Raw genomic sequence first — 69,896 nt, forward strand, 5'->3', positions numbered from 1 at the left:
CAACTACACACATGAATAGGATGGATATCGAAGGTTTTTTAGTGCACAAGCGTTTGTTATAATCGATGTTATTATTTACAACAAGGATGTCTAACACTTTTTTTTTATCATTTTGTAGTAGTGGCTTTCTTTGTTAAGCCATTATGACTGTCAAAATAAATGTTTAATCATGTCATCATATACCCAACAAATTGATGCTTTACTGTTTGAGCTATTGTTGAAAGTGTAACACAAAAAATCTTGCAATATTATTTTTTCCTTCACGCAGGCCATTTAAAAAAGTGACTAACAAGCGTAATGTTTTCGTGGGCCACACAAAATGATGTGGTGGACTGGTTCCGGCCCCCGAGCCTTGAGTTTGGCACCTGTGATCAAGAACATTTCAAAGGCAAATAATTGTCACGTGACCAAACAGCTGGCCGCAGGTGCATTTAATTTGCCTCTTTGGAGAGAAATGCAAGTCACCAAAAAGTGATATGAATCGGTGTTGAAACGACAATGGAAGGTATTATTATTATTTATATATATTAATTGTTTAAAGCTCACTTTTATTTGATACACGTTTAAACATCGAGATCCATATTCTGGTACTCATTGCTCGATGGTATGGAGCTGTATTGCCGCTAGATGGCGACAGAGTCACATATTTACTTAAACTAAAAAGAGGGGGTCAAGCAAAGTTTTGCTGGTTAATTTTTGTTCGGTAGCGTACGAAGTCGCCATTTTAGTCTTAATAATTAATTAAAAGTTTCTGCCGGTTATGCATTTCTTGGTTTGAATACAAGTTTGGTGTCAGCGTTTCACTGGATGGCAGCAGCTGCCCACGATCTGTCCCCACTCAGGATAATTACACGTCCATGGTCCGCCCCCATTTTCATTTCCCAACGCGTTTCTGCACTCGGAAATCAACTTTTGTCTGCGTCCGAGAAGATGCTAATCTTATTAATTCTCTAGGGATCGACCGCTTTACTCATTAACTAACTTTTGTTTTTCTTTTTCAAAAACCGGATCATCATGTTGCGGATTTTGGTGGAATCAGCTTCAGGTTTGCCAAAAAAGAAGGTTGGAAGTCCTGATCCAATCACGACGGTTGGGTTCAGGGGTAAGCGTTTTTTTCTTTTATTGTACAACTTATTAAAACTAAGGAACGCAATATTTCAAGGATTAAAAGAGTCGCAATAATACTTGTATCCTCAATGTGATATGTGTCTATTTCTTTGTATCCCGTGTTTCAATTTAAATCACAAAAGATTCCCCAAAAGAAACTGACGTCACCTAAGGACGTCAACACAATTGTCCCTACGTGTCCAAACATTCCCATTTGGAAGTGAGACAGGAAAAAGAATGCAATGTTGAAAGGAGACAAGTTCTAAATGGCTCTGATGGTAAAATAAATGGCGACCAGGGGCAAAATGGCTTCAGTCCCTACAAATATGTCAGCTCAGCGGTTACCTATAGCCTGCAGGTGTGCTCGCTTTTCCCCTTATAAGGCAATAACTGCAGCTCACTCGTTGATTCCCAAATAACTTAAAACAGCATTTTTGAAGAAACATCTCTTGTGTTTTAATGTGATTCATTTGTTTTTGGCATGATTCCTCGTCATCTTTTTTCCCCACCTTCTTTTCAGATGAAAAGAAGAAAACAAATGTTATTGATAGTGAGCTGAATCCAGTATGGAATGAGGTAAATGTTTTGGTCCAACATCCACAGATTGATTTTTTTTTTTTTTTTTGTCCAATTAGATTTCAGTCCATATCTGTTGACATGTCAAATCTACCATGATGGTGTACCCCTCGTGATATATTTTCAGCACCCCCTGACTACCGCAAAACGTTTTTGGATGCAGCGGTATCTCTGTGCATATTTTATTGAAAAACTTGAAGATTTTTTGTGGACAATCAATTTTATTGCTGAAAAATGTTCCCATTAATAACAAAACCCTAACAAAATAAAGGCAACAATCTACGAAGGAGTCACTATCACACGATTTAGCAAAAACTCATGTTCCAACTAATTTGCTCTTAATTTGAAAACAAAATGCACTCTTCCTGCCACAGCAGTGACTCCATAAATGAGATTGTGTTCAAATCAAAGGTAAATCTAATTTCATCCGGGAACTGCTTTTTTATTTCACTTTATTATTATTAGCAGTACTGTATTGAACCAATCAGATTGCAAAACAACTGGTCCTATGTAACTTCAGCATTATTTCTTTTGATTTACTGTTTTTGCTCATCATGTTATAAAAAAAAAAAAAAAACTATTAGAAATCACCACATTTATTTAAATCACTCTAAATATTAGAGATTTAGATGAGGTTTATTTAAAAAAAAAATCTTGTTAGATGCTACAAAGTGACTTCCACTGATAACCCATTAAACCATTAAGATGCAATAGATGATTTAAAAAAAATGTTTCTATAGCTAATATTTGCTTTATATTGCCTGTCAGGTCCTTGAGTTCAACCTAAACGGAGCTGCACTGGAACCCAACTCCCACATTGATGTGATTGTGAAAGACTCTGAGACTTTCGGGAAAGATAAGTAAGTGGCGTCCCCCAAGATTGATCCCCCCCGCTTTTAACCTTTGCTTTTGTAGAATGGCAAATTTGTTTCTCAATTTGAACCAAAAAAAATCTATATTGTTAAGCTGATAAATAGATCAGAGGTTGTCAAAGCTGCGATTTCAGAGCAGCATGTGGCTCTTTAGCGCCGCCCTAGTGGCTGCTTGCAGCTTTATCCATAAAGTTTGAAAAAAAAAAAAAAAGATGGGGCGGTATATTTTTTGTTTTAAACGGTTAGCAAACATGACACATTTTTCGTGTTTCAATTGGTGCCAGGCAAGGTGGCTTAAAAATAAAAACAAAAAACTGCAGGTGTTTAATAGGCCATGGAACCCAAAGGAAAAAAGAGAAACACACAGAACAAGACGAGTCAACAGTTCATATACCGAATCATTTCCTTACATTGCCAATGCGGAAGAATTGTCTCCATTTTTTCTTTGTAATGAGAAGTTGTCAGGTAACCACGGTCCAGTGACGTCTGAAAACAGAAGTCAAACTAAACGGGGAAGAACACAATCCTGTCATAGGCGCATATTTAGTAACAAACTGGATGTTTTTATAAAAAGATTTCAGATTTTTGTCAGTATATATTTAGGATTACACACAAGGATATTATTGTGTTTTCTTGCTCCAGTCCGCGGACACCTTTCTATTTTATTGTTGTTTTTTTTCAAGATAAAAATAAAAACAACAAATCTAATTTATTTATTGTGTTTTTATAATTTTATCAATGCAACTAAATGTAATATTGTAATGGAAATTAAACTTAAAGAACGGTGGATCGTTCTCTCCAGGATAAATGCACTTGAAGGAAAATAAACATTTAAACACGATAGCTCATTATGGTATCCTACTTAGTCATTTTGATATTAGGCTAATATAGGCATTACATGCGTTGACTTCATTATCAGGCTTTAATTTTCTTTTCCTGACGGGGTTTCGTTTTTTAGGTTCAATATTTCCCTTGAAATAGATTATATGTGGGCGCTGTGATACTGTAGTGAAAAACGGCTTGTTGGCTGCCTCAGCCCCCCCACGCCCCGCGCGCCATGCCGAGACTCGCCGAGAGCCGCGTGGGCCGACCCATCTTGATTGGGCAACAATAGGCGCATGGATTGCCGTTTGTGCTCTCAGACATCAAGAATGGGGCAAATTCTCTTCAGGATTCTAGTTCAATCTTGTCTTGACAATATAACACGAGGAGAAAAAAAGCTGCTCGTGGTAGAAAATGCAGAATGACATATGGGACTAATTCAGAGCAGCCACAAAGAATGTTTCCTCTGGCACACTAATTACTGCCGCGCAACTTTAGAGCTTGCAACTTTTTTTGTATGTTTCTTTGCATGAAGTTTCCCCTTTTACGCATGTGACAGTCCTAAGTGAGGGAGGAGCTTTTCCAAATGTCTCCCCAGCGTATGAGTCCACGTTGAGCAAAGTTTTCCACTGGCTTGTCTGACACACTCCCCAAAGATGTTCACAGTCATCGCGCAGGGCTTTCCCCCCTCTCTCTTTTGAGTAGTTTTCCAGAATCTGTTTTTGTGCTTAATCTTCATTGTTATGGCAACCCTAAAGGGGAGGGGACACGCCAAACGGTGCCCTCTGGACTGATTAGATTTTCTAAATGAGAAGCAGCACTGTCGTGATGCCATCATTTGATTAGCACAATTCCTTCAGTGATGAGTTTACCAGGTTAAGACCTCTGCTAATACGAATTTAAAAAATAGCTAAATAAATTTGACGGTTGAAGTAATGTGTAGAATTAAGTGTTAAGATATTTTTTGGTGTTGTTTTGCTTTTTATATAAGTTTTGCATGAAATTGCTTGCTGATAAGAGCCTTCTGGGATGCGTTTCGGATTGGCTCTTGGCCAGGAAATGCAAGATAGAAGTTTTTTTAATTCACTATTTAGACTTTTTTTTTTTTTTTTCATCCTCAGCAGTACTTTGTTTTACTTGTAGTGTATGTGACAGATAAAATTGGGACAAATGTTCATAAAACCGTCTTTTATAGTCCTCTATATAGGGCAGGCAGTTATAAATGAGAACAGACATCCACCGATTGAATATCATCTAAAGCATAATGCTATTCAGTGGACATGATTGTTAATTGCACTCCTGTCCACTGCATTTCTCAGATGTGGGATATGATTGTATTATAGCCTTGGATTAAATACATTAGCCGCTTTTATTTTCGTGTTACACTTATATTACTGCGTTGTTTCAATTGCAGTGTAACTGTAGAACCGCAGACATGGAGTTAACTTTACGTGTAAGTACTAAAACAGAAAAAAGAATTAGTGCAGATAGGAATCGTCCAGCACCCGGTGAATGTAGAAATGTATCTGGATTGAGACAAGTTAATACTGTACAGTCATTTGATCAAATAAAAAGCGTTAAATTCATTACTTTTTGCTTTGTGGCTGACAAAAATCTTATCATGCACCTCAAAACCAGTTTAGCTCAGGAACTGAAGTGTGGTCAGTAAGATTTCCTCTGAAAACAATTCAGCGATGGTTCAACCTAGTACTGAAGATCATCAGACCGGTCTCACTACTTATCGGCTATTAACTAAACAGTCTGACTTTGTGGCGTAATCGCTTTTAGTCTGATAGCAAAGATGAATAGTAAAGGACACAGAATATTTTTTTGTTGGACACTGATGCAACTGCGCAAACATACCAGAACTGTAGAGTCACTAACACAAATCAGCGTCCCTCTTGATGAGGGACGCCTAGTCCTTTGCCAAAACCACTTCAGGCTCTCCTCCCTATAAAAGTCTCTGGTCCAGCTGTTTGTTTGGCCACAGTGTGAATGCGCGCAGCTGTCCACATCATTTTTAGACAATATGAGATTGCATGTTTTTGTGTTTATTAGTGGCTTTTATATGCTTTAAGTTACTTAATCAGCTAAAGTATAATTTATAAGTGTTGCTTCATAGAATTCCAGCATTTGGTGATAAATATTCCTTTAGTAGGAAATGAAATGCTCTTTTGGGGCGTTTTGTAGCATTTGACACATCCAGCATGGGCTGGAATCAAATAGAAAGTCAACATAATTTTGTTTGCAATAAGCGAGTGTGTTGTCATTGGCAACGCAGTATTCCAGTCATACTTCAAGTTTGCAGTTTAATATTCGCTTGACTGGTTTTCATTACCTGAAAGAGAATTGTTTGTAATATTGTTTTCCAGTTCCAACAGTTTAATGTGCCAGGGCTTCTCAATTATATTTTGCAAAACCAGCCCAGGAAAGAGAAAACCTTCTGTATGCCCCCACTCGCCGCACTGAGTGATTCAATTATTATCTTTAAAAATTGTAAAAATATACCTAAAACTGTATCCTTTTTAATATTAGCAAAAGGATAAAGAAAGCAAATTAAATTTGAACAAATGTTAGCTACTATTTTACAGCATTTATACAGGTTTCAGGTTAGTCAAAATCCGAAAAAATAAGGCATCAAACGTGCCTGAAATAAAACAATATTTATCATAATATGTAATATGATACTGATTTACTGATGTCATTGACTTTTTTTTAACATTAACAAAAGAAAAAAAAAAGCAATGAACTGCTCACTACTTTTTTTTTCAACAATATTTATACAAGTTATAGGTTACTCCAAATCTAAAAAAAGTGGATCAAAGTGTCCTAAACTAAAAAATGATACATACGTATTTCATATATCAATCTACTGAGGTCATTGAGAGTTTTTGAAAACTAACAAAATAAAACAGTACATAATATGAATCAACTTTGAGCAACTTTGAACTACTTTTGTAGAGTTTACACAGGTTAGTCTAAAACTGAAAAAAATAACCAAGTACATCAAAGTGCCCTGAAAAAAAATGCCTATCCCTATTTTATTGCAATTACACTTGACATGGCAAAAACAAAGCCTTTTTTTCCGTGACACTCCACCCTCTATTTGAGAACAACTTCCTGATTGGTCATCTAGCACACCGGACAGATGCCTGGTGGCCTGGGGTCTTTTTTTTTTTTCCCCTGTTTTACCCCAAGGGACCAGGCCACTTTTTTTTTTTTTGCGTCAGTTCAGCCCTCCACTTATGTAAATTCCTGCACAAAAAACAATCTAACAAAACTCTTTCCAATTCATGATCAACTTTAAGTGCTCTCTTGACTCTTATCAAGTCAAGTTGCTTATTCAGCTAGCTATAAACAGCGCTTGAGGATGTTGAAATGATTGAAAAGTTGTTTACACGCTGCTTTGTGACTGGTTGGCTTCTGTGTGTGTCTTGCTGGCTCCCAGACTGCATTTGTTTGCCTCAGCAGGCGGGGCTTGTTAGCTTTGGGTGGTGACCTTAATTGTGCCCTTTTCCTTTTTTTCGTGTGTGCCAATGACATCTTGAGTGCACTTTATGAGTATGGAGCCCATATATTTTGGACTAATATGTTTGCAAGGTCCATTAGCAGCCAGCCGGAGTTGACTTGACTCAGGAAATCAGTGCTTAGGTGTCACGCGGCTCTTGATGAGCGTTACGTTTTTTTTTTTCTGGCAGATTCATCGGGTCGACGAGAATTCCTTTGAGAGAACTTGCCTCCGGTCAACAAAGATCACTACCGGCGAAAAATGTGCATTTGCTCGACGAGAATGGCCACAATATCGGTGTAAGTACATTTGGATATTTTCAGCTCATTCACCAAATGAATTTTGACGTCTATAGCCGTCAATGGCAGTGAATGAGTGGGAAAATGATTATTTCCTCACAGGCGACCATGAACCTGGTCATTGGTTACGATCCACCGGCCAACGCTAACTCAAATGCAGACGAATCCCAAGATGGGGATTCCACAGTGGATTCCGGCGGCGGGGGGCAAGGTGACGAGACTTTGCCTGACGGGGCTCCGATTGGTTCTGTCCCGGGCCCCTCCGCTCCCAGTCAGTCCACGAGCCTCCGCAGACGGATCGCAAGGTCGCAGAATCGACACCGGCTTGTAAACAAACCACAGGACTTCCAGGTAAGTGGGACCGTGAGCGACGTTTCGATAAACGCGATTTTGAGGTAGTCTTCATGTTTGCTTTTTTTTAATTTGAGTATTTGAAGTTACCTGCTCTTCAAGCTGTTGGCCAAGGAAATGCATTTCGTACCAAAGTTACTGTCAAGCCGTTGGAGAATGTGGTGACGTCCAATGTGAATAACAGGAACTAAGTTTTAGCATCTGAGTCATCACATTTGACAATTTCCTGTGGGATAAGCCTCTAATCCAGTGATTTCCACCCAAATATGGCAGGCACCACAGAAAAAAATTCCCACCCCCTCCAAAAAAAAAAAAAAAAAATTAACACTTAGAGTGCCATTGACGTAAAAAGACATCAATGGAAACCTTACTGAGAGTGCCACTGACGTCAGTTGACGTTTTCTTTCTATGGGACTTGGTAGAGTGCGTAAACACTAACAATGGTTAGTCAAAATTGGTTTTCATTTCTTTTAATGGCTTGCATTATAAGAATTCATTTCTGCCATAATTGTCATCTACAAATACTGTATCTTTAGCCATTCTTTTAGCTATGCTCATATTTTTCTGTCTGATTTGTGTCGATCAGATCCGCATCCGTATTATCGAGGCCCGTCAGTTGCCGGGCAACAACATCAAGCCGGTGGTTAAGGTGCAGGTGTGCGGACAGACCCACAGGACAAGGATTAAGCGAGGAAACAACCCCTTCTTTGATGAGGTGCCCCCCCCCCAAAAAAAAAAAAAAAAAAAAAATTCACCTGGAAAGGTATCTTGTATTTAACACATGCTCCTTTTGAACAGATGTTTTTCTATAATGTCCACATGCTTCCATCAGACCTGTTTGAACAAAATATGAATTTTCGGGTAAGTAAACAATACAGTAAGTGTTTCTGTCTACTTTGGAAGGCGGATCATTTTTTTTTTACTCTTGCTTTGCAGGTTTATAATTCCTACTCTCTGAGGGCTGACAGTCTCATGGGAGAATTTAAGGTACAATTTTGAATTTTTTTTTTATAGTATCAGTCCATTTATGTGCAAGTTGTTTGGAATATGTTTAACACTATTCTTGTCTTTTTTTTTCCCTCTCTCACAAGCTTGACGTTGGCTATGTGTATGATGACGCAGGTAAGCTTATAAAAAAGGTGTATACAAATGCTTCACTGGAAAAACAGTTGGGTGAAGAATAACTCAATTATTGGTCAAAAAAAGGACTAATCCTATATTTAGGTCATTTGTCCCGATCAAAGCCCCTCATAAAAATGTCAATTATACCATATGGAAATACATGTACCTTTGTTGGCTTAAAAATAGAGAATACACTTTTTGACAAACAGCATAGCTATCTAGCTAGCTATCTCTCTCTCTCTCTCTCTTTTTTTTTACAAACAATAAATATATAACCACACCAGAGCTTCTGGAAAATAATTGATATATTGGAAGTAAAATAATTTTTTTAATATATATTTACTTAAGTGTATGTAGTATGCTAATGCGAATGTGATTGCTAACTGGTTAGCATAGGCAAATTTACAATAGACACATTTTTAGGTCTTACATTGTTTCCACACTTTTTAAAAAGGGGACCATTTATGGTATAAATATTCACCAAATGTTGAGGTGCTTCAAGGTCTTTCCTCCTAAAATTAGTTACTGTAATTCTTAAAAAAAAAAAAAAAACACTTTTCCTGTCCATTAAAAAGCACCTTCTCGTAACCTTGACTTAGATGATAGTTTTTTTTTTTTTTTCTCATGGCATTTCTCACCGTAGGCCACTGCGTGATGAGGAAGTGGTTGCTCCTGAATGATCCAGATGACTCCAGCTCCGGAGCTAAAGGCTATCTGAAAGTCAGCCTTTTCGTCGTCGGGATCGGAGACGAGCAGCCGGTAAGAATAAAGAGCATCCCGTCTGATGTTCGAGGCGCTATCTTGTCTTTGTCGCGTAAATGAACGGTCCGCCTCCTCGCGCAGTCGGAGAAGAGGGACTCTAACGACGACCAGGATGACATCGAAAGCAACCTGCTGCTTCCGGCCGGCGTCACGCTCCGATGGGCCACCTTGTCACTCAAGGTGTTTCGGGCTGAGGACATACCCCAAAGTAAGACACTGCAAATTTTTTAGGTTGAAACCAAATGAAGATGGAGATTTAGTTGATCCCGCATTTCAGTGGATGATGCCTTCGTCCAGTCACTGAAGGAGGTTTTTGGGGCAAATGAAAATAAGAAGAACCTCGTGGATCCTTTCATTGAGGCTCGTTTCGCTGGAAAAAAGGTTCAAACGCTTTCATCACACAGCATCGTATTTACTGCAAATTTCGGATTATAAGATGAAACTTTTTTCTCATGATTTGAGCCTTGCGTCTTATCTATGGATTTTCTGCAGCTTTTTTTTTTTTTTAATAAACTAGCCACCATGGTGCAATCTACCGTTAGAGCAAATGTGACTATGTTCAATTTATTGAAAAACTGTTAAAATTTGGAACAACTAGTTTTAGAAGTTTAATGTCATAAAAAATTGCCACATGGAAATTTCATATACAAATGCATAATTATTTATAGATCTGATTGTATATGGCAGTTAGATGCAATGCGTTTATACATATGTCCAATAAAATAATCAACTAAACATAGAAAACAGAAGACACTATCAAATTGTTGATTTTGAGTATATTGTATTGAGTAAAAGATATCTTTATTGAATAAATATAATGTAAATGTATTGAAATAAACACAATATAAAAACAAGCGTTTTAAAAGTTGAATAAGATCTTGTATGGATTTTTTTTCATGAGAAAATTTCATAGATATATATAATGATATTACAGTATATGCGACTAATGTGCAATGTATTCATATTTTAAATAATAAACTAATGTTAGAAAAAGACTAACAAAGTATTTTGTATTATAGTATTGAGTATTGGATTTTTTTTTCAGTATTGGTGTTATGTGATTTGAATATCTTGGTGCTGTACGTAAGCAGTGAAAAACGTTTCAGTTAAATAAATAAAAACATTAAAAAACTTGCATATACCATCTTTCCACATAAATATGTTACAACCTGCGGCTTATAGTTTGACGCAAGTTGAAATAGTTTTTTTTTTTTTGCCCAATTTCTGCGGCCTATTGTCCGAAATTTACGGTATATGCTATTTACCATGAACGGGCACTTATATGACCCTTCATGTCTATGCAGCTGTGTACTCGGATCATGGAGAGAAATGCGAATCCAGAGTGGAACCAAGTGTTGAATCTTCAAGTCAAGGTGATAAATTCGATATCCTATATCTTAGGCCAACACAGTCATGACGAAAGAATGTTTGAGGCCTTCTTTTCTTTTGTAGTTCCCTTCCATGTGCGAGCGCGTCAAACTGACAGTCTTTGATTGGTAAGTCACGAACGGATCCGCGCGAAAGTTGAGCACGCATTCATAGTGCGATGCGGTCAGCTCCGCTTGGGCGCGTTTCCATCGGCGGCCAGATGCGATTTATGTGGCCCGTGAGTCAGACTCCCTCCGGCCCCTCCCTTCCCTCACAATAACAAACTCCGTAATCCTGTTGGCACCGTCTTCCTGCTAATTTTCATCACCGTGTACTCCTGAGCGAACAATATGTCTGATAAGCCCAGTTCAGGAAGGCGGGAGGGAAATAGGTGGAAGAGGAAGCGCCAGAAAAACTCGGACTGATTTGCCGCTCAAACGCAGAAGTGAACAAGGAGAAGCCGTTTTCGGTTAAATTGTGGAAACGTGTCAAATGATGTGAAATGCTGAGAAATAAAGGAATACGGAAGCATATGAAGCAATATGGAGCCATATTGAATGACATGAATTCTTGTAAAAAGTCCATGTCATTTAATATGGCTCCACATTGTCCAAAATCATTCCATAATCATTTAATTATGTAGAATGGTATTGAAAAATGTGAAATTATTTGTAATTTGAACAGTTTGAATCGGTCATATAATGGGAAAATAGGAGATAACAAAAAGTACAATTTTTTTAGGCTTTTATCTTCAATTTTAAAATATTATGGATAAGTTGAACAGTTCAAAGTTGAAATTGTCTGAAAGTCTGGAAATTAGGAGGAAAAAATTAACAAAAAAAAAAACACAAAAAAATTTGGCTTTTACTTCAATCGGTCCAACATTTTTCTAGATAGAGATAAATGCAAGAAAATCTTTATTTTGAAGTTTTGAAGAAAATCTTGATGATCAAAAAGTGAAAAAACTCATTCACTTCCATTGATGCTTATCATTAACCCAACCACGGAATGCCATCGACGTCAATTAACGTCACCAGGTTTTTTGTTTTGTTTATTTGTTTGTTTTTTAATGGACTGAGAAGGTTTGACCAGCTCTGGATTATTCATTAGACTGGAGGACACTATCAGAGAGTTTTTTTTCCATATAGTTTCATGTGATTGCAGATCCACCAAACGCAGAGCATGGAAATACATTGTGGGATTTGCATGTCACGCTTGAGTTTTTCTTGCCGTATGAATGTGTGCACTGAGCTGTGCGTTAATGAAAGCAAGTTATGTGTGACTGCAGGGACCGCGTGACCGGGAATGATGCTGTTGGCACCACATACCTCAACTTGGCCAAAATAGCGTCCTCCGGGGGTGAAATAGAAGGTATGGCTAATCATTCATTTTTCAGTTTTCCTTGTCACGTATGTTAAAGATTAATCTCCATGGAAAAGCAAATCTGCAAACATTTTCTCCACTTTTTTTTTTTTTTGGTTCTAAATGGTCCCTTTTTTTTTGTTTTGTTTTTTTCCCCATGGAATAGAGGAACATGCAGGAAATGCGGATTTGTCATCGTATGAAGGTTCACCTGTGTTCTACTTTGCTGTGCTGCTTGTGTGCTATTAATAATTTTGTGCATGCTAAGATGCTCAGTACAGTGTTCCCTAAATCATTTTTTTTCCATTGGATGCATGCTGCAAAAATTTCTGCAATCTTCTGTGAATTTGCTTTCATGCCAATCATTTTTTTAAACCATCCTAGTTTTTTTTAATAGTGTGTGGGGGTACACGACAGTACCAGTCAACTGGAGCAAAGATGCTGCAACCAAAAACAAGAAGATGTATAAGTAGCAAAAAAAAAAAAAAAAAAAGTGTTGCAATCACAAAAATGAATTGAAACTAAACCAAACTTACAACAAAACAAGTGAAAAAATGGATTAAATCGTCTGCGAACAAAAAAGGCAAACTCTTTAAAATGCTCGCATACAAAAAACTACAGTAAAAAATCAATGACAAAAGGTATCATTGTTGTCATTGTTTATGTTTTGATTTTTTTTTTCAGGTTTTGATAAGCACAGCCTGTGTCAAAATGACACGAAAATATAGTTGTTTCTGAGGAGGGAAAAAAAAAAGAAATCATAAATTTGTTAGTTGGCCAGATTATACACAAAAAAGGTTTCTGAAAATGTTGCATTAAATGTGACCCCGGGGTCAAAATGACCCGAGAATATAATTACTTTTGAAGGGGGGGGATCACAAGATTTGTGAGTTGGCTGGATAATACACAAAAAAAGTTCCTAAAAATTTTGAATAATTAATTACACATGACTCCGGGTCAAAATGACCCGAGCTGTTATTTCTGCTTTTGAGAAATAAACATAAATTGCTGGTTGAAACATGATTTTGGATTTGGATTCTACACTATGCAGACACGTTTGGGAGATGAAATATGTTCTGGGTCAAAATGACCCAGGGACATTATAGTTGTCCCTTGCAAACAAAAATAATAGGTGGGTCAAATAATTTTCAGAAGCAGTAATTAGCGTGTTTTCAAACTTTTGACTGGTACTGTGTATACCCTATTGTGTCTTATGATGGACGGTAATCTAAAGATGAGGTTTTTTTGCTGTTTTTTTTATTTTTTTAAATCAAAAGCTGCCTCCACTGCTTCCTAACAAGCTTCGTCCTGCAAACTAACAAGCTTTCCATCAAGCATAGTGAAATCCAAGTCCAATTGTGTTCGTATCTCCATGAAGCCGCTACGGGAGAGTCTGAAGTTGGTTTCCTGCCCGTTTTTGGTCCCTGCTACATCAACCTCTACGGCAGCCCCAGAGAGTTCACCGGACTGCCAGATCCTTATGAAGATCTCAATTTGGGAAAGGTACAAAGTTAGTTACTACGTAATCATTTAAGGCTCCCGTTTTGGTTCATTTCCGACTCTTTTTGAGCAGGGAGAAGGAGTGGCCTACAGAGGAAGGATCCTGGTGGAAATGTCCACTAAGTTAGAGGGTAAAGTTGACAAAGCAGTAGACAGCATCCCCAGTGATGACATTTTGGTGGTACAGGTAATACTCAATGCATTGCCAAAAAAAGAGAAATAAGTTTCGTCATCTCGTCATAAAAATATAGAATTCCTTTTTCCTATCTCTTACATCAGAAGTACCAGAGGAGACGGAAGTACTGCCTCTGTGCAGTGTTCCACAGCGCTTCCATGATCCAGGAACCGGGGGAGCCAATTCAGTTTGAGGTCAGCATCGGTAACTACGGCAACAAGCTGGACACCACCTGCAAACCGCTGGCCTCCACTACTCAGTATAGTTGCGCTGTGTTTGATGGTGAGTGAGCCACAATTCGAAATTATTTTACAATCGTGTGTTCTATTAGTTTGAACCCATTACCAAGGTAATTGATTACTTAAGTGCCTATTACCAAAAGTAATCAACTTTGGTACCCACCAAAGTAATTGATTACTTTAGTGCCCATTACCAATATATATATATGTATATGTATATATATGAGTCATTAGCATAAGAATTTGTATTTGTTTTTTGTTTTTTTTTTAACTTCCCCTCCGTAGACAAGGCTACGTTTTTTTAAATAGTAGTGTGTGATGTTTCAAGGTAACCACTATTATTACCTTCCGTGGGCGAGCACCAAGCCGGTAGTTGTTGTCACCTCATTTTGGGAGGACATCAGCCACCGCATGGACACCATCAATATCCTCCTTTACATCCATCGGCGCTTGGTAATGTTTCATTTTATGCTCAAATAAAATGGTCTATTTTGTGCTAGAGTGTGATGAAAGCTGACTCTGGAGTTTTATTGTGTTTTCTAACAGCAATCTAACCTGGAGGTGTTTAGAACGGGAGTCTTAGCTAAAGCACCTGAAAACCAGCTATCTGGCGTGTGGGTGAAGTTGCTGAGTCAGCTGATTGAAGACCTTGAAACGTAAGTGAAGGATAGGACTCAACCGACTTTATTGGCCGACATTTTGTTTTCGTACGCGAAATCATTTGGTCCCGCATCGTGTCCAGTTTCCCGATGCCGGAACTGGAGGGCCGCTCCAACCTGACATCCCTGGACATCCAACTCAAGAAACTGAGAGACAGCGGCTTGAAGAGCATCAATCAGGCAGCCAGACGCATGCGAGAGGAAGCCCAAGACATCCCGGACACTCTGGCCGACATCGAGTCGTGGGCGGAAAAACTCGCGGTGCTTGCGGAAGAGGTAAAAGCACAACCGGCCGACCGCATTTTTCCGTCGTTGAACTGCTAATGTGGAGTCAAAATTATAACGCGTACAAGTATGTTTGAAAGTAGCCGCAAGCATGGTCGAATGTACTTTTGGGCTAAATGCTAAAAACATAGCATATTTTCTCATAATGCCGCAAAGTATTGACTTGCTCATGCTTATACTTTGTGGCATGATAGGGGTCAAAAAAATGCCAAAAAGAAATCTTGCACTGCAAACATAAACATTGCAAATAATCAAATCCTAAAAAAATAAAATAACTTGAGAAAAAATATTATAAATATTAACAAAAATATAAGTATTGAAGAATGCTAAATAGAAATGCATTTCAGACAGAATAAATAATAACAATTATGAATAAACTGTTAATTTATGAACGTATTGGTATAAAATGTTTTAAAAGAAGCTTTTTTTATCATTCCTAATACTCAAGTCACTACACAATGGGCATTCAAAAAATTAAACAATGTTTACTTAGTTAATTTATATACAGATTTGTATAATGTAAGCCAAATGCTAAAAAGAAGAAGAAAAAAAAACATGCACAATTCAATACGGTTAAGGAGATATTTAACCTGTTTTTCTTTTATGTTAACTAATATATATTTATTAATTATTTGTGGCACAACCGCCTCACATGCGGATGTCGTTTGTTGGCTTCCAACTTCCTGTGTGGAGATTGCATGTTCTCCCCGTGCCTATGCGGGTTTTCTCTGGGTACTCCAGTTTCCTCCCATATTCTCAAAAACACGCTTGCAAATTCCCCTTAGGTTTGATCGTGTGTTTGAATGGTCATTCAATGCACATTCATATGCACGATTGCCCACTCCAGATGCTTTGTGTATGTCCAGCCCCAGAACAGCATGCCGGACGTGATCATCTGGATGCTCCGCGGCGAGAGGAGGGTGGCCTACAGCCGCGTCCCGGCTCACCAAATCCTCTACTCCACATACAGCGAACAGGCTTGCGGGCTGCACTGTGGCAAAACCAGAACCATCTTTTTAAAGGTACGCAACATCGCGGACGCTCGGACACGTCCGTGGCGTCCACGCTAAAATGAATGTCGTGTTCCTCTAAGTACCCCATGGACAAGAACAGAGGCCTGAAGGTGCCTGTTCAGATCCGAGTCAACATGTGGCTGGGTTTGTCTGCGCATGAAAAGAAGTTCAACTCCTTCTCCGAGGGAACTTTTAGTGTGTTTGCAGAGCTGGTAGGTTCATTCCAATAAACGCCAAAAGAAAGCGCACGTTTATCGCTTTATTCCACTCACCGTTGTTGATCTTATGAGCCCCGCGGCGGCTATTGTGATTTTGCTTTTTGCAGTATGAGAACCAAGCCAGTATGTTTGGAAAGTGGGGGACCACAGGACTGGTGGGGCGCCATAAATTCTCCGACGTAACGGGCAACCTCAAGCTGAAAAAGGAGTACTTTATGCCCCCTAGAGGATGGGAGTGGGAATCGGACTGGTTTATCGACCCGGAGAAAGCGTGAGTGCAATGACAGCGGGCAGTTTCGGACCTAGGCCTTCACAAAGGGGGGGGGGGGGGGGGGGGGGGGGGCTTTCAGAATGATTATTTATGCTCATTTTCTCAGTTCGACAGAGGAAGTGAGTCAGCCGCTTGTGTTTACATTCCTCTCGTGCCACAGACTGTGATTTATTGTCAAAATACAAGGTCCTGTCGGGAGGAGGGGGGGACTTTTACTCCTCTGTGCCTCCAATTTGAAGAGATGCTAAACCTATTTAGCGATTCTATTTTTTATTTATTTTTTTTTCTGTGTTTGGTGAAAGAAAGGGTTGAAAATGACCGATACTAAATGAATTAATTATGAAGTAATGAATTCAAGTTTAGTACTCCAGTTCTAAAGTTGCGTTCTTCAGTAGTAAACTAGTACTTTTGTATGGAAGTAGTCCTAAATTTTAGTACTTTAGTACATAAACTAAGATAACCCCGAAGTATTTGATTAGTTTAGGTACTAATCAATTTCTCCAGGGTTTGTACTCGATTAAGTTCGATACTAAGGTGCCAAAAGTAATGAATGACTTTAGGGTTTAAAATATTGAAATAATTGATTACCCGGAACTTAGTATGTACTTCAATGCCTGAAGTAATTACGTCATTAATTACTGTAGTGCTTAGCTAATTTTTAGCAATATAACCTCAGGTATAAACGAGGCACCACTACAGAGTAAGTTTCAAGTTCCACCACTAACACTTTGAGTGCCATTGACATGAAAAGACATCATCAGACAACCGCTTGTGGAGCGCCAGACGTTATTTGATGTCAACTTTTAAAAATATTTTTCATAAATGGGAATATGTGGCAAAAAGATGAGGATTAAAGAAATACTTGACATAAATGAATTATTATAATTAGAATGAGTATCAATAAATTGGGGCGTAAACATGGTATTGATGCATTCAATTTGACTTTTTGTGTCGAAGTCTCTTAACGGAGGCGGACGCGGGACACACCGAATTCATGGACGAGGTTTTCCAAAACGAGACCCGCTTCCCTGGCGGCGAGTGGAAAGCAGCCTCCGAGCCCTTCACCGACGTGGTGAGCAGAACGCAAACGTCCTGGGAAGCTGTAAAGGGCACGTACACAAATATACGCCGTGAGATTGAGCTCTCTTTCATGAAGTGTGTCTCGTCGCACAGAATGGAGAGAAGAGCCGAAATCCGGGGGAGTTTGAGTGTCCCCCCGGTTGGGCGTGGGAGGACGAGTGGACTGTTGATGACAACAGAGCTGTTGATGATCAAGGTGATGTCATTTTCCCAGCGGCTGGTCAAATTCCCTCTACCACCTTTGCATTTGTTATAGAAAACATCAATACGACTTTATCCATTATACAATGGATTTTCAAATCACACTCACAGTGCATCTTGCTCATTAAATGTATTAATTGCAAGTCAAATTTTGCTTGTTCTGATCCACCAATAAGAGGACAAAAAAAAATGGCCGAATATAAAATCTGATTGGTTGTGATTCTGAAGGGCCAGAGTAGATTAACATGTAAACACATTGAAGGCTGAAATCTGACTGATCAAAAAACAAACTAATAAGAAATTAAGACTAAATGGACTTGTAAATATTAAAATTTAGTATGTAAATGTAGGTCAGCGCTCTCAGATCGTGTTTAGGCTATTGCGGCGGTAAAATGGTAAAAAATAACCCAAATGGGGTAAAAAAAAAAAAGGGCAGACACAACTTTTTGGGATTAATCACAGAACCCAAAAAATTGGCATAAATAAACAGCCCCGGCTCAGATTATTGGGTCAAAAAACACCCAATTTGGGCCCAAGACCAACTTTTGGGTTAAAAAAAAACACAAAAAAAACAATCCACTGCATAGGTCAATTTGCCATAATTTTCTCAATTCTTTTGCACAAAGTAACCCCCCAAATTGTATAACTTGACCAAAAAAATGGGGTGTTTAGTACAGAATCAGGCTCAATTTAACTCAATTTGGGAAGGACTAGTAGTGATACCAAATATTCCTATCGGGACAAAACCTGGCCTTAAATTAAGGTATCTCCCTCGGAATGGCAGTTGGTACTCCGCTCTTGGAGCAGTTTATGATCACAAACAGGAAAAAGTAGAAAATTGCTAGTTCGTGAAATTTTAAGTTAAAATGCTATATTGGATAAATGCCTGTCTTCAAAATGATCAGTCAGTTTTTGAAATATTTTGTCTAACAGTACTTGTACTGTCTTAAACATTCTTATTATGTGTATTTATTTTAAAGCAACTGTTTTTTGTTGTTGTTTTTTTTTCCACAGGGTGGGAATACGGACTGACCATCCCTCCAGATGACAAGCCCCGGTCCTGGGTGCCGGCAGAGAAGGTGTACCACGTCCACCGTAGGAGACGGGTGGTTCGACCTCGCAGGAGGGCCGCGCTTCCCGCGGGTGCCACCGCAGAGGTCGGCATCGGGTCAATCGAAATCTTTCAGTTTTCTGAAAGGAAAAAAATAAAGGGATCAACATGTCTGCGCACAGAGGCGGGACCAGGGGGATCCAGAGGGTTGGGAATTCTCGTCACTGATCGGCCGGAAGTTCCACAGGAAGGAACGCTCGTCGGATACTTTTCGGCGGAGGCGGTGGAGGAGGAAGATGGCGCCGGAAGACCGCTTGGGAGCTTCAGCCATCTTCAAACTGGAGGGTGCATTGGTAGGTAAAAATTCCTTAGGACTGGCTTGTCTACACGTTTCTTTACAAGAATTTACCCCAACTTATCGACTGGAAATTTCCGACTATAGGCTGCAACTTTTTTCTTATGATTTGAGACCTGCGGTCTATAGTCCAGTGTGGCTTATCGTTTTTTTTTTTTAAACTAGCCACCAGGGGGCAATCCACCAGTAAAGCAAAAAAGTATGTTCATTGTGTCAATTTACAACTATGAAATTGAACTGAAAAGATGTGAATCTATGGCTGTGCTCAAAAAAGTTTTAAAAATATAGTATTAAAAAATATAAACAACACTTAAGTTGAGGATCTTCTTTGAAAGTTTTATTTTATTTATTTAGCTGCTGTGGCTTATATACCTAACGGCTTGTAGTCCAAAATTTACGGTAAATACGGAATTGTCGCTGTTTGTGGAATATGAATTAAGCAGCCGAATCCAATCTCCGGGTCGGCCATTTTGCCGCTTCCTGTCGATTCTAAATGACATCACAGTTCCTCAACCAATCCCGCAGCTTGGCTGTTTCATGAACAGGGTTCAGTATTAAATATTTACTTTTGCATTGAGTGCCTTTGGCTTGATTGTTGATTTATTTGTCAGGGCGTTGATACGGACGAGAAAGAGAAAAGCTCCAAGGGCGATGTCACCAAGATGTTCGGTGCCAACACACCCACTGTGTCCTGCTCCTTAGACAGTGAGTGACATGTAGCGTATGCGTGCCGGCATCAATACAAATGACTGATTATGTTTCTCCTTTGTTCAGGGTCATGTATCTACCACTTGCGTGTTTATGTCTACCAAGCGAGAAACATGACGTCTATGGACAAAGATAGTTTTTCCGGTACGTTGACTCCTTATGATAAAAAGGGTCCCGATATATGTCCGCGTTACAAAATGTTTTTGGTTTCGCAGATCCCTATGCCCACGTCTCGTTTTTGCACCTGAGTAAGACGACGGAGAAGCTCCGCGCAACGTTAAATCCGACCTGGGACCAAACTTTGATTTTCAACCATGTGGAGATTTTCGGGGATCCGCAGGCTCTCGCGCAACATCCTCCGGATGTTGTCATCGAGTTTTACGACCATGATCAAGTGGTAACGCTACACAAGGAGAATCTTTTAGTACTCTCTCAAACTAATTTAGATGGAGGCAACGAGAGAATGACACAGCTGTTTGGGTTATGTATTTAGCCCCCAAAATTGGGCCAAAATGATGAACTAGAAAAAAAAAAAAGCGCTGTTATGGAATCTTTATCTTAAACTATCTTTTTTTTTCACTCAAAAAGAATTTTGACTTAAAACGTTGGTACAAAATCAATGTTTTGTGGAGGTATTCATTTTAACCCAATCTTTGTGTCTAAATGAGTGACTGACAAAATTTATTGGGTTATTTTGCCTCAAATATTTAGTCAAAATTAATAACCCACAAAATAAACCGATGTTGGGTTGATTTTCACATTGACCCAATTTCTTTGACCCCAAAATAATTTTGTCCCAAAATAATGGGTCACAATGAAAATTTTGTTTATTAATGTGAACCCCAATTTTTGGTCAAAATGAAGCATTGGGTTAATTTAAAAAATGTATTTATTAAAATTATTTATAAAATAAAACTTTATTAATTACTCAAAATAATTGGGTTAAAAATAACCCAATTATAGGTCAAAAATAGACCAACCCAATATTTGAGGGTTTTTTTTTTTTAATTCAAAGCAACTTTTTGTTTTTGTTTTTTTTTTTTGGCCCCCATTTTGTTTTTGAACCATCAGTTTTTAGAGTGTAAATCAGAGTAAATATTCTTCCCCTAACATGACCCCCACTGCGCAGGGCAAGGATGAGCTGCTGGGTCGGTGTATTTGCTCCCCGTTGGTGAAGTTGAATCCCGGCATGGATCAGACACCCAAACTGCTATGGCACCCCATCATGCAGGGGGGGCGCGAGGAAGGAGAAGCGCTGGTGGCAGCTGAACTCATCCTCAAAGATAAGGTTCTGCAAGCCATGAAATTCATTTATTTAATTTATTAATAAAAAGAAAACCACAAAAAAAATGTGTTTGCAGCAAGAAGACCTCTGATTTTGACTACCATAACAAAAACTAAATCTTATTATAAGAACAGACTTACCCATAAGCATTGTGTTGAAGATTTACAGCAAGAAATCTGTTTTCCAGTTTTTAATTTCAATTACATACTATTACGTTCACTTAATTCTACTGCATTTTAGTCATTATTTAATCAATAAAATCATTAGAAAAATATATGATTTCTTTTAGATTTACAATTTTTACATGGGTATTATTTTAACAAGAAAAACATTTCTAATGTTTGCTTGAGTTTAGCAAAACTGGTCTTCATTTTTAAATTAATGATAAAATCTTGCTTACATTTTACAGACTATTAGGACCATTTGCTTAAATCTAGGCTGAGAGGAAAAATATTTTATTATAAATATAATGCAGTATAATAATAACTAAATATATAATAAGATGCTATTTGCTTAAAATTGATTTGAATCTTGCTTAAATGAAGATTTCTGACTTGTTCTTGCGCTCATTGCACTCTCGGTTTTGCACTCATTGTTCATTAACCCATTAAGAAAAAAAGAGAAAATTTTCCTACCACATTGGTAGATTTTTTGCTTGAAACAAGAAAATTACCTTTATTTTTTTATAGTTGTATGGCACTTTTTGCAGTGTGGTCAGCGAACAACAAAATGTGAAATTGATACTGGCTGAATACTCAGAGTATTTCCCATGAAAATGCTCTTTTTACCTGTTATGCGTCTACAGTCGGGAGAGTCAGATCTTCCCCTCGTTCCTCCAAAGAGGGCAGAAAACCTCTACATGGTTCCGCAGGGAATCCGACCCGTCGTGCAGCTCACTGCCGTGGAGGTGCGGTAACGCCTCGTCTCGCTCGTTCATCCCACGAGTTTGATCTCAAGGTCTCGAAACGTTTGTGGTCGCCGCCGCACGCAGATCCTCGCATGGGGTTTGAGGAACATGAAACCGTACCAGCTGGCCACGGTTTCCTCTCCCAGCCTGGTGGTGGAGTGCGGCGGGCAGAGGGTGGAATCGGCAGTCATCAGGAACATGAAAAAGAGCCCCAACTTTCCCAGCTCGGTCCTCTTCCTCAAAGTGGTATGTGAAAGGAATTCAGTTCACAGAAACATTTACGGAACTCGTATGTTGCGGTTTAATTCATTGTCGCTGCGGGACAATGAATTCAATCATTATATACAAAAATGGCATAAGTATACCGAAAATTGGATCCTTTTTGACATTAACAAAATAAAAGGACTTTATACAAGTTACAGCTTATTCTGAATCTGAAAAAAAAGCTTAAAGTGCATCGAATTACCTGAAGAAAATGACAAACTTTATTCTAATTAGAAACATTATTGACCACCTGAGCAGTTTGACGCTGAAAATATGAAATGTATAAATCATGATAAATGTAAATTGATCTTAAACATTACGATTTTTTTTCCTAGTACACATTTGCTCTCTCACTTCTAAAATATTTTTCTTTGCAACACACCTGATTCCAATGATCAGATCATTATGAAGCTTCTGCAGAGGCCGCCGACGAGCTCTTCATTTGAATCGGATGTGTTGCAAAGAAAAACCTGGAAAACAAGCAGGAGTCTGGTCCTTGTGGACTGGAGTTTTGGTTTGGTTTTGGTTCGGAAGTAAGAGGTTTAAGGATTAATTTGATTAAAAAAAATGTGGTTGACAGCAATTGAAAAGGTTTGCCCGCACACTTTGACAATAAGAGCGCCACTGCAACACCTAGTGGCGAAAATGTGTAATTACACTACACAGTGCAATAGCAAATCCCGTTTCCTTGCCCCACTATTTGAGAAGGACTGATTTAAATGATTCGTGACAATTATTTTCAAGCTCTGGCCTTGTTTAAAACTTTATTTATAAACACACAAATTCAATAAATATTCAGCAATGTCAAGGTCATTAATATTCAGGAATTTGAGTTCCTGCACATTACATTCGCCATGTGAACAATAAACAAGTTGATAGTCAAAGGTTACCTATTTTGTGCCACGACTGGTATATGCGCCATCTTGTTTAATTTCTATCTTCCCATCACCCCCTCCAGCTTCTACCAAAAGATGAGATGTACACACCTCCCATTGTGCTGAAGGTGATTGACCACCGTCCGTTTGGCAGGAAGCCGGTGGTGGGCCAGTGCACCATCACTTCTCTGGAGCGCTTCCGTTGCGACCCGTATGTCATCACGGCCGAGGGAGCCATGGCTTCCAAAAGTAAGGACCTAAAAAAACTCCTCAGGTCACATGATCAAGCCTTAAGTCTTAAGTGGACTCAAGTCATGTTGTTCTTTCGCAAGTGGCCCTCATGGCAGCGACCCCTTCCAGACACATCTCCATCAATATGGATGAAACTGCGTTATTGTTAGAAACCCAGGTCAGTAACTTTAAGACGATTTAAACGGATGTTCTAACAATTTAATCAACAGGAACTTTTGACTAAAAAGTCAGAATTTGACCCGTGGAGTCAAATTTGACAATTGATGTCACTGTTGCAGTTGATGTGCAGCATGTCAGCTGCTGTCAACAAAATGACTCCCCCTACCTCCTATTTTGTATGTATGGATACTTGTTGTTGCTATTGGCGCTCTATCACAAAGCTTGACACTAAAAACACTGCGAAGCTGATAAACCACGTCACGATGCTATTAGCAATTTTGCAATGTGCTCATTTTATTAATCACGTCTAATGAGCACATCAAACTAATCCAGCTTTTCACTGAGGCAGTGTGACCTTTATACGTTATTATTTTTATTTTTTTTACATTTGTATCAGCAGCGCACTCAAACAAATACAAATCAAACATGCAAACTGGATGCTGCACTTAATGCACGCAAATGTTCTCAAGATTGGCAAAAGAAGCTAATGAAGCAAGAGTGCTGTGATATAAATGTGCTCTTTTAGTGCCCTCTAGTGGCCACGCAAGCCATGCCAGTCCTTCAACCGCAGCTCCAATTCGTTTTTTTTTTTTTTTTTTAACTGATTCTATGAGAACTATTTTAACAAATATTTTTGACTTTCTATGTATCTCAATCTACGGTGTGGCTGCACAGCACAAAGAAAAGGTAAGTCACTGTAAATGGATTTCTTTTCAAATTGAGAATGGATTGATTAAAACGCGCGTCATACTCACTTCCAAGGAAAAGCAGACTGTGGATTGGTGGAGTAAATTCTACGTTTCGGTGGGAGAGAATGAAAAATGTGGCCCTTATATCAAGAAAGGATATGACACCCTCAAGGTTAGATACCACGCCTTCGCCGTATGTACAAAAAAATCCAGGCTCTATAATGCATCTGATAAATATCGCCATCAAATTAATTTGTGTATGCAATGGCCGCTCAGCTACGTTTAAACGTGCGAGTTATCGCAGGTGCATTTTTAGAGACATTTATTTACCTTAAACACAAACGCTTTTCCCCAAACAATGCCAAACAACGTCTTAGAACCTTTCTAACTTTTTTGGCAGAACTGGACCATGTCATTGGTCCATTGTGACATGTTCGTTCGTTTCATTGGTCAGATGTGACGAGACTGGGTGCATTTATCGCCTGGAGCGCTAAAGTAAAAGAAAAATCATAAATGGCATCACGTTAAAAGCAGAGTTTGAGACTTAGTAATGACTTATTGTACGGAATTTAGGGTATAAATGTTGACGCAATTTTAAACCTTGATGCCGGTTCAAAATCTGAGTAAACTGTCCTAGTCTTTGATATCACGATGTTTTAACGGTCTTAGGTGTATGACTGCGAACTAGAAGATATCCCGCAATACAATGGGCTGACAGATTTCTGCAGCACTTTCAAACTGCAACGAGGAAAGAACGATGACGGTGATGATGACCCCAGTGTGGTCGGGGAGTTCAAGGTATTTTGACACGATCGCGCTTATTAAAATAATAATAATAGTTAAAATCTCAAACTGTGAGGTCATTTGTGATTTTTGCACCTGCAGGGCTCGTTTAAAGTGTACCCTCTGCCAGATGACCCCGGTGTCACCCCTCCTCCCCGGCAGTTCCGAGAGCTGCCAGATAGTGGTCCTCAGGAGTGCCTGGTCAGGATTTATGTGGTCCGGGCAATCGATCTGCAGCCTAAAGATAATAACGGCAGAGTGAGGACGAATTGGCGCTCAAATATATTCATAACTCAACATATTGAAGCTTTCTCTTCTCTGTAGTGTGACCCGTATATGAAGATATCATTGGGAAAGAACACAATCGACGACAGAGATCATTATCTTCCCAACACAACCGACCCCGTGTTTGGAAGGTAGCTCATTCGAAATCATCCGCTTCAAACTCCATTCCTCGGAGGAGTGATACAGATTTTCACTTTTGTTTCATCATAGGATGTTTGAATTGACGTGCTTCTTACCCCAAGACAAGGACCTAAAAATCTGCGTGTACGACTATGACCTCCTGAGCCGCGACGAGAAGGTCGGGGAGACCGTCATCGACCTGGAGAACCGCTTCCTGTCCCGTTACAACTCCTACTGTGGCCTGCCTCAAACCTACTGCACGTGAGGCCACTTTGTCCAAGATAATGAGTCCATTTTTATTTCAATTTGCGCTTCCTACAAAAAAAGACGACTAAACAACACACGAACAAGCAGGTTGAGAACATTACAATCCGGCAAATAGGCTTCACAACCTGATTTTATCCATCATGGGGGGCGGCCATTTTGCCACTTGCCACGAACCCAACATGACATCTCAAGTAATGAGCAATCAAGGCGAATCTTTTGAAAATCACATGACCAAATCCTGAAAAGTTGAGCTGTGATTGGCAAGTGTGACCTCAATTTCTTTCAAAAGCAAGCGTCAAAATGGCAAGCCATAGATAGAAATGCGTGGATTTGGCTGCCTCATCATATTCCACAGCAACTAGAAATAATAATAAATAAAATAAAGAAATCACATTTTCCAATTAATTTGCTCTTAATTTGAAAAGAAAAATGAGGTATTCCTGTCATGACTTTACAAAGCATTACATACACTTCCTTACAACTGTTAAAATCATGCAAAGCCCCCCAAGGGCCTTCACATAATTTCTGTGTTTTCATTGTCAGTTCCGGCATCAACCAGTGGCGAGATCAGCTCAAGCCATCCGAGATCTTGGACAATCTCGCTCGTCTGAAAGGCTTTTCCAAACCCAGGAGCGAGGACAACGGCAATTCGCTCAGCTTTAACGGAAAACAATATACGCTGGCGGAGTTTGGTCGGTTCATCGCTCGAAAATTTCATGGGCATGAATCCAAATTTGATGATTGATCACTGTGGTTTTCTAGAAGAATATTCTGTGTTCTCTTCTAGAGGGCAAAAAAGAGATTCATGAACATTTGGGTCCAGCCCCTGAGCGTCTATGTCTACACATCCTGCGAACACAGGGACTGGTACCTGAGCATGTGGAGACCAGGACTCTTTACAGTAGTTTTCAGCCCAATTTGTCCCAGGTCTGTCCAGATTGTCCTACTTGTGTATACGATATCAATGTCCACATGACCTTTTCAAGAATCTGTCTGTCCGTGTACAGGGACGGCTTCAAATGTGGGTGGACATTTTCCCCAAAAGCATGGGTGCGCCAGGCCCCCCCTTTGACATCACTCCACGCAAGCCCAAGAAGTAAGCGGACCTAAAATGTCATTTCCGCTCACTGATTCTTCCATCAAAGCTGAATCGGGTAGCACATATCGAGTACTTTTAGTGTTTGGATATCCTGCAGAAAATTCAAGTTAAATGTCGAGTATTTTTATGAATGTAAACACGGTAAATAATTTATAAAATACACTTTCTTCATCCTCCTACAATTTGGTCTAGGAGAAAAATATGCCAGCTAAAAAAAAAGCACATTCAAGTCTACATGGTTTGTTAAAAAGTGATCAGTAGGAACGGCAACTGTCAGCATCAGTGTGCAGTCATTAATGTCCTTTCCCCAGCCTATATGGAGCACTCGAGTGCTAGTAGCAAGCGGCTAATTTATGCTAGACGCAGCTGTAATGAAGCCCAGGACATCAGTAAACATGTCTATCAGTGTAATTAAGTTTTCTGACATTTCCTCTTCAGGCATTTTCTACGTGTGGTCGTTTGGAACACGACGGATGTGACTCTGGATGAGACGAGTGTCACTGGAGAGCACATGAGCGACATTTACGTCAAAGGGTACATGTGACTCATTTGAGTTGTTTCCTCACACTTTGAAAAGAAAAAAAAATCTCTATTTTGAACATGGTGTTGCAGTTGGATGCCAGGAATGGAGGAGGACAAACAGAGGACCGACGTCCACTACAGGTCCCTAGACGGAGACGGCAACTTCAACTGGAGGTTCGTCTTTGAATTTGACTACCTTCCCGCAGAACAGCTTTGCCTGGTCTCCAAGAAGGTGAGTTTCTGGAAAAAGCAAAATCATTTAGTGAGCGCTAGAATAAAAAACCGACAGCCACGTGGTTTTTCTTTCAACAGGAGCACTTTTGGAGTTTGGACAAAACTGAGTTCAGGATCCCACCCAAGCTGTGTATCCAGATATGGGACAATGATAAATTCTCACTGGATGATTATCTCGGTGAGATATGCACAAAATTTGCGCGACTTTCACAGCGAGCTAATTTTTCAAGAAAATGTTGACGCTTGGATGGCAGGATCTTTGGAGCTCTATTTGCACAACTTGATCCCCCCTGCGAAGACACCAGAGAAGTGCGCGCTGTCCATGCTGGATAATACGGACACGGACGTGCCACACAAGCCCGAAGCTGCCAAGTGTCTGTTTACCCAGAAGTCAGTGAGAGGCTGGTGGCCCTGTTCTATCGAGCGGGACGGGTACAAGACCTTGGGGGTGAGGATGCCTCCAAAGAATGCAAAATATGAGATGGTTTTGAGACCTTTGGAACTGTTCTTCTGCATCCATAGGGCAAAGTAGAGATGACTTTGGAAATTGTGAGTGAGGCTGATGTGGATGAAAAACCGGCAGGGAAAGGCAGGGATGAACCCAACATGAATCCCAAATTGGACCCTCCCAAGTAGGAGCCCTTTATCAAACGTTGTGTGTGTCTATCTCTGTCTCTCATCTCCATCTATATCTCTAATCTATTCTCTTTTATCTCTATCTCTAATCTCTTTCCTCTATCTCTCATCTCCATCTGTATCTCTAATCTATTCTCTTATTTCTATCTCTAATTGCTATCTCTTTCCTCTCATCTCCATCTGTATCTCTAATCCATTCTCTTACTTCTATCTCTAATTGCTATCTCTAATCTCGTTCCTCTATCTCTTACCGCTATCTCTCGTCAAAAAATATAGTGTGTATATACATATATTAACATGGACCTCATTTTATATAAGTAATCTCCATGACCAACAGGCGCCCTGAAACATCCTTCTTTTGGTTCACCAACCCATGCAAGACGATGAAGTTTATCGTGTGGCGGCGGTTCCGCTGTCTCTTTATTGGACTCATCGTACTCACCGTTGTGCTCCTCTTCCTCGCCATTTTGCTCTACTCTTTGCCGGTAAGTGTTAATACTCTTATTTACTGTAATTTAGAAAAAAAAAAATTGATCACCAAGATTCCGTGTCTCACAACAAGGCAAAATATGTTGGGTATGTATGTATGTCTTGTATGTCCTAATGGGCTCAATTTTTTCACTTTAAATCAATGATTACTAAGATGTTTATATTGTGTATTATAAACCAAATTAGAAGTGCTCACAAAAATCTGAGATTGTGGGCGGTGCGCAGCATTAATTTTAATTTTACATTTTAAATAGTGATAGGCAACATATAAAATAAAAATCTAATTTGATAAATGTAATATACACAAGTTTTAAGACTAGTTTTTGAGGCAAAGAAACATCGCAGAGTAAAATTGTTGCATTCTCTTAAGTAATATTTGACTAATTTCCTTACTTAAGCTTTATTTGACTGTGTGTTCCTTGTTAAAGGATTTAATGACTTTTGCTTTTTTCCAGAATTACATCTCAATGAAGATCGTAAAGCCCTTAAAATAAGGCACGCAGCGGACAAGATGCAAAGGAATATGGAAAGGTCACCTGGATGCAAATGCAGTAATGTCAAAACAATTTCACAGTCTTTTTACTCACGTGAGGTTTAGGGGAAGAAAAAAAAAAACATGTGAATTGGAAGGGATGCTTGCTTTTTTTGCACTATACAAGAACAGGATTGGTGAGAACTTTCCCACACAAACACTGGTATCAATTAAATATTAAAACCACCACTTCAAAAATTATACGTTTATTCAAATTAAATTAGAACTATCACTTTTTTTTTTTTTACATCGCACATTTCATCAACCATTGTGGTCTTAGCATGATCGGTTGAGCTAAAAACATTTTTAACATGTTTCCGCAAATGTTTTGTCTTTTGTATTACTGTTAATAATAAATTAGAGAATAGCAATGGCTGGAATCATTCTTCTTGTGGGATTTGCTGCTTGCAGTGTTGTTTCAATAACGCTTCCACATCCGCCCTTCGCGCCAGGCTGTTGGCTTTGCCTTGAAAGCGGCCATTTTTTCCTGCTCCCTTTCCCTGAAGCAGCTCTAACAACCTGGGGGGTAGAATATCAAAATATCATTTGTATTTTTTTTTTTTTACATAATTTCAACTCTTGTGTAGGATTTTTTCCAATTCTTTGATTTTTTTTTTTCCAAAAGAAAATCATTGAAATAAAATACCAGGGAGCTGAAATTTCACCCACATGGGGACATGTCTAATTTGAACATGGCATGACCACTTAGTTATCATATTAGCCCTTGGCTAAAATACTGCCAGAATGATGTGGAAGAAAATGACCCAAAAATGATAAATACTACACAAGGATTAATTTCAACAATTCTTAGTTATAATTTCCTCCTACCTTGGCCCCATCTGTGTCACTTGCCCGCTGGGTCCAGCAAGCAGAAACAAGCCTGGCCCCTTTTCCTCTCCTACAGTAAGAAAAACTAAAGTTTCCTGGGGAGAAAATGACCAATAATTATTTAATACCAAAAAAAAAAAAGTTTTACATTCTTACCTGAGTGTTTATTTCATTAACAATGATGTTCATGAACTCATTGTCCCCTTCTTTCCTGTTGGTCAGATCATTTCGTATTTAACACTTTGAAAAGCTGGCAATGTAATGTTGAAAATAAGACCGAATAAAAGGCAACTCTTACTTGTGCAAACTGAAGAAATTCCCTTTGTTCGGGTCATTCTTAAAGTTGTGAGCGATGAGAAGGGCCATATCACGAAGTAAGCTCAAGTTAGTCTGCAAAAAAAAAAGAATGGACTGACCTTTCAAGTCCAACAAAATATTGTGTGCTATGTCTATGTAAATATGGGTGCTGCCATTGAAAAATTGACTTCCATTCTTCAGTTCCGCATGCATATAGGTAGCAGCTGTGTTGTAAGTGTGGAAACACTGCCATCCAATGGTCACAGTTAGCACTACAGTGCTCAATTGACCCATATTAGGTAAGCATTAGTCAAGGGTGTCAGCTACCCTCCATAAAAAAACGGAATGGACGAGAATTTTATTATTATTGTTACTATTTTAAAAGACCAGAAATCTCATCCATGGCACTGAATGAGTTAATAGAAAATCGTGTGCCTAGACTATTGTCCGAAAGCAGGCGCAGTGCCCCGTAAAGGGTTTATCTGCAGTTACTACTTTAACAGCTCCCCAAAAATGACGGCCACTTGCAAAATAAGCACAAAAATATTTGCTCACTTTATGCGCAAGCTTCAAAGTCTTCTGCAACTTGTCCACAGCCTCAACGTGTTCATCGGGACCAGTTCTATCGACAAAAAAAAAAAAAGTCTTCGTCTATAGTTGTTATTGGCAGTAAATGCTTGAGTCTTGAGCGATGTTACTTTTACCACAAATGATACATTTTATGGATCATCTTACTTGAGAAGAGCCACCAAGGAACGCTCCGTGTTGTAGCTTTTCTCTGCATATTTCAGCACTCTGTTTCCCGCCAGGAATATCAGGTTGGTTTTGTTTTTCTTTCCTTTCTCGGTCCCCAGCAGCTTAATTACCTACATTTCGGATCGAAGGATTAAAAAGCGTAAAATATGAGTTCAGAAAAGTGAGAAAAAGGTTAAGAACCACTGCTCCCCATTCAATCTGAAGTCCAATTATTATTATTTTTAAGTGTTTGTTTAGAGTCCAAAATGGCTGGTACAAATTGAGTTAAGTATGAAAGTAATTAGATAATTAAGCATTGAAGCAATTAAGTTACTTTAGTACCAAATGTAATGGATTCCTTTTGGTACCTCAGTACTAAAGTAACTGATTACCTAAGTAATTGATTTCTTTAGTATTTATTTACTTTCGTGCATAATTAGCTAAACTAATGAATTATTTAGTGCATTAAGTACCAGACATTTCTGGATCGTTCTTTGTCTAAACATTTGAAATTTGTTTCCAAAATTATAAGTACATGAGAAGGAGTGTCTGGACTCTTGAGGGGGGCGGGGGGGGGGTAAAAATACATCTTGCATTCAGAGCACACGTCATTAGGCACCTGTAAGTGACTGAGGTTGGACACGTGCGTCCCACAACACATGTTGGAGTCTACTCCCTCGATATCTACGATTCGTATCGGCCACGAGTGGTCGTCCGGCAGTCCTCGACTCCTCACCTGCGGAGGAGACATTTTGACAAAACTATTAACTTGACAAACTATATATATATATATATATATAGATTAGAACCTGAGCACAAAATCTTTTCAGTTCAATGACTTTTGATATTATTTAATACACACTTTTTCCACCTCAGGGCTGTCTTCATAAAGTAGCTTAACATTGACCGGGATTTGCGCTCTGATTTTCTCATTGGCAGCTTCTTCCAGTGCTCGTACTTGGGCTGCATTCACAGACACCGAGTCCAGTTCAATGGTGCTTCTCTGGCGCCCAAGCTCCCTAAAAACAAAGATGGCGGTGAGTACGATAGAAATGTGACAGTGTTTGACATATTTAGAAAACTGTGTACAAAAATGTGAAGCATTAACGACGTGAATATACCAAGATGTGGTCATGTAGCCAAACATGTTCTCTGCCAAGGCTGTGATCAAATGTTGTCCTAAAAGGAAGGGGGGGGGGGGGGGGGGGGGGGGGGTGTCACAAATTATTGTAACTATTAGCCGTGGGGAGTCTGTGAGGCTCACCTGAGTGTTGCTGCATGTGGTCAAACCTCCTTTCCCAGTCAACCTTCACTCGCACTTCCTGACCCACCTCCAGGGGCGAGCCCACAAAGTGCGCGGCGTCTTGGCCCTGTCTGGTCACCCTCAAAACGGGGATGTCCTCAATCATTCCGTGGTCATCTGGCTTATGGAGTAAGACATAAAATAGTACAGGGCTTCACCCTCCTTTTTTCCCCCCAATGGCACTTGATGCATGTGAATTCAACACAAAATTCCAAACGTGCGATACGATGGTACATACCTGACCACCACCTTCAGGAAATAAGATGGTGTCTTGCAACTTGACAGTGAATCCACTCAAAGTTTCTTTCGTCCCACCGATTTCCTGTTTGAGCTCCGCAGGGGAGCAGGAAGCTACAGTCGTGACAAACTATGAGAAAGGCAGGAAATTAAAACGTGAACCTGAAAATGTATTTTACAATGTACGAGTATAACTTTCAAATGAGTTGTAACATTTAGTTTAATCAATAGTTGTTTGTTGACAGAAGTATAGTGAGTACTTAAATCATCTTTGATCGCCATGTACATTTGGAAACATCCTTTATGGTTAAACGCTAAAGAAACTGTTATGCACTAATAAAAGTTATGAAAAGAAAATATGTGACATCATTTTTCAAAGGCAGGTCAACTTTGATCTTGTTGCACAAATAGTAATTCATTTCAACTACACTTTCGTGGGCTGACAGTAAATCATAAAAATGTAAACAAAAATCAGCATTTCTTTAGTCCCAACGTTAATAACGATAATAATGCAATAACATAAGAACTACTCTAAGAAGCTATTAGCAACCATGCTAACTACTTCTGCATAGAAATCATTCTTAACGGTAATGTATCAAACAATTAAACGTCAGCATATCGCCTCAGACATGTTCTCACCTCTTTCATATAGCAGTCTCGCTGACACTGAAACGCCATACTGATTTTTTGAGGGGGAAAAAAGCCGTTAAAAATGAGACGCAAGATGTCCAGAAGACTAGACTAGTTGGCTGACATTTTTCTACGGGTAGCGGTAAGGACAAAGCTACCAAAAGCGTTTTTTTTTAATTGTGGCAAGGTTAAAATAAATTTGCAAAAAAATGTAATAGACTAATGTATCAAAACATAATAGTGATTTTTTTAAAATAAAATTATCGTTTAATGTAATATTGGATAGGGTTTTACAGATATATTGCTGAATTTCCAGACGCCCAAAAATGTACAGAAAATTGTAAAAAAAACAAAGTTCTTGCGATTCTTTGAGTGATCAAAGACAAACCCAAGTGCATAATTTTAAATATAGATAACATTTTTAATGAATACCGAACGGAAATTTTACAGAAGTATGTCAATTTATTAAATTTAAAAAAAAGTTGCTCAAACATCACTACGGAAAGTGAGAAGGCCAAACAGGGCAGGTAACGAAAAAATATCGAACTTAAAAAATAAATAAACAGGATCATTCATGAATAATATTTTTCACCAATAATTTTTATTTAAATTTACAATATACATAAAAAAACCCAAAGCATTAAATAAATGACAAAAAAAGACAGTTGAGGTCCAAACACTATTACAAGCACCAACAAAAATAAACCCAGTATTGTTTACTTCAAAATTAACAATGATTTATGCATAGAAAACCACAATAAATGTGACAAATTATTAACACATGAAAATAACATTTGCAAATTGTTCACAACAGATTTACGAGTAAATTATCTGTATAATGCTCACATGTAGAGTTGTGGTTTCCAGCCCACAAAAGGCCCTGTGAGACTCAGTCAGACTGTTCCGCAAATAAAGGAATAGTTGGTCAAGATGTTTTATCATAATAGGAAACTGTATTCTAAACTTCTGACATAGTTACATGAAACTGGACTTACATTACTAAGATCCCCCATGTCTGGTGTTGCTCCTTTATTACTGGTCGCCATATCTTGGATCATCTGAGGAGGTAAATAGTATTTACATACACAACAAGTAGTTGTTTTTTTTAAAGCAATACTGATTAATATATTTACTTACATCTACGTATTTTTCATACTCCTCCCTTCCATCATCTTCTTCATTCTCCCAATCCCTCCAGTTATCAAAGTCCACAGAAATCCAACTGGGCTGCATTTTAAAGAAAACTTATCCGCATTTGTTTTATGTTTACAACAAACGCAATTGTTTGTCTTCATCAAAAATTTAAATCTTAACATTGGGATGTACCCTTTCTGGATCCTTCTGAAGACGAGGCCAAGCATAATCGGGCTTTATTTTTCTCAGCAAGACATTGACGGTGCGGTCATAAACTCTTTCTCTGGAATCCTTTGGAGAAAAAAGGATGCAAACATAATTTGAAATAGAAATGCTAGAGTTTATTAATATAACAAAATACTCACATGGATTTGGACATTTTCATAGAAGTGGATTTCATTGTAGATCACATCATCTGTTTCATTCTTGCAGCTGTTGGGGACGAGAAGACAAGGTAGCTTAATCCAACCACAACATTTGATCACACTGCAGTGGGTTAAGTTTGTAAACTCACCACAAGATCATTTTATCTGTCTGGATGTCAACTTGAACATCTTTAGGTTTCTGCACTTTGAAATTAATCGTGACATATTTTTTACTGTCAAACCACACAGCATGTGCTGGCTGACTGCGGGAAAAAAAAAAATATGGAGGTTTTTTCAAATAAATTTATTACTGGAAAAGACATCACTTACCTCTCTTCTGGTCTAACAATTTTAGGTTTGTTCATAGTAAAGTTTCGGGTAAAACCACAGCGGTACTTCTCTCTCCCAAGTTGCCTGCTCAAATGGAGTAGAAAGAAAGACCTGGAAGATGCTATTTATAGTAGCTGGGAGAAGTAGGTATCAAATGTTGGGGGTGGGTCCCCACTACCTTTTATGGTCATCCAGAGGGTTTCTCGAGAGTACATGCAATTTCCAGATTAAACTGTATGAAAACTTTATGAAAACACAAAATAATAACGTACACACAAATATATATTTTTTATGTTTTCATATCCAAAGCAAATAACTTTTGCCAGCCCCATAATGGGCACAAGAACGATAGAAAGTTATGAAAATGAATTCACGCTGAGCAAATTCATCATGTGCATTTCTTATTTAGTAAAACAGTTCCAGTGACTGTACTTTGATATGCATGCTGCTGGCTTGACATGTATGAGCCCAGTAACAAATCTTGAAGGAACATCCCCCTCTATTAAAACTTAATTTCTGCACGTTTACATTTTATGATTGCTACAAAACTAAAATTGGAATAAATGAAAATACTGTACAGTAAGTGACTGAAACGTGGGCTCAGCTTACACTCCAGTCCACTGGATGGCGGCAACACACATTAAGCTACCTTAACCACCGTTAATATGAGACAGACGAAGGTGACTCCGGAGCGTGTCCAAAACAAACGTGAGCGTAGAATTTAAATTCCGATTAGAAGCATGTGTGAAGTAAAAGTGACTGATGGCAGACCAAACCTTGGTTGTGCGTTTATTTACCCAATGACTTGTAACCAATCGCGCGAGTATGTTGAATTGGTGCGGTTGATATCATTTTACAATCACGAGTTCAATGACCACAAAAATGGACGAATTTGAAACTCCTGCTTATTTATATGAATATGTATTGTACTCTTATAATTTGCACTACAAAATTTTGCTAAAAGTGCAACATTGCTATGGTAGTCTTGTTACGCTAATATTGACCATTTGTTAGCGCTATAGTGCGAATGACGTACAGCAAAGCCTTCAACAATATAAAAAAAAATGGCCGTAAAGATTGTGCTTCAAGAAGCTTCATTTCCCAATCACTACTTCACGATCACATTTTCAACTTTAACTAGACATGTGGTATGGAAGGCTGGATTGCCGCTGCTTCTTTTTTTTCAAGATGAGAACAAATCTCTAGATAATAAACAGGCAGGATAAAAATTGACTCTTTATTGTCTTGATTTTTACACTCCTTTCAAATGTTCATCGTCCCCTTGTTCCTCCACATTTGTACCCGCCGATATCTTTGTCGGTGATTCACTGGCAAGTTGGCTGTCTGCTTTATTCACCTCCAACTCCTTTATTGAAGACAGTTTCAATTTGAGCAGGTCAAACGTATCGTCCAATAGTCCAGGATCCATTTTCACAGCCGCCATTTTGCGACGTAGTGAGCGTAACGAAGGCAGAGGCTGGTCCTGCCTCAGTAGCTCCTCGTAGCCGGTGACGCCACAAGCCAAGCACAATTTTAAGGCTTTTTTGTACGTCGTATTCAACCACTTTGTGCCTCGGCTACTTTTCTTTCCCATCTTCTCCAGCTGGTCATCGTTGAACACTTTTTTGGCCCTAGCCTCCAACATGGCTTTTGCCGCCGAAACCTGACGCAGTTTTTTGTTGTTCATGCGAAGCTTCTTTCGTAGACTTTCATTCTGAGCCTCGAGGACACGGATTCGTTCTTGCGGATCGGAAACCTCCCTCACGATCTCCTGAACAGCTTCTGACACGTTGTCGTCGCAGTTCACGTCCTTAGCTGAAAAGCAAGAGGAACAAATGTGGAAAAAAAATTCCTTATGACGCCATGGATTGCGAAGCGACAACAAAATATGCATTGACCTTGGTGGTTTTCCGCTTGTAGATCTTTGGAGGGTGGATCTCCACATCCTCCAGGGGCGTGAGAGTAACTGTGGTCATCCAAGACTATGGAGCAGGCGGCCTTGGCGGCGGGACCATCATCGGTTTTGGTATCAGTCGTCCGTTGGCGTGGGGCTTTTCGTTTTTTACGCGGTGTGGTGTAGATGAAGACATTGGGCACAGCGTTGGCCTTGAGCAGTGCTTTCCCGTCAGAACGCTTACTCTCGATTTGACTATCATCGAAGTGTTTCTGTAAAAAAAAAAGACTTTTGTGAACACACTGATGGTGCTGTGATGACACACGCGATGCTATAATGCCTGATGCACAATTCAATAGAGGGTTTTCACCGACGTCACATTGTGGGGGGTAACCCGGATGCGCCGCCGTTACGGAGGGACTCGAAAATCTGAGTGCAAAGACATCTTGTGTATCTCTTACACAACAATACAATAACAATGACTTATTTTATTTACTGAATATGTAACTTTAGGTTCTATAAAAACAATGCAAAGTACAAATATGCAATATACTTCAGTCAAAATCAACCACAGATGGACAAAGCTTTACCAGAGCACAACAGACAAGTCCAATCTTATCTATGGTACAATAACCATCAGTGTCTTTGTGCATCAAAAAAAATCAGTTGGCAATTTCCCACCCAAAATAGAATATTTCTAGCGCACGCAGCCAATTACACACTCAACGTGAATCCCGACATGGTCAATTTTCCTTGTGGTTTCTAAGTCGACAGGAGCCGACAGACTTTTCACGAGCGAAGGCTCGAATTTCTACACGAGCCATTCTGCAACCTAAAGCGGCCTGAATGTTAAAGCCACGGTCATCCAGGACTAAATCACCAGGGAATATGCTGTTCAAAAAGCCACAATTTTCATTTATGTATTTGTCACTCACTTATGACATCAGTAACAATCCTAAAGCAGTGGCTATTGACACATTGAATGCATATGAGAGGAAGCTTTTGGAAGCATTAAGCCTAAGACGCATCAGTGTCAGCATCAACTGCTAAACTTATCTTCTTCTCAGGGAGGTGAGACTTGAGGAATGTGAAGAGTACTAACAGCATCTGGTATGTTGGTAGGCAAGTGAAAAACAAAACCTTTTCATCCTTATTAACAAAAGCATTTTGGCAGTAGGAAGTGGACAAATGTGCAACGTCAGACCTCAGCTGAATGTTTTCAGCTCTGAGATTTTTAAATTCAGCAGTCATAACAATATCACCAGTCAACTCAATTTCAGTTCCTGCGCAGCAAAAACCATCACTGACATCATCATTCGCGGCGAGGTCATCAGTAACAGCAGCAGCCGCAGCCTGTAGTTTCTTCTGGGTCCGATTCATACGACGCTTGTAGCGGGAGTAACTTGTTCCTTTGGTCGATTGAGATGAATTTCTTCGCTGACCTGTCAGTCCAACGGATGGTACCCAATTTGGATCATCCTTTTGGTAAAGGTCAGCCCTTTTACCTGAAATACAATGAGAAGCACATAAACTAAACATCTTCAGAAGAATCAGAACAACATAACTCATTTATGCAACATGCGGTAGCTTGATAATATTAATTATGCCAATGTCAGTTTTATTTATGTCATACCAAAATCCCTAACATTAAAGTAAGCAAACAATCAGAAAAACAACTCAAGCAATACTTGTTTTCACAAGTTACTATTAAAACGTCATCATTGCATTACAAACTTTGCCATTAGTTGCTTGCAATCAATATTTTCTTACCTGAAAAAAAATGAGCGGAACAAATTCGGATGTTGTCCGGGTTTTTCCCTCTCAAATCCTGGTTGAGCTTTGCCAACCACAGGCGTCTCCTTTCCTCCGATAATTTCTGGCATTCCTCTCCTTGATTTTTGATCACTTTTGGAAGCCTGTAATAGTCTAAATGTCTTTCTCGGTCTGCCCGATTTGTGCAACCCGAAACACGGCAATAATTGACCATTTTTCCTGACGATGTTGCAGATTAACGTGGTGCCCATGCAGTGTTATGGTACTGACTACCTCCAAGATGGCGGCTTCCGGGTTTATGACGCGGTTGATGACGTAGACGCTGACGCGCCGGTGAAAACCCTCTATGAAGTACGATCTGATGTCTGGCCTTCATTCAGTAAGCAACACGTTGGTATAATACACACAAATTCTTTCGTTTGTTTTGCCCGACTTGCCTGATTTTGACAGGTGGACAAGCACCAAACGAGGGTGTTATACATGATTCCCGATGGACAATCAAACAAAATATGTTGCAGCTAAAATAAGCCCCGTACCATGTCTATGGATTTCCATTCATTGCTTGTTACTTGCTTCAAAGACGAGATTGGACAATATACTTACATGGCAAAGATAAGAGTTGTCATTTGGTGTCCAGCCATCCTTGCGACGCACTTTGTCTGCCCATATTTTCCGTCGCTTGGAGTCGCGGGGAAATCTGTGTAGCTTCACGCCTTTGCCACTTCGAGTTTTACATCCAACAGCTACACATGTGACCATTTTCGCAGTATTTTACTTTTTTAACGATTAAAGCCTCGTGAAAAGCAATCGAATTATACACCAGCGAAAGCGAGCGATGGACTGCAAAATGGCTTCGGAAAAACCATGTGACTACTTTCAGCCAATCGGCATCCATAAGTAAAAGACCTTATATTGGCCAACCTGGTTTGAGTGCTGCTTCCTGCTGGCCTGGTGGTTTTTCATTTAGTCGTTTTGGGCGATGTGGCGCCAGATCCACACTGCACTGTTTACATTTAGATTTTACGTTCCTTTGACTAACCTTTAACATAACGGAATAGTGTCATTTGTTTTGAACGCGTCCCTGAGCGAATACTCATCAAGTACTTAAAAACATGCCTCGCAGACGTCAGGTAAGAAAAAAAGGCATGCTAGTACCGATGTCAATAGGGTTAGCTTGTTAGCAGCAGCGTTTAGCTCTTTTTACGAGCGGTATGTACTACCAGTTCACGCCGCATTTCTATATTTCGGTTTCCAAACGTCTTTGGCGGTATTTATATGGAACAGAAAAGCACCGAATTTTAATAAAAGTAGTAATTAAGTAAAAACAGTCGGCGCCCGTTCGTAGCCATAGCTAGCCGACATGCTATCTACAGCTAGCTATAGCTTTGCTGTTAAAATATTGAACAAATGTTTTTGTAAAACAAACAAACAAACAAACAACTCCGAACTGTCAAGAAAGTCCACAATAATTGTTGGATTGATGTCATTATCACCCAAACGGCTGCTGGGAGTAAATCTACTAGGTGTACAATTTGAAATGGTGATTTTGCTTACGGAGTTTGGTACTTGTGGAAAACGGGTTAGAGCGCTAGCATGGGACGACAACACCGCTAGAATTCAGTGGTCGATGTGATTTCAGCAGGAAAATATTTTAAAAATGCGGAGTGTTCAGTGTAATTGAATGCCTCACATTCATATTTGTTTCACACAATAGAGACATATGGCAGGAAGTGGTTCTGATGGAACTGAAGATTCGGACTCCTCTGCTGAAAGAGAACAAACCAATAGTTCGGAAAGTGATGGCACGCGGAACAAGAGGCAGCGTCTCACCAGAGCATCCACACGCCTCAGCCAGAGTTCTCACGGTTCGTTAACTCTGATACATCTTTACTAACATTCTCGCTTGAGTAGCAAAATAAATATTGCCTGGCTTCTTTTTCTGCAGATACGTCTGACTTGAAGCAGGCAGGGGATCACGACGAATCCCCACCACTGACGCCAACTGGAAATGCACCATCCTCCGAGTCTGAGCTGGATATCTCCAGTCCGAATGCCTCTCACGATGAAAGCCAGGCCAAAGATCAGATCAGCAGAGACTCAGATAAAGACCTTTCCCACCGACCCAAACGTCGTCGCTGCCACGAGACGTACAACTTTACCATGAAATGCCCCACCCCTGGATGCAATTCACTTGGTAAATTTGCCCTTGGCTCAACCTGCTTACCAAAATGACATAGTTTTTTTGTTAATGAATTTATTATTTTACTAACTTCAAACAGGTCACCTCACAGGAAAACACGAACGGCACTTTGCTGTGTCTGGTTGCCCTCTGTACCACAACCTGTCTGCAGATGAATGCAAGGTGAGAATGTGAGAGGTTGTTTTCAGGCTTTTTGTGCACAAAACACAGGTCACACTGCACGTTAATAATGTTTAATAGTTTGCATTTGATACTGTCTAACTAGCATGTGTTTCTAATCTCAGGTAAAAGCTGTCAGCCGTGAGAAGCAAGATGATGAGATGAAGGGGCAGGAAGAAAGCAATTCCCGCCATGCAACTCGCCACCAGGTCTAGTTTTGGAATATATTGAAAGAAATTTAGTAGGCTCCTTAAAATGGCGTTGCGTAATTGTATCTTTTTTGTTTCATTTAGACACCAACTTCGAAACAAAGTAGATACAAAGAGCAGGTGGCGGAAATGAGGAAGGGGAGAAACGCTGGCCTGCAAAAAGAGCAGAAAGAAAAACATATGGTATCACTGTGGATCTTCTGCTCTATCATTATATTCACTTGTCATATGGTTTCATCCTTGTGTTTTTGTGCGAACCACAGGAGCATCGGCAGGCACACGGCAACACCAGGGAGCCTCTGCTGGAAAACATCACCAGCGATTATGACTTGGAACTCTTCAGGAAAGCGCAAGCTCGTGCCTCTGAAGACCTGGTGATTTTTTTATTTATCTGTTTTTGATTCAAGGTGAAATTTCAGATCCAATGTGTTCCTAAGCAGTGTTGTCACTGCACTCTTGCATTGGTGGTTTAGAAGCTGCGAAAGTGCACACTTTTGTTTTTTAGGAAAACGTTTTATGAAAATATTTTTTTAAACACATTTTGTATTTATGAATCAAATTAGTTTTGCCATGTGTGTCTCACAAATAATGCATTATTTGTTGTAAATATTTCAATTGTGTATATGCGGCAGTACATCCAGAATCACAATAATAATTCTTGTGTTCCAGTAGCTATAAAGCCACACTTGCCTTCACATTCAGACGAAAGCGTTGACTATATTTCTTTCTTGTTATCGTCCCTCCCACAGGAAAAGCTACGCATCCAGGGCCAGATCACCGAGGGGAGCAATATGATCAAGACCATCCTATTCGGCCGTTACGAGCTGGACACCTGGTACCACTCGCCCTACCCTGAGGAGTACGCCCGCCTGGGTCGCCTCTACGTGTGCGAATTCTGCCTCAAGTACATGAAGAGCCAGACCATCCTTAGGCGGCACATGGTCAGAATCATACACTCGTCTTATTTCAATATAAATGCAGATTTTTCTATGTATAAATGTGATTTAAATTATGTGTTTTTGTGTTAGGCCAAGTGTGTGTGGAAGCACCCTCCAGGAGATGAAGTGTACAGAAAAGGTGCCATATCTGTGTTTGAAGTTGACGGCAAGAAGAATAAGGTGGGCTCATGCAGATTTCATACACAACAATGACATTTTGCTCATGGGTTAAATGGAATCGTTTACTCCACAGATCTACTGCCAGAACTTGTGTTTACTTGCCAAACTCTTCCTGGACCACAAGACGTTATACTATGACGTGGAGCCTTTTCTCTTCTATGTCATGACCGAGGCTGACAACACAGGCTGCCATTTAGTTGGATACTTTTCCAAAGTAAGTACAGAACCGAGAAATTGGTGGAAAAATTGTCATTGACAACCCTCCCAAATGGTCCCAATAGTTTTAAATTGTCATTATACCATAAACTTTAATGTAAAAGATACATGTTTTACAGATTTGAATAAAATGCAGTGGAAGTGTGTATGTATTAGAGATAGACAGACTTTTTTCCCAAGAGCTGATACTCATTATTAGTAGTGAATAGCCCAATAACTAATATTAGGATATTATTTTTTGTAATAAAAGGGAAAGTATTGGCGTTAAAATTGAAACATTAAAAAAAAAAAAAATCTTTCCAACTCCTTGTTGAAATGTCTTTAAGTGTCTCTGGTCTTTTCTTAACCTAATAAGGACAACTAAGGAATGAACATTTCAGATTTGCATTTTATTTATTCGATTAATCATCCTTTCATTTTAAAATACATTCTACAAGTAAAGTACAAGTAAATAGATCTCTATTGGCTTCTAAAGTAAATTAAGTTTGTCCAAGTTTCAAAATGACAAATGGAAACGCAAACAGAAATCTTTCAATTTCACTTATCTTTGTTTTAACTTTCAAACAAAATCGAAAGGTGCTAGGTGGCCAAGTATTCCAAGGGTCTGCAGATTTTTTTGTGAATGTCACTTAACCGCAATTTTATATTTTCAGTCAGCAGCAAGTGGAAATGTTTGTTTTATTAGAAATATTAATTGTTCATGAAAGTAAGGACAATATGTTTTTAATGCTGAACATTGCCACTTTTTGTCTAAATTTAACATTAGCTAAAAACAAAAAATAGATCATTGAAAAGAGAAAAAAAAATTGGCACTGATATATATTTATCCCCAGTATGTACTATTTATGGTTTTGTGTGCTATTCGGAAAGCCAGTACTATATTCAGACTGCCTTTAAAATTCAACACCAACAACAAGACCACATGGCTTGTTAGCACGAGTTTTTCAATAGACCCTCGCCAGAAAAAAACATGAATACTCACCAATCTATGTCAACAACCCAGACTAGACTTTGTTCCTCCGCAACATGCAAATATGTATCACTTCATCATATATGTCACATCAATTACCTCGGATGACCTTCTTTAGCACCTCTGGGAATTTTTGGCCGAGGTGATAGGAGCCACAGGAAAAAAACAAACAAAACAAACAAAAAAAAAAAGCACTAAGTTGCATGTATAAATCTGCCCCCAAATTTTGTGTCTTTTTTTGTGTGTCTAGGAAAAGAATTCCTTCCTCAACTACAATGTTTCCTGCATTCTGACAATGCCCCAGTACATGAGGCAGGGCTTCGGCAAAATGCTCATTGACTTCAGTACGTAGACGCTCTTCATTTCTACCAACTCTGAAAAAGTGCTGTGCTGACTCTGTTGTTTTTCTTCTTCAGGCTACCTACTGTCCAAAGTGGAGGAGAAGGTTGGTTCTCCCGAGAGGCCTCTGTCAGACCTCGGCCTTATCAGCTACCGCAGCTACTGGAAGGAAGTGCTTCTCCGATACATGCACAACTTCCAAGGAAAGGAGATCTCTATCAAAGGTAAGGGTGAACACATCGAAACAATACAGCTTGCACAGTGAAAGAGAGACCAAAAAACCCCCAAAAGATACATGAAATTCAAATAAAAATCGCTTTGAACAAAGATGTGCTGTCTACTTGATGCGCAGAGATTAGTCAGGAAACTGCCGTCAATCCCGTGGATATCGTGAGCACGCTGCAGTCTCTTCAGATGCTCAAATACTGGAAGGGGAAGCACTTGGTTTTGAAGCGACAGGTGAGATATCCCACCCAGCAGTGGGCTATTTTTCTTTTTAAACTCTTTTCAATGCATGTTTGTGTAGTGGAGGGCCCCATCCTTTGTGTTGATGCTAATGCATGTCGCCATTGCATATCAGCGCAATTGCGTTAATGCTAATGCATGTCATGTCATGGCTGTGTCGACCCCATGATTTTGAACTCGCATTTTAGTCAGCTAACCTGTAGACCTCAACGTGTGTTTGTGAGATTTTGCCGAGCATGCAATTTCATTGTTTTATTCATTTCAGCTCATACTGATGCTAATTAAAATATGATCATTTTGATAAAAACGAGATGTGACACTTAAAGTTTGCCGCTTACTTATTTGTTTTAATTTTTTTTCTCAACAAGGACCTAATTGACGAGTGGAAAGCAAAGGAGGTCAAGAGGGGCAACGGCAACAAAACCATAGACCCCAGCTCACTGAAATGGACCCCTCCAAAGGGGACATAAGCACTCACATCCTCAGGCTACTCCATAAGCTTGCCTTCAGCTTCACCAGCCGCAAGTAGCCTCCATCTTCTAACTGTAAGGATAGAGCAGAGCGTCTTTTGTTTTGTTTTTTTTTTACTTTTTTATTTGACCTGTTTTGTTGGTTTCTAAAGGTGTTTAATCTCAAGTTCACTTTTGAATGTTAATTGACAGTCGATCACATGAATGTGCTGCCCCTTACAAAGAATACAAACCTACTTTTTTTTTCTTTTTTTTTTTTTTTAAATACATTTTATTTGACGTAAAGCTAAAAAAAGAGCAATGGCGATTTGGAGCCGAAGAAGCCAGAAGAGAATGGCACAACCACCGTGGCATCAGCTTTGGTTGACGTACACATTGTATCGACCAATTATTAATTATTTTCCCCTGCTCCATACCGTCAATACAGGATTCGTACCCATTCCTCTGGTAAACCTGCCAAACAAGGAAAGAATATTATTTTTGATTTCCTGCTAATTGAAATTCTGAAAGTACCACTGTAAAAAAAAACAAATGCACATAAAATTAAATAAATAACCTCAGGTTTTTTGTACTGATACAATCTTGTGTGGTTCATCTAACACTTGCATAGTCACAGACTCAGCTGTAAATGCATATATTTTTTTTTTTTTAAATTTGAGCTCACCTCTTCTGATGTTTCTCCTCGATTGGCTCACCAATATGTCTTCTTTCTTACCTGAAAGGAATAAACTGGGTTTAAAAGTTTTTCTAAAATAGGTATTTTTCGTTCCTAATCAGTAATTGGACAGTTAGATACACGTCGATTTGTACGGCGCTGTGAATCGATGTATTTTTATTACAATGTACAACACGACTGGCCGTCGAGTGAAAAATGACATGAACAGAAATTTACAGACATTTTTCTTTAGAAAGTAAAGAGATTCACCTGAGCGTTTCCCCATGAGTCCGTAGAAGCGAAAGGCTTTAGATCTTTTCACGAGGGTTGCAAAGGGCCGGAGCAGGACCCATTCATCTTGCCCCTAGCCCAGCAAAAAAAAACAAAAAAAAAACAGTATGAATCACACCCAATCTAGCATGAACACAAACCCACCTGCTGGTAATTTGGTAACCGATGCGCCACATCCTCGCCGTGAGACACTCCCTGATAGATTTGCACCAGCGTGGAGAAAAGCACAAAAATGAGCACAAGCCGCCATTTATTCATTTCTCCTCTTGGTACAAAAATGAAAATAAATCAGTTTAGAATTGCAGTTGTAATTGCGCTAATATTTCCTCTCGTCTCCCTAATGTGGGACTGGGGCTGTATTTATACCCCTCTTTTATATACACCCCTTGCCATCAGACCCCGCCCCTCTTGACAGAATTACCCACTCGCCTCCAAATTGTGTCCCTCCCTTAAAATTTGTCAACGATGAAGGATTTCGATATGTCATTAGACTACAAATATTTTCCCTGTGTGTCTGTACTGATTTGAAATGGAGGAAGCAAGGTAAGTGATCTGTGTGATGTTTTGTTATTTGGTGGAAAATATCATCTGTTGTTTCTTTCTTGTTTTACTCTCAACATTATTAAGCTGCACTGAAACGCCACTAAAACAACACAGTAGTAAAAGAATGCAGGCTTTTTAAGGATATAAAATGAGAACAAAATCTGGCTTCCACAGAACAGGTGAGTCCTTGATTTTCTTTACCCATAAATAGTTATGCAGTGAATGATATAATTAACCTTAAATGTACTCATAATTTCATAGATGGATGAGTACTGATACCAGGTACATCGCCATGTACCGATATCAGATATACCTGGGATTGGTACGATGATGATCTCTGGTATACCATGCATCGGTACTCATCCATAAAAATCGTACCAACACCAGGTATACCAGATATTGGTAATTTACCGGTAACGGGTACATACAGTAGATATCGGCGCCTGATACTAGGTAATTCAGATATCTGCATTGTATGGGTACTAGGTACAGGTATAATGTTGGACCGATACTACGTATATACCCGTTACAGATGTCGAGACGATACCATGTAATGGTGTCCGTTGCTTGCCAATACAGTACCATGTATCGTGTTGATAGCAGGCCAATACCAGGTTTGGTTGTCAGTGGTTGGTTAATATCTGTTATAAGTGTCAGTGAAGGGCCGATACAAGCTAGGCCTTATTTCACGGTACCTGTACTCGCGGCCAGCTGTTTCAAAATGAGGAACTAAGGATAGAAAATGTTCTTTACTGTCAGAAGTTTTGATGGCATGTTTAGGTCTTTAAAATTATCTGTTATTGTTTTTTTGAGGGGAGTGGGGTGGGATTTTATTTATCAAAAATACTAGTGGTGCCGATACTTGGTATCAATTAACTTCTCGAGGCGTGTACTCATACTGATGTGACAAATCTGATACACAGGTTTTGAGTTTTGGGGGTGATGGAGGAAAAAAAAAAAACAAGTCTTCGCCCATGCCCCAAACAAAGGGCAAAACTCAAGTCTGAAAAAAAATCCCTGCACATGTTCCATCCAACATGCTGACCATCATCAAAATGTTTCCATTATCATTCCATTCATTGGGTGGCGCTGTGTTGCAATGACCACCAAATCCACCTCACAGTTCAGGGACCCGAGTTCAAATCCACCTGGCTCCGTCTTTCCTGTGTGGAGTTTGCATGTTCTCCCCGAGCCCGCGTGGGTTCTCTCCGGGCGCACCGGCTTCCTCCCACATTCATGGCAAGTGTATTGAACATAGTAAATTGTCCTTAGGTGTGATTGGGTGCACGAATGTTTGCTCGTCTCGACGTCTTCTCATCTCGAGATCAGCATGACCGACGCGCCAAGCATTTCCGAAGGTGAACAATCACTTGGCCGCACGTTCATTTGAGCGCAGGTGCTTGGAGAAACAAGAACAACCGATGGCAATTAAGGCTGAAAGGCAATTACGGACGGATGGCCCCTCGTGACCCAGCTTTGTGGGGCACGGTTGAACATGGAGTGCCAAATCAAAAGAAATAAGCTTCATATGCAAATAAGTGCATTATTTGCATATCAAATAGTTGTTCAAAGACCTCCTATGAGGAGTAATTTTTATGTGTTCATCTCACCGCTGTCTGATCTGCTGGAGGTGAAGGTTATTGACACATGGGGTCTAGCTAGTCATGCGTTTCTCAGGACCGTTATTTAAGAATTAGTCATTTTGGATTTGGATTTGGATCTCTCTTAAAGAGAGAATAAGATGTTAAGTTTTTGATGTGTACCGCACATGTGTAGGATGAAATTGACTTTATCTCCTTCGTCTCGGCGATTCATGACTTGCGGTCACCATCTCCCGCGGATACTTAGATATTGTTTATGACTGCGCGCTAAATTGACGTTGGCCTTTGTTTCAAATGCTGCCTACTGTTCGACTGTGATTGTCATCCCTCGGGCTGGGGAAATTGTCAGCGAATCAACTCTTAATTTGTCTGTGGTTTGAAGCAATATGAAACATAAATCCTTCCTGTCACACTTATGACTAACTGCTTTCACATTGTATTTGCTTTGCTTTTACTAGCCTTGCAGTTTTTTCGTCCTCTTCCCAAAGAACTGACATATTCATACATTTTGGAATGATCTGCTTGTCTAAGAAAATAACGCCAGGAGGATATTTGACAGTGACACTCAAATGTATCATTTTTGTTTTTGGTCTATAAAAATAAATGTCCAAGGAGTTTGCAATTAGTTGATTCACGTTCCAATTAATTTACTCTTAACTTGAAAAGCAAAACAGGCTGTTTCTTTGGCGGCATTAAAAAGCATTACATCAAATTTGCCGATAGCTGCAAAAACCTTATCAAAAAGTGATTTGATATCAAAAAGTGCCTTCTTCTACCCCCAATTTGCGAATCACTGCTTTTGAAAATTTGTGTTTTCAAATGCGTTTAATTTGCCATTTTGTAAAGGCCCTCTTACAACTACAAATGTATCCTTTTGAAATCCAACCCATTCACTTGTGTCCACTGTAGTGGACATGTGTATCTGTTTTGACTCTTTCAAACTACTCTACCAAGTCCTAGTGTGCTCAGTAGAGGACATCCTGGCCTTGCCAAAGATGTCTCGTGCTTGGGAGGGACGCAACTGCTTTCTCTCTGAGACAAAAAGAACACAACAATGGACACCAATAAATGGTAGTATTTCAAGATTCAATGGTTTATTGTCATATGTATAGTATTATACCACACAATGACATTCTTATTTAATGACTAATATGAAATGGTAGCTAAAATTTGCTTAAAATCTATATACTGTGTTAAAAAGTTGGTTTGCAACAGAAGTCAATAAACACTCACTCCAGTAGGTGACAGTGTTGTTCCACACATAAATTGAAAACACGCTTTTGTAGCCATTTAATATAGATTTTTTCTTATTTAGGCGTGGGGGACGGCTAATTCCTTCACCTAGTCTTTAATATCATGTATTTTTTTAAACATTCACATTAAATACTGAATGTTGAATTATTTACGTTCCTCTTTCTCACCCTTCTGAACTTTTATCATTCTGATCTCATTTTTCAAATCTGCTTTCTCTAAACTCTTCTTAAGGACATCCTGGCCAAAGACATGTCCAAATGTATCACATTTTAGACTTAAAAGGAAAATTCAGTAAATGTAAGCGAATTGCATCGCTTAAACGGCAGCAGTTTGCAACAGATGACTAACCGGTTGAATGTCGAAGCGTGACACACCAAACTTGAGCAGACATGATGCGATGAAGACTCCATCCATACAATAGCAGGCAGTACAGTCTCGCTGACATAATGCGATAAATCATGCAAGTTTTCCCTTTGTTGCCCGAGTGCCGCCAACTCTCTTGTTCCCTCGGTTGTTTTTCTCGTTTGGTGCCCTGTGGCACTTTTCTGCGGTTTGCCTCTCTTGAGAAGAAGAAGAATGAAAAAAATGGCTCATCAGTGTTCGCTTTTGAGTGAAATACTGCTTTGCGTGTTGGCTTTGACTGAGCGCTTCAAACTTGTCTCAGATCGCCTCGTGGGCATTGCATTGCATCCCCGGTTGTCTTTTGCGTCCCTTGGCCAAAAAAAAAAAAACGAAAGAGGTGCAATGTCGCAGAACATCACACGCTCAGGCATCAGCAGTGGCGTTTTTTTTTTTTTTTTTGGACGAGATACCATCAGGAAAACGATCGCCCTCAAAGGCCTAAAAAGCAGCTGACTTAAAGTAAATCACAGTGTGTCGACTTGTGACTATGCGGTCATAGCCAGCGAAATGATTCTTCATACTTCATCCGTGTTCCACTACTGCTTTGGCAATCCCCCGCAATTAAAATGTCATTCTTCCGCAGTTTTGACACCGTAAGCTAGCGCCGTTTCATTTTGTTTTACAATGTCATGGCAGGATGGCATTACCCTGCAATATGGAAGAGGAACGGGCCACAAAATAACTCATAACCAAGCACTTTCTTTCTCGGTCCGTTATTGTGCAATAAATAAAAACTGTAGTTGAGAATTATGTAGAAGTAGTGCTGTGGTTGCTTGGTTACCAAATTTGGAGATGATATTTCAATCCACCATGTTTTTTTTTCCTCTTAAAGGGACACTGTGTAAGATTTGCATTTACCTTTGTCTGTAATTTAATGATAACTTGACCGATTATTATATTTAAAACATAGTGTTGGTCGTTTAGAACACATTTATTTGCATGTTTTTGAGATGTATAATCATTGAATTTATTCCTTTTTAGTGGAAAACAGTCTAAATCTTACACAGTGGCCCTTTAAGCGCTTGAAAGAACTGTTTTGGCTATTTTGCACACCTCCTTTTTTCATCAGCGGTTAACTCATAACTTCAACTTCAAATCCAAATTGCAGGCTTTTTGTTGCCGCTTAAATGAAAAAGGAGAAAAAAAATGACAGATTTTGGTTGGTTGAGGTGGGCCGTTGCTTCACTATGGTGGCGTTTTTTGGACAGGAAATGTCAGATGTTCAAGGCATTATTAGCTTGCACACTTGCAACTTTCTGATTGATCATTTAACTAGAAGTCATTTGTAGTTCACGTTTGAAATATTTCTTTCATGTCACCAGTCCTGGTACTTTCCTGACGTTCCTTTCCTCAATTATCAAGCTGCTTAGTTGTGGCACATTTTTTATGATTTTTTTTTAATTTAACTGTCTCACGACCCATTTACAAGTATTCCATAGACGGTTTCATTTTTCAAAAGCGACGGCGCATTTGCTATAATATTTAACAAAATAAAGGCATAAATAATTTGCAAAGGCGTCCCTCTTACACAACTCGGCATCAAGTTGCTTCGTATTCTAATTGATTTGCTTTTAATTCGAAAACAAAGTACTGTTCCCGTCAGGGCATTAAAAAGTATGAAATTAAATTTCAAGTGACTTCAGGGGTAGAGTATTTGAGAACCGCAGGCTTAAGGCCTTGGATATGCTATCATATTTGTTTGTGTGTGTCTTGTGGCTTCCTTGACACTCTTCAGCTGATGGCAAGACCTACTTTGGTCAGATGTGCTTACTTTGTCCAGGAGCCACTTACCAATTCATTCGCAAAGCCTCAAGAGTCTCAGAAGCCAAGTGCGTAATTGCTCCTTAAGTCAATCTGCAAATTTTGTGGCATCCGAGCTGCAAACATTTGGCCTGGAATCATTTATTCATAAGCGGCGGCTCTCCGCACGGTGCGCTTCAAGTCGCCGGAGATACTTCTCACCAGTGTTGGGAAATCACAGAATGGGAAAATATATGTTCAATTATAGGATGGCGGTTCGCTTGCGCTTCCCGCTTAGCTGGATGCAACTCATTTCATTTGTAGGGATTTTATGGGTATCTTTGCGGTTCTGTCGGGAGAGCAGATCTGGACCCTGAAGGTTTCGCCCAAGTGCCCCCTTTCTCAGCAGCTGTTGCAAGTCTGCGTGCGTGACTCATGAGGCAACAGTGCGGTTGCAGCAGTGTCACATTAAAAAGCAGACGCATCTCAAAGCCCTCCATCTTTATAACAGCTCTTTGTGACACCCGGCTTTTTACGAGTCCGTTGTGCACCGTCCTGCCCGCCGCTCCTTTTCCACTTTTTCTTTCTGTCTTCTCTATCCCTTCTTCCTTCTGTCATCCTTTCTTGTCTCCTCTGTCCGCCTCCTCTCCCTTTGCTGTATGTGCAGGCAGCTTTAGTGCCAGACACCCTGAGGCAGCAGTAGCGCCAGCGAGTCTTCCCACCTCTGTTTTTGTGGTGGGAGATGACATGTCAAAGCTTTGAAGGGCAGGAGGGAGGGAGGAACTGGAAGGAGGGGAGGGAGCACATCACTCGGCGCAGAGGCGAGCGAAGGACCCAGAGAGAATGTCATGTGGCTTGCAGTCAGCCTCGGATATACTCTCCTTCCCCGGCTGTCTATGTGGGCAGGCAGGAATGGCGACAGGAAGCACCCCCCCCCCCTCTTTCCTCCCCCTTCCTCCATCCCACACCCTGCCTCTCTTCCTCCCTTCCCCTCAGCGCTGGCTCACTCCCCTCTGTCATCCGCCATCCACCCCCCCCCCCCCCCCCCCGACTTGGACCGCGGGCCCGCTTTAGCGTAGGTGAATTTCCCTCGTAATTTTTCTTGTCGCCCACAGGCGCGCCCGTGCGTCGTAAGTCATTCCGCAACGAAGTGTGCTGAGGTGCACCGAGGTGCGCTGAGGTGTAAGCGGACGAAGGGCGGCAGCAGACAAAACATGTTGGGCATTCATATAGCTGTGTGCAAAGCGGAAGAACAAAATGTGCGGCCAGACACCATATTTGGTAGAAAAGTGTGGAAACGCCTTGAAATTCAGAAGGTTGCAACACTTTAAAAGGTAAAGAAATTCAACTTAACTTGAGAAAGCACAGCTGTGACCTGCAACGATTATTTGGCAATTTATCAATTATCACAATAATCCATGACACATTCAGATAATGGTTTGGAGTCCTGGTTTAATTAAAAGTATTCTCTTTTGTCTTCCATGTGGAGCTGCGGCTTACTATGTCATTTATTTAATTGGTAATTAATCTGTTATTTTGTTGATTAATTGATTAATCATATTAAAAAAAAATCATTTCCATGGCTTCAAATCATTAGTTTCTTGTCTAGTCCATAGCATGTCAGAAAATAGCCATAAATGTTCATTATCTTCGTGTCGAAAAAAAATCCGTCTGCATATATGGAGGATAAAATCAGAATAACGTCGAGAAGCTAAAATTCCAGCATTTGGGCAAATTTTAATTAAAACGGAAATCCAAACAGTGCATTGATTTTCCAAAAAAAACAAAATATATATATTTTGCTGATGAATCGTTAAACTTTTACATCCAAGACTTTGTGTTGAATCAAAATAAACATGAACAAACATTTTGTTTTTATTTTGGGGACAAAAATATCAACATTTATGTACCACATCAAGTATCGAGATGTAGTATTTTTTTTTTTATTGATCTGTCACTTTGTAAAGGCCTCCCTTTTATTTAAGTGGTAGAAAATAAAACATTTTTATCTGATTCATTGATTATGAAAATAATAAGTTGTTGCAGTGGTCATATCATAGAACACCTGACTGAGAAAAGACCAGGATGTGCAACGCTACACTTTTAAAAACTATTGGGTCAAAAATAAGATAGTTACGGATCCAAAAAAGACCAGCCCAATATTCAGATTTATTCAACCCAACTTTTTAGGTTATTTTATACGAAACAACCACGTTTTTTGACAGCTTGTACAAAGTGATACATCTTTGGGCTTGTTTAGTGCATAAGAATCCAGAATATTGGGACTAATTTACCGAAATATTGGGTTGATCATTTTTAGATCCCAAATTGGGTTACTTTCAACCCAAGTGTTTTAGGTTATTTAATACAAAACAATCTTTTTTTTTTTTGACATCTTGTACGAAAAGACACATTTTTGGGCTTGTTTAGTGCAAAACAATCCAGAATGTTGGGACTAATTTACCCAAAAATTGGGTAGATCCTTTTTAGACCCAAAATTGGGTTACTTTTAAGACAAGTGATTTAGGTTATTTTATTCAAAACAACCAAATTTTTTGACATCTTGTACAAAGTGACACATTTTTGGGCTTGTTTAGTGCAAAACAATCCAGAATGTTGGGACTAATTTACCCAAAAATTGGGTAGATCCTTTTTAGACCCAAAATTGGGTTACTTTTAACCCAAGTGTTTTTGTTTATTTTACACAAAACAATCTATTTTTATTTTTTTTAGACATCTTGTACGAAAAGACACATTTTTGGGCTTGTTTAGTGCAAAACAATCCAGAATGTTGGGACTAATTCACCCAAATATTGGGTTGATCCTTTTTAGACGCAAAATTGGGTTTACTTTTAACCAAGTTTTTTAGGTTATTTTATTCAAAACAACCACATTTTTTGACATCTTGTACAAAAAGACGCATTTTTGGGCTTGTTTAGTGCAAAACAATCCAGAATGTTGCGACTAATTCACCCAAATATTGGGTTGATCCTTTTTAGACCCAAAATTGGGTTACTTTTAACCAAAGAGTTTTCGGTTATTTTATACAAAACAGCCACTTTTTTACACATATTATTGGGTTGCTTCTGTCATTTCTGCATTGGCTTTTTAATCATGTGTATCCATTCATTAGCTACCGGTTGGATCAAACACTTTTGAAACAACAGATTTCTCACTTTGTCATTTGTTCTGTTGCATTATGGGTTTAATGCTAGCCAGTCACAACAAAGATGTCTTGATGACACATTGTGTTCTTTAAAAGCATTATGCTAATCATTCTAATTCCTGAGCCTACAGCTATGAATTTGGATGTCTTCTACAAGCTGTTGAATAGAATAAGACCTTCAACCACACTTTGCTTCTACAGGACTAAACGGGAAGAGCTAATTATATCAGAGCAGTGGGATTTGCAGAAGGGCTGGGACCGCACAGTCATGATCAAACATTTTCTTAGATATGCTCGGTTTCATGTATGAACTTTGTTGGCATACGTAGGCGCTCCGAGTGATTTTTTTTTCCCAGGCAAGCAAATAAAATGATGAAAGGCAAACTGAGGCCTTTTACTGTGGGTATTAAAAAAAAATACATTTGGATTTGATATGAGTGTCAGATGTCCCTTGAACCATACCTGTTCTCATATGTGGTTGCTGATATTTTCAAGATAGGAAAGCGTCATCTCGAGAATGCATTTTTTCAAACGTACGAAAAATGTACCTGACGCCACACCTTGCAATTTTTTCAGTTATCCCTCTCTCGCTTTGAACCGGAAACACCCGCTGCAGGCGAATACCTGAAAGCTAAAGCTAACGTCTTGCCTCCTTAAAATAGGCCAACCAAATGCCTTCTTGTCATGAGGATAAACAAGGCCATAAAAATATTTGAAACACTCCTTGTATGATTCAGTGTCCTTCTAAACAAATATAATTGAGAGCTTTATAAAATGTAGAAGGTAAAGTCAGATTAGACCAATAGTACGAAACCTTTTTAAATGATGTAAACCCCTGTGAATATTTTTGCTCAATCGCAACCTCAAATTTAGCCTACCACATAAATGCAAAGCACCCAGCTGCAACTGCAGCCACAGCTAACAATATCAACAAAGAAGCTAATGTAGCAAAACCAAAATCTTTTTGACACATGAACGCGCTTTGAAAGTTTGTGACGGACCGGCCGAATGATGTACCTTTTTAAATGTTAATTTCTAACTATTTAGCGGTTGACAAAATAAAACACCACCATTCCTCTTGATTGTTAAAACCAAAGTTTGCAGCCAGCATTTGGGACATGTCTCAAATACGACAAAAGTTAAATGATTACGATAGCACCTGTTAAAGTATAATTCTATTTTGTTGTTGTATATCAGTCTTTTCATCTTCACGATGTATCTAAATTTTAAATCAAACCTCTGGTTGAGGGTTTTTTTCTCCAGATTTTTAGATGAGATTAAAAACATTGTTTAGAACACTTAATTACAGATTTGAATCAATCAAGCACAAGGCATTTTTGGAGGGGGGGGGGGGGGGGGGGGTGTAAAACTGAATGCTGTCCCAACTGCGAACATTACACCACTAATGACAATCTGCATCTGTATTAAACTTAACAAAACAAAGCCATAGGACATAGCGACACACTGCTTCATGTTCCAATTAATGTGCTCTTACTTTGAAAAATCTACTGCCCCGGTCACCACAGGAAAAACCATTCAATCAGATTTGCCAATACCTGCATGGCTAACATGTATCTCAATTTGAAACCCACTGGATCGAATGATGTTTCTCACCGACGAGCTCAAATCTCGTGTTGTCGTCTGCACTTGTGCGAATTGAAGAGTTGCGGAACAGTTTGATTTTTCTTAGTCATTACCAACACTTGAAATGTAAGATTACAGGGTAGTGCAGCAATAACACTCACTATTAGCAAGACAAGGTGTTATTATGAGATGTCAGCCTCTGCGTCACTCTTACGATCGCCGTATCTGCACTTTTGGCACCCTTCACAATGAAGAGGCATGTGAATCTTCCCTACTGACAACAGTCAACCTTTTGATTAACAGTTTACTCATTAAAAATGATTCATGTGATTGCCACCAACTATTGCCACAGCGCAGTTCCCTTTTACACTAAATGTGCGAAAAGCATTAAGAAAACGCTCATGAGAATGAATTCAGCCCCCCCCCCCCCCCTCCTCGTCTTTGGTATTGCGTCTAAATTTTCCATGCCTGGCCTCCCCACTGCTGAGAGTGCTGTTCCTTGAAGCCGCAGTATATTTTCAAGCAAGGTCGGGGGAGAGACAAGAGTCTCCAAAATCAGGCACAAGACTCCCAGTGTTCCACTATTCGGCTTACTTTTGGCAGACACTCCTGACCAGAGAGCTCTAGCTGGCCGCAGCCACTCCGTGTGTGCGTGCGTGTGTGTGTTTGTGCATGACCATATGCACCCCCCCCCCCCCAAAAAAAAAAAAAAAACCCTCCTATATCCAAATAGCTTTGCTTGACTCATTTATGAGCTCGCCCATGCAGCAAGACTACCTGGATTTGATTCAGACTGATTATTTTGCTCTTCTTCCAAGTTTTTCTTTTTTGTTTGAAACCCGAAAATCCAAACCCTTCTCATATACATGCGAGAGAGTGGATGTGGCTCCGAACGTCTTAGTTTTGACGGAGCTAAACACGCCAGTGATTCCGGGGAGCTCCCCTAAATTGGTTCCATACCTCGTCTGACAGCGGTGAGGTCATCCCCCTCCGAGGAAAGGAGCTCAACGTTGTGATTTTGACGACTGCTCAAATTGCACGCATATTCCGCCGCTTTCGTTATTGACAATCAAACAAAATGTCAAGTCGTAAAACCAGACAGTCATAGACCGATAGACTCGGGGGTAATGATTTAAAAAGATAGAAACGCCGGGCGGACCGCACAACAAAACCTCATCCTCAATAATCACAATACAGATGTGACATTAATCCTGTATAGTTTGTTTAGTTTACTGTTCTACTTTTTATGTATGTCAATGGAACGGCGTCCAGCCATCTCCATCTTCAAATGGAATATCCACCCAGGGCCTGGAAGTCTCGGACGTAACATGCAAAACCACAGCGAGTATAAATAAATTGGCTGCATTTCGCTCCCTGCTTTTGTCTGGTCAGGACACTCTACGGAGAGCCTGCCAAGTTGAGCATCTACATTTGGGTTTGGCCGTTCCCCTCTCCTGACGGCTCGGCCTCGGCCAAACCACGGGAAAAGGAAGCAAAATGTCCTCTCCGAAGGGCTTGTAAAATATTGTACCGAGTTAAAATGGCTGACTGAATGGCAACACTCAGTCCTTTGACTACAAACAAAAAAGGCTTTGAATGAAAGACACGGGGCAGTCTTTCTCCTGCCCAGAACCTTCTTGTAGTTTCTCATGGCTCATTTTAAGTAGAACTGCAATGATTAATCAATAACTAATTGATTGTCAAATCAATAATCATATTTGATAATCGATTAATTGGTCAGAGTGGTTTAAAATGGTCTAATTTCAGATACTCAGAATTTCAGTGTCAATAGTGAATATTATCTGCTTGTTTTTTTGATAATTGATTATTTTGAGACCTTGTACATTTTACAATGTGCAATTTTTTATTTAAAATGGTCCAAATCTGTGGAATCTTTGGAAATTTTTCCAAATTCTCAGAATTCTATATATTAATAATAGCAGTTATCACCTGGTTTCTGTAGTCCACCATGTATGCATAGTTCTATTTTCAAATCAAAATATAATATTAGCAAACATTTGCTTTTACTTTAGAAACAAAGGTATTACCAATTTTTGCTGTGTTTTTTTATAATGTTAGAAACCAAACAGTAACTGAATCTTTATCATTTCGTTTTGCATTTTCTGCGCTATCATTTTAAAATGGAAAAAAAAACCAAGCTCATATTGGAACTTTCTTTTTATCTGATTCATCCTTTGATCAAGGAACTAACAGATTTATTGATTATTAAAATAATTGTGGACAGACGGAATTTCAATGTTATAGATTCAAGAGTTTTATTGTCATTTGCATAGTAGTTCTACACAATGAGATTCTTATAGCAGCTTTCCCGCACTGTGCAGGATTTGTAAGGTGCATGTGTGCGTGCGGTAAAGTAACTGGTGATGAGGCAGATTAGTGCACGAGGAATTTTTTCAGAACCTGGCCTGTGGGTAGAAGCTGTTTGCCAGCCTGACAGTCCTGGCCCTCAGACTCCTGTAGAGTTTCCCTGATGGCAGCAGTTCAAACAGGTTGTGTTGTGGGTGAGTATTGTCCCTGATGAGGTTGTAGGATATTTTATCTACGGGTTATGTAATTATCATGCTTCCATTTATTGTCACACATTATCATGTCATGACATACGAGCTACCGACACTCCATTTGCTATCGACTAGTACAAAGATGTTGAACTCCAGTCCTCAAGGGCCGGTATCCTGCATGTTTTCCGTTTTTTTGGGTTTTTTTTTCTTGTTCTGGCACGTCCACCTCACAGTTATGAGGTTGGCAGTTCAAAACTGGAGTCTGGCCTCCTCTGTTTGTTGATGAATAGATTTTCCGTCTTTTATCAAAAGCCATTTTAATGTCTACAATTTACATCTACATTAGCATGTGACCACTTGCGCGTACGTCAACGCGAGCGCTCGGCGTGCACGTACGATGTGAGCCGAAGGCCATCTGGTCACCGTTGCCACGCCGTGGTCCTTGTGAAGTGCTTTCAGCGTGGCCGCTGTGGTCTTCAGTGGCGACTAGAGACTTGCTGTACAGCACTTGCAGGCCAGGCAGCAGACCTCAGAAAAGGAAATTTGGGTCGCTGAAATGGAGGGGTTGCTCCAGTGCTATTTAGAGAGCCCTCTACCGGTCCAGCGCCACCCACGATATTCCATATGAGAATCACTGTGTGTGTGGTGCCTGTGGTTCGGAGTGTGAGTGTTGGGGGTTTAGGAGGAGAAAAAAGGGGAGGGAAGGTTTGTTTGTGTGCATGTGTGAGTACACATAAAGTTTATAAAGAAATGCACCAATACTCGCGATTAATATCAGGAGGCTTGCATGGCGTGTCCTGCGTCAGTATTCGTTTTAAAAAATGAGAATACCTAGTTTATTGGACGTAAATGTTTGGCTCTTATGGTTGTATCAAATATGACAGGCAAAATATCCCTCCTGAAATTTCACAATAAGAGCACGAAAACCACATTCCATATTAACTTTTAAAGACACATCATCAATCACTGTCATATTTCAGGATATTGACTATTCAGCATGCCTTCTGGAACTGAGACTGAGCTGATCCTTCTCTAAACTTGCCTGTATAAATATTCTGGTTGCCGCTGATGGAAATAAGATGAGGATAAGAAGACGAGAGGAGCCTCTGATTAATGAAAAACCTTAGTGATGGAAACTTTGCTTCTGGTGAGATCATGGGCATTTTTCGTCTGATATCCGTCGCTGGGTTTGCTGGATTTTGAGATGCGCTTAGTAGGCTTTGGCCGGGGCTCACAGGATCTGCTGTCTATTACATATAATGCGGATAGGGGATGCAAACGTGACTCATAATGAGAGTCTGCAATGGATGTGTAGATCATGGTCACCGCCATATCGCAAGCTTTATTCAGGAAGGGTTCACGTACGGTTCACTGAGCGCTCGGTCCACGTCCTCGACGTATAAGAAACGTAATCAATTCACTCTCTGAAAGGCCTGCGGTCAGAAGACACAGCCCACCGCCACCCAGGGGGAGACCTCCGGCATCTCTCAAAGTCTCTGTATGTTGTGAATATTAGGTTAAGCTTATTTTAGGCTGACCTACTGCAGAAGCAAATTACAGTGGAAGAAAGGGGGTGAAAAACCAAGTGGGTTGTCCACCATGTAATTTTCCAGTTTCTCTTTCAAAGGATGAGGTATTCCTCGAGGAAGCCTTGTGAAATTTACAAGCCGTGACCCCACATCAGCGGCAAGGAGGCTCCTTTGACTTGGGAACAGGAAATCAAGGAAGGAGCTTCATGATTTCATTTCTAACGCTTCATGGAGTAGCTGAGATCTTCCGTAAATATTTGAACATTAAGGAGATTTGCTTTAAGTGTGTATTCTGAGGTTTATTTGAGGGTATTTACATCCGTAATCAGGTGAGTGGTGGTTTATGCTTTCAGCAGGTCTCAGCAAATCGTCGAGAATGCTGTGACAGGAACAGTACATTTTCAGTTCCGTTTTGGAGCTCCTGTCTGCTGAAGGACTGAGCTCCTATTAGCGTGAATTCTACTTACGTGTGGTGCTGAGCTGTATTGGCTGCCCATAATTTTAACTCACCTGTCATTCTCTGCATTCCTGGACGCATGGTTGCCATGGATGCCCCCCACCCCTCATTTGGGAGCCTGAAAAGTAGACCTTGTGAGAAAAGACTTTGGATACCTCTTGCTTCGAACAGAAACCATTTGATAGAGGTCATGTTTGGAGTTCAATGGCCCCTCTTCAAAAGCGAAAGGCAGAATTTTGACCCATGAGACTGCTTGGTAATCGTGTCCACAAAAACATATTGCTAGAAGCATCCAAAACCTTACTGAGTTTAAAACCTCTGATATCCCGATGCAGCCTGCACTGGTCTTCAAAAACCTCACCAAAACACATTTTTTAACTCATTCACTGCCATTGACGGCCATAGACGTCAAAGATCCATTTTATAGGCTGACGGTGAATGAGTTAATACACAAACAAACCCCGTGCCTCAACTCTTTGATGTTTATTGCTGTAATTATACGTTCAACACGGCATGCTAATTCGCCACTAAGGAATTCATGCCCTTTAAGAAAGCGTGAGATGCAAGCTTAGGCAAAAACTTTGCCCGCGCACATACGGCACAATACGAATCCAGAGCATCCGTCGTCTACAAGCTGCAGCGTTACGCCATATATTCCGTCTGTGTTTCAAAGGGGGCCCTCGCAGTTCCGCGGGGAAGGGGGTAGAGGATGTGCGCCGCAATGCGGCTTGCTGCTTAATTATGGGTCGCGAGCTGCAGCTCGGCTGGCCTGGGCGGGTGTTGGAGCCAGTGGGTCTGGCACAGGGAGGTCTGGCCACAGACCCCGGCGGTGACGGCATGAAGTCTGGGACGAGTCAGAACACCAGCCTGGGGTTTGGAGCATTCCTCGCATTCCCTCCTCCAATGGCTGCCTGTCTGTATATGTGCGTGCGCGGTTATGTGTGTGAAATGGCGAGTAAGGAAAGGAAACGCGTAGAAGATGCAATGCTTGTGCATATATATTAGGGCATGTTCAAGGCTTTGGCGTATGCATGTTACACCCAGGGCGGCAACACTGCATGCCATGTGATGTCATGATAGAATATTTTTGACAACTTAAGTAACTTTTGGCAACGTTTGACAAGTCAAACATGTTGGAGAGTTACGGCGGAGAGGTCTTACTTAAAAAAAAAAAAAAAAAGGCTTGTGGTAAATTATTTAAAATAAAACTTCTTTTAGTGTGATAGAGTAAGGATTTCACGGTGTGGTTTCGTGCTATACATGTGACAATACTTCTCTACAATCAAATAATAGATTTCTTGAGGGCACGCTATGCTAATTTTAGAGGTGTTTTTGGTCTATCTATGTCATCAGATAGCAATGTGGGTCATAACTTTTGTCAGACTGTTTTTTTTAAATTCATGTGACAATTGATTGATACTTTTTATGTAACCTACTTTGTATTCCCCACCTAGCTTATGCAAGTGTATATTTTATATTTGGTCAGTAAATTTCTGCGCCTTTGGCAAATTGGTAACATTTTTACAGTTAAAAAAAATACCTTACTGGCCAGATTGAACTCATTCACTGCCAGTCCAGGAAAAAAACAATCTTTAACGTCTATAGGCGTCAGTGGCAGTGAATGTGTTAACGTTCCTCAATGGTAACCGCCCCCACATTTTTGCATCTTCCAGAAGACATTTTGCCGGCTTATTGGACCTTCAAGTCGTAGTTTATTGTTCATAAGTCATCCTCGCATGCCAGTCAGACTGGCTCCTCACCACTCCCAAATCCAAACAGGCTGCCTACCATTTTGTCCTCTGAGGCAGGTGTGGCAAAAAAAAAAAAAAAAAAAAAAGGATGTCTGAGCATTGCGTGATTCCACGAGTGACATTTGTTTTGTTTCCATCGTTACTGCAGCTGTCAGGGAGTGGCTTTCAAAGGCAAACAGCCAAATGCATTCTGGTTCTTCTACGTTTTTTTTTCCTTTAAACTTTCTTTAAGCAAGTTTTATAAATAGACTTTCCAGGTATGTAATGAACCATAACAACCAAATAGTACGGATGAGTGACTTTACCCTCATTAAGGCTTGCCTTCAAGTCAGTCAAAGACAAAATCACAGTTTTTTTTTTTCCCCCTTGCATCTTGCTGTGGTTTAAAGTTTAAACATATATATCTATAATAATACTTACATTATCACAAAAACAATAATGGCGCCTCTGGTGCCTTCTTTTGACGTTCATCAATTCCCGCTCAGTGACTAGGTGGCGACTTTAGTTAAACGCTGCCTAGTGAACCGAAAACAGCGAAAAATGTTGATTAAATATTTGCGACAATACTTGCAACATCTGCACTTTAACAGAGGCACCATGGTGATTCATCACAATATCATTTTCATATTCAATCACCAATTTAATATGCGTAAAAGACTCATTTCTTATTCTGTCTGATTAAAAAGGTCGGACAATAATAACGATAGCCAGCTCATCTTACCTAAACTCTTCTCAGTCTTAAAGCCGATTAATGCAATATCTAAATTGAAAAATATACATAAAAATATGTTTTTATGTTTCTTGTCACAGAAATACAGATGACAATTTGATGTATGCTAAAATTTATGTAGGTATTGTACCTGTGTTCAATGTGAAAGATTCTTTTCAAATAAACAATAAAACAAGGCTCAAAATAAGGAATTTTGCATCACTGTTTACAACAGAAATTTTGAACTTTGCGCCTCATGTATTTTTTTTATTATTATTATTACAGCTTAGCTTTGCTTTGGGATGAGAAAATAGTAAACTGCTATTCACTGTCTGAATTTACTAGTGTTAGGTCCATGAACAAGAAAACCAATTGTTGATAAACTCATCTTATTATTGTTTAATAAAAATCCTTGCACCAGGTTCCTGAAATGATCCTGCAAAAAAAAAATGCTCCCTAATTGTCAACGATTGACAAAATTGAGCTGCAAAAAAAAGAGCACTGTAAAATAAATAAATAAATCAAATGACTCTAATTTATAATCATATTACATTATTCTACATCTGCTAAAAAAAAACAAAAAAAAAACGGGTCCTGCAGTGAAGGTAAAGGAAGTCAACAAGAGTCATACAGTTGTCAGCACTTTAAATTCGTTAATAATGTGTGATGAAGGACAATCTGGGCATAGATCAACAATAATGATTTTTGTCAGGAAAAAGCATAAAATTGATCAGTAAAAAACATATTTTTCAGTTGTTTAATTTCACAGTGTGTAAGTAATTGTATTTGTGAGTACAGACTAAATCAAGGTCTTTACTCTCAGAAGTTCCGTTTTATCTTAAGCCCAGTTAGAGTCTGCCTGTCAAAGGCAGGTGACAAGCCCTTTCAAAGCATTTTTTTGTGTGTTTGGAGTGGCGACCAGACACACTGTGTAGACACAGACAGGTAAGCGCAATGAAAACGAGGAAGTCTCAGCCCTCTGAAAACAAACATCAAAGCGGTCGCGCATCAACGGTATCTCGTGTACTCCCACAGCTTAAGGCCCCTCTTGGCAAGTCTTTGCACCATATGGGCATCACGTCAGCTCACCTGCCACTTTTGTGACAAAGGTGTCGTGTCAAATGCGCGACTGACTTGTAGCAACCTCACCTGTTTGGTTTAATATCCCTGAAATGAAAGCAGACGTTTTTTTTTTTCTAATATTTTTGCTGTTGCTCTACACCAGACCTTCTCAATTATATTTTGCCAAGCCCCCCCAAGAAAAGAGAAAATTCTAGAGACCCCCCCGCACACACATAACGCTCTGACTATACATAAGAATATCATCTATAAAAATTGTATAAATATACCAGTTCATAATTTTTTAGAATTTATATGTGTTACAGCTTAGTCTAAATCTGAAAAAAAAAAAAATGTTTTACCGCTGCAAACTATTGGGTCGCTGCAATACTGAAAAGCTATGGGCCCCAACAGAAATGATTGGAGTCCCAAAATTTGCACTGTAAAAAGGACAAAATAAGTCTAAGGTTCAAACTGCATTTATAAGCCGTGAGCAAAAACCAACAAAATATTACAAATGTCACTAAAAATTATTTAAATAATAGAATCAACTTATATGTAGCATCATCTTCTTAATATAGCAACCACTTGTATAACTTCAGTTATATCTATTTTAGTAGAAAAATCTGCTTTTTACTTTGAACTTTCATCTTATTAGCTTTAACCTGTCGTTTTTGTTCCTCTTCTCGATCTTCCGAAGTGTTTCAATTTTGATTTTCTTTCCGGCTCATTGTTACCTGATCGTCACTGATACTAAAATTACAGAGTTGACGTTGTTTCGGCCTAAAGATAGCACGTTTTTGGAGGCATTTTTTCCATAACGAGATGGTTAGATGGAGAACATGCAGGCAAAATTTCACGTCAATGAGATCTCAGGTCGTAACGGGACAACGTGATCGAAACGTACGAAAAGCTCGTAAGAAATCCTTGATTCGAAAGTATGCGTCACTGTCAAAAATTTTGCGTCTAGGATGCAGGGACCCCGGCAAATGAGAGCACGGCCATGTGAAAAAGGGGTGTAACCTGTTCAAAAACATCTTCATTTGTCATATCTTTGCAAAGTTCAAGTTTGCTCCGAAATAGCAACAAAGCGAGGACGCTGGGCACCAAAAGAAGTCTTATTTCTTTTCTTCCCGCACAGCCTTTATTTTGACAAGGCTGGAAGAAAAGGGTATTTATATACGGGGCTGTGTGCTGTGGTTTCCCCACAATTACAGAGTGGCAGTGCTTAGACTGGGAGGCGTGCGGAAGGTTTATGGAGGGGGACACGAGGGAAACGGCCCTTACAAACTTGCCGTATAGACACAAATACCACACATTCATACATTATCGCGACGTATGCATAAAACACAGTAAAGCGCACAAAAGCTGCAAACAAATCACCGAGGGAAAGGACGTAAATCTGTTGTTTTAAGGACGCGAATGCCGTGTTTCCAGGCAGACTCAAACCTCAGTAGCCTCAAAACGTTACATTGCAATGAGGCTCGATTTCTTTGTTTAAAGGGTGGTCAGTAATGTTTTGAATGGTTCGGGTTTGGAAGCTGGAGTGCCTCTTTGTAGACCCGCTGTATTATGCTTGCGATATAAACAAGGAATTTCCAACAAATGTCTTGCGCAACCGCTGCGAGCCGCACCGGGGAGAACAGTGGGAGTTTGTGTTTGTTTCGGGGATGCAGTGTTGAATCTGGCGTTGGGCTCTGTGGGGGTGAGTGGAGGGAGTTGGGGTTTCGGGGGGGGAGATTTTGCGGTTGTGCCGGGGGAGCCTGGAAGTCAGTCAGGGCGGTGGCTGAACCACCTTCCCTCCACAGCATCCACCTCACTCCTCAAATGTATACACACACACAAGTATACTCACGTGAACATATTTTCATATTACAGCAGTTGCACACACACAAGCGCATTAAGGCGAACGCGCATATTTTCAGAGTACAGCGTTCAAGTATAGGCACAATCTCAGGCGGTTCTTCCGAGGGAGTTTACACTACAGTAAACATTACATTGTAATTATATGTTGTGTAAAATGGATTGAAAAAAAAATATCCCCAACTAAGCTCCAGGGATAGTCGTCGTTCAAACAAGTGCAGTAGCACTTGTTTATTTACGTTACCATAACATGTGTGATGATTTCCTGAACCCATTTTGTTACCATAGGGCTGCAATGATTAATCAGCAGCTAATCAATCATCCAATTAATCTGTAACCGTTTTTGATAATCAATGAGTTTTCTCGTTACATTACGATTCGGTTCTTGTGACATTCTCCATTGTGAACTTTCATTGGTCATCATAATGTTTCCATTTTCTGTTCCTGCAGGTATTTTTTTTTTTCCCCCAAACTCCAAATCATTGATTAATTGGCGTATTAATCAATTAACTCATTCATTCCCGGACCAGTACCCCCTGGAGTTCCTTCAAGTACTCCTAGGGATACGCGTACCCCCATTTGAGAGACAATTTGTTTTATTTAAAACATACAAGTGCACAGACTATATATATATATATATATATATATATATATATATATATATATATATATATATATATATATATATATATATATATATATATATATATATATATATATATATATTTGAGTTGTTTTATTATCTGAGAGGTATATCTTAAAGATTTCATTCACAAACAGTATATGGAAAATGCCAATAAAAATAAGTGCCTGCAACCTTTCCTATCGAACGGAGCCCACAATATCAAAATCGTACTACTTTCAAAATGTAATCATGCATGAATCATTTGGCGCATATATCAAATCACCCCAGCCATATGTCTTCAACAGAAATCAAATTCACCATAAGATGGAAGTGATCGACATGTGTTGATGTTATTACACAATAGAAAACTATTTCATATCCCTACGCATCTTTCTATGTTATTTTAGGACATGTGTTGATGTTATTACACAATAGAAAACTATTTCATATCCCTGCGCATCTTTCTATGTTATTTTAGGACATCTCAGTTTGGTCAATATAAAGAGCCAGTGATGTGTGCATTTGCTGTATCCTGTGTGACACATTACTCTCCTAAACTCAACCTAAATATATACTCAGTGAATCAAAAATAAGCTTTTGAATAAGACGGGAACAGTTGGCGTGAAAGCACAATGCATTTGGCTGGTTTTGCACATAACATTTTCATGTGTTTGCTTGTAAACGTACCCTGAAAGTGAAGTGGATCCAGGGAGAGGGCATACTTGGCAGGCAACAGGAAATACAAGCCGGCCTTGTTTACAGGACGCAAGTAGAGAGACTTGTGCCACAAGAGTGTAGCAATTACAACGCCCTTAGCCTTGATACATTCAATCTGAAGCACCTCTCATTACTCTTATTCCAGCGCAGTTCTCTCAGCCTGCTCTTGCTTGTATGTCTCCCGGGGTGTGAGCGGCTACAAAAACAGGCCTTGCGCTTGTGCCCGCGCTACGACGACACGCACTCACTTACAAGGGCAAAGCAAACAAGTTGAGCAGGCGATGATAGATGCGCCTTCAACATGTGCCGTCACTTATTTTCTTTGCTAAGATGCTGTACGTGGCCCTTAATCGTTACTTGGTGATGGTATATCGACGCGGGAGATGGGGAGTTGGGAAAATGAAACCAAAGTAGCCAGGAAGTCCTTGTATGGGCACTTGGGTAGTTTAAAAACGTCAATCGAAATTCAAACTTTTTTTTTCTGATTAGATTTTCTGTCAGTATTGAAAAAAAGTTGGATTTTTTTAGGATTGAAGTACAGTGGATCCCCGCCATATGAAATTGATCCGTTCCGGGTTTGGAATCGTAAGGCAAAGTAGGAAAACCCCAGGCAAAAACATCAGGTAAAAATGTAGAAAAAATGTATGCAGGGTGTCTTAAAATGTACAAAAATGTACGAAAATTACATCAAGGCAATCGTAAAACGGAATTACAAAACCTATTAATTTCAATGGAAATAACTTAACGACAATTGTGGGCCAGATTTCACAGAGACAAAACAACGTGTCCTTGATGTCGATGCGATGACTGCGCTCAAAACCACCCCGGGTTGCAGCGTCCCTGGATTACGTTTTTTTTCATGTTGCGATGTGGAATACTGAGTTTTTTCGTCCCCTCTTTAAGGTATTTCACCTGCTTTGGGACAAAAACAACTGTCATGACCCTAGGGTCTGTATTTGTGTTATTTTGTCTCCACCTGCAGGCGTTTTTAGGTACTTGCATTTATTTTCTGTTGCCGTCACTCGACGGAGATGCTGGTCTGCTATCACTCGTTCGGAACGGTAAAGCTTTGTTCTATCGCGAGTTTTTATAGAACCGTATTTATAGTGCATTTTACTGCTTAATTCAAACTTGAAAGGGTTAGCCTTGGGTCCCATGATTGCTAGTGATGTTAAAGAGAGAAGTAAGAAGATGATTTATATGGAAACGAAGCTGGAGATAATCAAGAAATACAAAGCTAGCCTAGCCTAGGCTAACCTTACCAGGGAATATGGGCACTATATTAGATGATAAATGTAAATATTGTTTCTGATCTAAAACGAAAGGTTCATCAAAATTGTACTGTCACCTGTCCGTGTGGCATTCTGTACTATTATTTTAGAATTAACTTAGTTTTTTCATGGTAGCTAATGAGCAATTGTAATGTAGCTCACTGTTGGCCTCCAGGCTAGTCATGTTTACCGCTACTGCCCCAGAGATGTATGCAGAGGAATTTTTTTCTCTGCTCCTTCCTCTTCCCTCAGCACTCACTGGCAGATCAAATGAGAGCTGCACCCGTCACCTGTCAGCGGAATGTTCCAGTGCTCTCATCCGTCAACAGTACGAGAACAGGCATAACTGTGACCCGGCGTAGGCCTCAGTGGGCCCCGGGGCAGCATCGCCTTACCTGGCGGATCAGCCGAGCGAAATGCGTACGCGATCGTCACACGGGTTTACCCTCACGGGTGCTCGGTGAAGACATGGACACAGCCGATGGCTCCGTCTCGTAGCCCGACATGTTCTGCCCTGCTTGCCGGTCTGTGTGATGTCTGGGCTTTAGGCAGGGCGTTGCAGTTTCTTCACCACCAAGCTGGGAGAAAGAGGAGGATTTGGCATGTGTCAACAAGCATACCTGTAACCCAGGAGATGCGCCCCGAGGACAACTCCTGATTTTCTCATGATTGTGATGGCCAGACGCAGACGACAGGGCTTGTGAAAGTATACTCCTCAGCGGGACTGGCTTGGCTTAACGTGGCGTCAGACGCACATGAGCTACGGCATTCTGACGGGATGCTCTTTTTTTTTCAAAACAAGAGCGGAACGTGGACGTTCACATGCATTTTTGTGCGGGTCTTTCGCAATCACTGCGTACTTCCATACCGTGTTTGGGGCCTCTCTATTACTGTGTACTAGAAAACAAGTACTTTAGCGGAGACACTTGAGCCAAGGGGTTCTCCAGGGCTTCTCTCTGGGCCTCAGGTTTTTTTTTTTTAATAGCGTGCATTGCATAGTTTTTCTTGTTGGTTTTGGTCATGCTAAAACTAGTATTACAGTATCACTCTAACTTACAGCATTTTTTACTCTTAAACCTGAAATGCAACATACATTTTGTATAGCGTTCTCTTGTTTATAGCAGGGCTTACATTCCTAAAATAATAAGACATTTGTAATTTTTTTTCTGCTTTGTTTTTTTTTAAA

The 69,896-nt window shown here is 39.8% G+C and overlaps 5 protein-coding genes across 9 annotated transcripts; 2 read left to right on the plus strand and 3 right to left on the minus strand.

Moving 5' to 3' along the window:
* Positions 1-852: 852 nt before the first annotated feature.
* On the plus strand, positions 853-29,673 carry LOC148409630 (myoferlin-like). The gene is made up of 53 exons (XM_088438211.1): positions 853-1,102; positions 1,628-1,683; positions 2,452-2,543; positions 7,076-7,184; positions 7,287-7,535; positions 8,122-8,250; positions 8,334-8,396; positions 8,472-8,522; positions 8,627-8,657; positions 9,301-9,416; positions 9,501-9,627; positions 9,697-9,800; positions 10,724-10,792; positions 10,872-10,915; positions 12,076-12,158; positions 12,316-12,354; positions 13,528-13,652; positions 13,723-13,836; positions 13,929-14,106; positions 14,392-14,516; positions 14,610-14,719; positions 14,806-14,998; positions 15,874-16,029; positions 16,101-16,232; positions 16,346-16,509; positions 17,467-17,581; positions 17,683-17,785; positions 18,805-18,947; positions 19,024-19,194; positions 19,808-19,901; positions 19,971-20,048; positions 20,120-20,301; positions 21,034-21,192; positions 21,995-22,096; positions 22,181-22,342; positions 23,319-23,484; positions 23,568-23,644; positions 24,322-24,333; positions 24,409-24,507; positions 25,005-25,133; positions 25,221-25,376; positions 25,443-25,534; positions 25,614-25,784; positions 26,334-26,482; positions 26,578-26,717; positions 26,798-26,886; positions 27,328-27,423; positions 27,502-27,643; positions 27,724-27,823; positions 27,900-28,093; positions 28,168-28,277; positions 28,619-28,766; positions 29,226-29,673. Exons 1-53 carry the CDS (start codon positions 1,015-1,017, stop codon positions 29,262-29,264), a joined length of 6,165 nt encoding a protein of 2,054 aa, XP_088294337.1. The 5' UTR covers positions 853-1,014; the 3' UTR covers positions 29,265-29,673.
* On the minus strand, positions 29,493-33,499 carry aarsd1 (alanyl-tRNA synthetase domain containing 1). 2 transcript variants are annotated; one of them, XM_088438218.1, is made up of 12 exons: positions 33,342-33,499; positions 32,704-32,832; positions 32,427-32,586; positions 32,284-32,341; positions 32,025-32,181; positions 31,782-31,898; positions 31,163-31,293; positions 30,983-31,049; positions 30,429-30,520; positions 30,287-30,341; positions 30,131-30,225; positions 29,493-29,821 (listed from the first exon to the last, which is right to left on the minus strand). In XM_088438218.1, exons 1-12 carry the CDS (start codon positions 33,378-33,380, stop codon positions 29,683-29,685), a joined length of 1,239 nt encoding a protein of 412 aa, XP_088294344.1. In that variant the 5' UTR covers positions 33,381-33,499; the 3' UTR covers positions 29,493-29,682. The 2 variants fall into 2 exon arrangements, with proteins under 2 accessions (XP_088294344.1, XP_088294345.1); XM_088438219.1 differs by lacking the exon at positions 33,342-33,499 and having other exon boundaries at positions 32,427-32,582.
* Positions 33,363-45,548, plus strand: kat7b (K(lysine) acetyltransferase 7b). 2 transcript variants are annotated; one of them, XM_088438212.1, is made up of 15 exons: positions 33,363-33,474; positions 39,063-39,207; positions 40,543-40,693; positions 40,774-41,022; positions 41,108-41,190; positions 41,313-41,396; positions 41,481-41,579; positions 41,660-41,770; positions 42,146-42,337; positions 42,425-42,514; positions 42,588-42,728; positions 43,951-44,044; positions 44,117-44,263; positions 44,392-44,498; positions 44,873-45,548. In XM_088438212.1, exons 2-15 carry the CDS (start codon positions 39,175-39,177, stop codon positions 44,972-44,974), a joined length of 1,683 nt encoding a protein of 560 aa, XP_088294338.1. In that variant the 5' UTR covers positions 33,363-33,474; positions 39,063-39,174; the 3' UTR covers positions 44,975-45,548. The 2 variants fall into 2 exon arrangements, with proteins under 2 accessions (XP_088294338.1, XP_088294339.1); XM_088438213.1 differs by lacking the exons at positions 33,363-33,474; positions 39,063-39,207 and adding an exon at positions 39,759-39,958.
* ptges3l (prostaglandin E synthase 3 like) lies at positions 33,972-35,254 on the minus strand. Its single transcript, XM_088438220.1, has 7 exons — positions 35,162-35,254; positions 34,981-35,094; positions 34,832-34,898; positions 34,659-34,757; positions 34,470-34,559; positions 34,328-34,390; positions 33,972-34,230 (listed from the first exon to the last, which is right to left on the minus strand). Exons 1-7 carry the CDS (start codon positions 35,194-35,196, stop codon positions 34,222-34,224), a joined length of 477 nt encoding a protein of 158 aa, XP_088294346.1. The 5' UTR covers positions 35,197-35,254; the 3' UTR covers positions 33,972-34,221.
* On the minus strand, positions 36,385-39,693 carry LOC148409634 (THAP domain-containing protein 1-like). 3 transcript variants are annotated; one of them, XM_088438215.1, is made up of 5 exons: positions 39,432-39,652; positions 38,826-38,971; positions 38,364-38,560; positions 37,060-37,327; positions 36,385-36,976 (listed from the first exon to the last, which is right to left on the minus strand). In XM_088438215.1, exons 1-5 carry the CDS (start codon positions 39,467-39,469, stop codon positions 36,414-36,416), a joined length of 1,212 nt encoding a protein of 403 aa, XP_088294341.1. In that variant the 5' UTR covers positions 39,470-39,652; the 3' UTR covers positions 36,385-36,413. The 3 variants fall into 3 exon arrangements, with proteins under 3 accessions (XP_088294341.1, XP_088294340.1, XP_088294343.1); XM_088438214.1 differs by lacking the exon at positions 39,432-39,652 and having other exon boundaries at positions 38,826-39,379; XM_088438217.1 differs by lacking the exons at positions 38,364-38,560; positions 38,826-38,971 and having other exon boundaries at positions 39,432-39,693.
* Positions 45,549-69,896: the final 24,348 nt, after the last annotated feature.

This window comes from Hippichthys cyanospilos, chromosome 17 (genome assembly GCF_059441005.1).
Source record: "Hippichthys cyanospilos isolate Australia breed blue-spotted pipefish chromosome 17, RoL_Hcya_1.0, whole genome shotgun sequence".
Taxonomy (NCBI): Eukaryota; Metazoa; Chordata; class Actinopteri; order Syngnathiformes; family Syngnathidae; genus Hippichthys; species Hippichthys cyanospilos.

What these genes read in the sequence shown, in the direction of transcription:
- LOC148409634 (XM_088438214.1), bottom strand. Translation starts at nt 39,042, where the DNA reads ATGGTCAATTATTGCCGTGTTTCGGGTTGCACAAATCGGGCAGACCGA. An exon ending in ACCTCGCCGCGAATGATGAT is followed by an intron (nt 37,328 to 38,363) that starts GTCAGTGATGGT and finishes TTTTTTTTACAG; the next exon opens with AAACACTTCGATGATAGTCA. An exon ending in ACAAGCGGAAAACCACCAAG is followed by an intron (nt 36,977 to 37,059) that starts GTCAATGCATAT and finishes CTTGCTTTTCAG; the next exon opens with CTAAGGACGTGAACTGCGAC.
- LOC148409630 (XM_088438211.1), top strand. Translation starts at nt 1,015, where the DNA reads ATGTTGCGGATTTTGGTGGAATCAGCTTCAGGTTTGCCAAAAAAGAAG. An exon ending in TGAATCCAGTATGGAATGAG is followed by an intron (nt 1,684 to 2,451) that starts GTAAATGTTTTG and finishes ATTGCCTGTCAG; the next exon opens with GTCCTTGAGTTCAACCTAAA. An exon ending in CTGCCTCAAACCTACTGCAC is followed by an intron (nt 25,785 to 26,333) that starts GTGAGGCCACTT and finishes TTTCATTGTCAG; the next exon opens with TTCCGGCATCAACCAGTGGC.
- kat7b (XM_088438212.1), top strand. Translation starts at nt 39,175, where the DNA reads ATGAAGTACGATCTGATGTCTGGCCTTCATTCA. An exon ending in GCCATGCAACTCGCCACCAG is followed by an intron (nt 41,397 to 41,480) that starts GTCTAGTTTTGG and finishes TGTTTCATTTAG; the next exon opens with ACACCAACTTCGAAACAAAG. An exon ending in CAAAATGCTCATTGACTTCA is followed by an intron (nt 44,045 to 44,116) that starts GTACGTAGACGC and finishes TTTCTTCTTCAG; the next exon opens with GCTACCTACTGTCCAAAGTG.
- ptges3l (XM_088438220.1), bottom strand. Translation starts at nt 35,196, where the DNA reads ATGAACAAACCTAAAATTGTTAGACCAGAAGAGAG. An exon ending in ATTGTTAGACCAGAAGAGAG is followed by an intron (nt 35,095 to 35,161) that starts GTAAGTGATGTC and finishes TTTTTCCCGCAG; the next exon opens with TCAGCCAGCACATGCTGTGT. An exon ending in ATGAAAATGTCCAAATCCAT is followed by an intron (nt 34,758 to 34,831) that starts GTGAGTATTTTG and finishes TTTTCTCCAAAG; the next exon opens with GATTCCAGAGAAAGAGTTTA.
- aarsd1 (XM_088438218.1), bottom strand. Translation starts at nt 33,380, where the DNA reads ATGGCGTTTCAGTGTCAGCGAGACTGCTATATGAAAGAG. An exon ending in TTCCTGAAGGTGGTGGTCAG is followed by an intron (nt 32,587 to 32,703) that starts GTATGTACCATC and finishes TTACTCCATAAG; the next exon opens with CCAGATGACCACGGAATGAT. An exon ending in CTTTGAAGCTTGCGCATAAA is followed by an intron (nt 30,521 to 30,982) that starts GTGAGCAAATAT and finishes TTTTTTTTGCAG; the next exon opens with ACTAACTTGAGCTTACTTCG.